The sequence below is a fragment of the Ornithorhynchus anatinus genome, chromosome X1 (genome assembly GCF_004115215.2).
Source record: "Ornithorhynchus anatinus isolate Pmale09 chromosome X1, mOrnAna1.pri.v4, whole genome shotgun sequence".
NCBI lineage: Eukaryota > Metazoa > Chordata > Mammalia > Monotremata > Ornithorhynchidae > Ornithorhynchus > Ornithorhynchus anatinus.
This window is the reverse complement of record NC_041749.1, coordinates 6889146-6950093: the sequence shown is the minus strand read 5'-3', so window position 1 is coordinate 6950093 and position 60948 is coordinate 6889146. Positions and strand designations below refer to the sequence as shown.

The following is a 60948-nucleotide window of genomic DNA, read 5'->3' as shown; positions in this document are numbered from 1 at the left end:
AGCTGGGCCCTAATGGGAGAAGGCGGAGGATGAGTCTAAAGGGAGTGAGAGAGCTGATGACAGTCAGGAGTCTGCTTGATGCAGAGAGGAACGAGCAGACCGTTAAAGGTTTCAGAGGAGGAGAGAGAAGCGTGGGATTCTGCTTTACAAAAGTGATCCGGGCAGCGCGGTGAAGTACGGACTGGGCAAGGGAGAGGCTGGAGGTGGAGTTTCCAGAGAGTAGGATGGTTCAGTTTCTGAGCACCTTGACCGGGGAGGTCGCTGATGAGATAGAAAGGAAGGGGGAAATCCGGGAAATGGTACGGAGGAAGGACCGGCAAGATTCAGCAGCGGATCCAAGGTGAGAGTCGAAAGAGAGGAGTCGGAGAAGACGTCGCTGTCCCGGGCCTCGGCCGCGGCGACCGACTGGGTTGGGAGAGGAGATGGAGCGGAGGTTTGGGGAGGGAAGGTGAGTTGGGTTTTAGACGTATGAGCTTAAGGTGTCCTAGAGCAATAAAATACATTTTAAGAAAAATAAATATGTGGCATAACACACACATATATATATATATATATATATATGTAAAATACAAGGTCAGTTTTTGTTTTCCCTTCTCAACAGTTACAATCCACTAAGAAAAAGCATAACTTACTATTTACAAGCATGCTCTGGGGTCATTAGTGTCAACTCAGCAATAGCCCAAGTTGAAGGGCAAAATTGTCACAAGCTCAGAAAACATTGGATTTTTTAAGAAATAAGAAATTCATTGTTTGTGTCACCTCCACCCGGGCCAACCACCCACCCTCCCTCTATTAAAAGGCGAAAAAATGTTCAATATGAAACCAGTCTTTTTTTTTTCTTACATTTTCAGCAAATACATCTCGTCGGGAATGTTCTCGACCTCCCGTCACGACATTCCTCTCCCCGCCGACGTTCACCTCCAGATACTGCCCGACGAGCGAACAGTACGGTCTCTTTTTCCAAGACGACTAAACGGAGTCCCCAGGGAGGGGGGCGGTCAAAATCGGAAGAGATCGATGAAGTGCTGCGGAGACACCGGTGTGAAACAGCTGTCTGGATCGCTGGCAGTGCACGGGTGGCCCGAGTCCTGCAGGGGAAAGAACAGACGGGTACACCCCGATGCCAACGTTTGGAGAACACACGGTTAGTTCTGGTTACAAACCCTAAAATGACTTACGAACCCTTCACCTAGGGGACGGGCCTAAGGCACGGATTTTGCTTGCCTCATTAAGGCAGGAGGAGCAGTGCGGCCTAGTGTGATTTATTTATCTCTATTAATGTCGGTCTCCCCGTCTAGACCGTAAGCGTGTTGTGGGCAGAGAATGTGCCTGTCTACTATTGTACTCTCAGAAGCGCTTAATAAATACAACTGATTGCCTGATTAGTCTTAATAAGAATAACGGTATTTGTTAAGCGCTTACTCTGTGCCATGCACTGTTCTAAGGTCTGGGGGAGATTATCAGGTTGTTTCACACGGGGCTTATGGTCTTAATCCTGATTTTACAGATGAGGTAATTGGGACACAGAGAAGTGAAGTGACTTGCCCATAGTCACACAGCTGACAAGTGGCAGATCGGGGACTAGAACTCAGGACCTCCGACTCCCAAGCCCGGGCTCTTTCCACTAAGCCACACTGCTTCTCATAATAATGGTACTTTTTTTTAAGTGCTTACTAGGTACTAGGCACTGTACTAAATTCTGGGGTGGATACAAGCAAATCGGGTTGGGCCCGGCCCCTGTCCGAGGTGGGACTCACAGTCTCCATCCCCATCTTCCAGATGAGGTAACTGAGGCCCAAAGAGGTGAAGTGACTTGCCTGAGGTCACACAACAGACGAGTGGCAGAGCTGGGATCAGAACCCACAACCTTCTGACACCCACGCTGGGGCTGAGTCTGGAGGCAGAGGACTTAGGTTTCTAATCCCGGCTCTGCTATCCCTGGGCTGCGTGACCTCGGGCAAGTCACTTCACTTTTGCATCTCAATTTCTTCATCTGTAATATGGAGATTAAATCATACTCCCTCTCACTGGGACAGGGATGATGTCCATCCTGATTAGCTTGTATCTACCACAGCGCTTAGTACAGTACATGGCAAAGTGCTTAACAATAATAAAGTTGGTATTTATTAAGCGCTTGCTATGTGCACAGCACTGTTCTAAGCGCTGGGGTAGATACAGGGTCATCAGGTTGTCCCACGGGAGGCTCACAGTCTTAATCCCCATTTTACAGATGAGGTAACTGAGGCACAGAGAAGTTAAGTGACTTGCCCACAGTCAGCTGACAAATGGCAGAGCTGGGATTCGAATCCATGATCTCTGACTCCCAAGCTCGTGCTCTTTCCACTGAGCCACGCTGCTTCTCAGTCTTCATCCCCATTTTACAGATGAGGGAACTGAGGCATAGAGAAGTGAAGTGACTTGCCTACAGTCACACAGCTGACAAGGGGCAGGGCCAGGATAGCAACATAATAATGACAATAACAGTAACAAGAATTCGTGGGTGAGGAATTCCTCCAGGAAGACTAAATAGCAGGAGAGTTAGAAATACAACCCTGTAAAACAGCAGCCTGGGCCCCTGGGTAATAATAATGATAAATAATAATGATAATGATGATAATAATAATAATAATGGTACTTGTTAAGCACTTACTATGGGCCTAGTCCAGTTCTAAGCGCTAGGGTAGATACAAGTTGATCAAGTTGGACACAGTCTCCGTCCTACATGGGGCTCACACTCTCAATCTCATTTTACAGATGCAGTAACTGAGGCCCAGAGAAGTGAAGTGAATAGTCCCAGGTCACACTGCAGACATGAGGCGAGCCGGGATTAGAAACCAGATCTTTCTAATAAGCGGCTTTTACTCCTCGATAGTGCAAGGGGGATTCCGGTAAGAGACACTCCTTTAGATGATGGAGCAATTGTGTAGAGGGTGTACCTGAAACACTCCCCCAACCCCCGGCCCACCTACGTCTCCTCAGTTTCCAAACACTAAGCCACTGGAATCTGTGGTATGCTCTGAGCAGTCCCCAAATTTCTCCTCCTCCTCCTCCATTTCACTATTTCCTTCGTGCTAGACAGCATCCCAGGGTGGCTTGCTTCAGATAACACTGCCGTGCCCCTGGGTCACAATCAGCAGCGTGGCTCAGTGGAAAGAGCACGGGTTTAGGAGTCAGAGGACATGGGTTCTAATCCCAGCTCCGCCACCTGTCAGCTGTGTGACTTTGGGCAAGTCACTTCACGGTGCCTCAGTTTACCTCATCTGTAAAATGGGGATGAAGACTGTGAGCCTCATGTGGGGCAAACTCATTACCTTATATCTACCCCGGCGCTTAGAACAGTGCTTGGCACATAGTAAGGTCTTAACAAATACCAATGTGTGTATATATAAATATATATCTATAGATATATATATATATATATATATATATATATATATATATATATATATATATATATATATGGAAGCAGCATGGCTCAGTGGAAAGAGCCCGGGCTTGGGAGTCAGAGATTGTGGGCTCGAATCCCGGCTCCGCCACTTGTCAGCTGTGTGACTGTGGGCAAGTCCCTTCACTTCTCTGGGTCTCGGTTCCCTCATCCGGAAAACGGGGATTAAAACTGAGCCCCACGTGGGACAACCTGATGACCCTGTATCTCCCCCAGCGCTTAGAACAGTGCTCTGCACACAGTAAGCGCTTAACAAACACCAACATTATTATATATAAATATATGTATATATATAAAACGCCTGCCCTGACAACCCGTTATCACGACTTCATCCATACAGCAAAGCCGCACGGGTGCCCTCTGGCTTCCTGGCACCATCAGGGGCGATTAGACCTGGATCTCCCATGCAACCCATCTCTACTGGCATTTTTTCAAGGGACCGACTGGACGGGATGGGAACCAACCAGGGCCTTCTGACCAGAGCAGCTGGTGGAAGCAGGGACTGGAGGTCTCAGCTGTGCTCATCCCTTCCTGAGACCAAAATCCTGGGGGGAGTTCTCTGGGTTGAGTTTCACAAGAAGGAAGGGTTGGAAATTCTTAGAGAAACAGGAGAGCGCAGAGATATGAGAAAAGACAGGGCACCAACTCCATGGAAAACCACGTTTTCACTGCCTTGAACGTTTTTGGTCATTAACTTTCACGGCGGGGCAATGCTGTCAATTCCATTCACTGAGTCCTTGGCCAACTTCAAAAGGGTCCCTTGTAAACCCAACAGGATAAGGATTAAGAATGAAATTCAACTAGAAAAATCTTGGATTCGTTTGATTCCTCAAAACTTATTAAAACTTGGTATTTATGTCAATATCCATTTTACATGTTTCACACATTCAAGTTATAGAGAAGACCCTCCCCCCCAGTACAAAATAAATGGTCTTCTGTAAAATCCTCATTTTACGGTGAGGAATTAGAGACATTACAGGAGTTCCCTGCCCCGAGGTTTTCTCTGGATAAATCAAACCATTTGTTAAACAGTTTGGTGGAGGGATAAAACTTTTTTTTTGAGGGGGGCGGGGAAGGGAGGGCTATGAACTCTAGTTGATTTGAGGTATTTGAATCAACTGAAGTTAACATACAACTATAATTTTCTAAAGAGTTCATGAAATAAAAATAACTGAAAATCTCCAAATCTCCTCCGATGGCAAAGTCTGAAAGAACCATGCGAAACAAGGTTGCTTGTTATCTCGCTGAAAATATTCATAAAAAACAAATTTCTTATCCAACCATTCTCACCAACTTCCAGTCCAGTCATTAAGACCTGTCCGTTAGGATAATCGGTGGCCTCATCTCAGTGCACGGGAAACACAATATTAATTATGCTCTTTCCAAGTACTTAGAACAGTGCTCTGCACATAGTAAGCGCTCCATAAATGTGATTCATTTCATGTCCCTTAGAAAATTTTCAGCTCTAATACTTGATCGTACTTAGCAGTCATCCCTACGGATGAAGGGCGTTGTAAAATGTGACAGGAGAGATACGAGGGTCTATGGAACTGAACGGCTCGTTGCCGGACTTGCCTGCCAGACCTTAATTTACCCCAGACGTAATTTCCATTTTAGTTGATTAGAGCGGAGCAGAGCAGAACAGAACAGATCTATGGTAAAAGGAAAATGACGAAAGTACCTTGAACAACAAAGCAAGGTGGTAGTCCTTTGAGATCATGAAGAGAGAATCAGGAAGGGATGTGCAGTAAAGCAAAAAAGGAAAGGTTAAGAATTGGAAAGGGTAGGATGGTATTGCATTTTCAGGCTAATTTACGTTTCGTTGCTTACCAGAAGAATGTGTTTTCTCACTAAAGCCTTTCAGTTAGTATATTTTATTTAAAAAAGCAAACTGCTAACCTCCCCTTACTCTCCCGTCAAACAGTTCAGGTCCCGAGAGTGAAAATGGTGACTTTTTTTTTCCAGACCCAATGTACACCCAAGCCCCAAAACACTACAGAACATCTCGATGACCCACGTTGTTTTTGGAACGTGCATTAGAGATGAAAAACACATTAACTCCAGTGCATAGCTCTAGATGGTATGGATTATCAAAGTCACAGGGAGATAAAGCAGAAACCCCCCTCCCCCCGTTAAAAAACAAGTTAATAGCCACAGAATTTCCATTCCACTGAGTACCTACATGTTTATTCCCCCTTTCACCCAGAACAGTATTAATCGTGCCTTCCCTGTCCATATCTCGCACTCTGTTATGCTTATAGGGTGATTTCTGTACACGTTCTATTCACCCTTGAGTCGGAAGCCTCATAAAAGTGCAAAATTACAGCCGGCAATCTTCCATACCAAAAATGCCCTCAGTGAACCCGACTCTGAATGTACTGCTGCAGGGCACTGCTTTTAGGACAATCCTTTCTTCGTACTTTTATCGGCCAAAATTTTTTAAAATAAAAAAAAATAAATATTTGAATTTATTCTTTCTCTAAAGTTTTTGAAACTGGTTGGTAACTAGTACTGCCTTAGACGATCAATTGGTCAATTATATTTGTGTGCTTACTGTATGCAGAGCACGGTACTAAGCACTTGGGAGAATACAATATAACAATAAACAGACACATTCCCTACACACAACGAGCTTATAGTCTAGCGGGGGAGAGAGAGATTAATGTGAATAAATAAGACAGAAAGCTACCAGCAAGCAAAATTGTTTCTTCAAAGGTTCCTTAACTATGACTATATTTCCTGATTTGTTTTTTATTGTCCATTCATTCATTCAATCATATTTATTGAGCACTTACTGTGTGCAAAGCACAGTCCTAAGTGCTTGGGAGAGGACAATATAACAACTGTTAGTAGTGAACCACAGATCATCTACATGATACACGTACGCACACATACTCTCTCTCTCCGTGTGCAGGGAATGTGTCTACCAACTCTGTTGTACTTGCCCAAACGCTTAGTACACTGTTCTGTACCCAGTCAGTACTCGATAAAAGCGACTGATCATTAAAACATTCTGTTCAGATTACATTCTTTGCGTTCTATGTTCCAGAGTTAGAAAATGACATGCGCCTTTCCGTTCTGACTGCTCGCTTTCATCCAATCGTCGCTCAGGATTTACGGCAGGTAGAAATGATATCACATTTTGATCATTAAGGACATGCGGTTCAATTTCAAATTCTAACACGCCGGTTTCAGGTGGGAGCCCTGGATTCTCGCTCTTACCTTCCAAAAGAGGATGCTGCAGTGTCTGCAGAAATGTAAAGTGTCGCCATACTGCTCTTTGATGGGGTAGCATTTCTGAAGAGCAAAATACATCAGCTTCCATTCAATGTGCCCCTTTTCGGAGAGGATCAAATGCCTACAGAACTGGACACGGAAATGTTACTTTACGATCAAGCAACAGGAGTAAAATGGACGCCCTCCCAAATCCACGGAAATCCACATAAAAGCAGCAGCACGGCCTAGCAGATTGAGCACATGCCTGGGAGTCAGAAGGGTTCTAGTCCCGGCTCTGCCACTCGTCTGCTGGGTGGCCTTGGGCAAGTCACTTCACTTCACGGTGCCTCAGTTACCTCTTCTGTAAAATGAGGATTGGGACTGTGAGCCCCACGAGGGACAGGGACTGTGTCCAACTCATTTGCCTGTAACCACCTCAGCACACAGTAAGCGTTAAAAAAATCCCACAGTTATGATTTTTATCACCATGGGAAAATGGGGGTGCTGCACATCAAGTGGGATTAACATGATGGTCGGCATTTTTCTCCCTATCAATTTCAAATATCTGCATTTTTGCCCTTAATTAAATCTCTAAGCGAAATGGAGCCATTTTTGAAGAGGACAGGGAAAATTCACTTGGAGAACCAACTGACGATATACTGACTGTAATTTATATTTGTGTAACACATCAACATTAAGAAGCCAAACTTCTTTCCACACCACACTACGGGGAAGCAGCGTGGCTCAGTGGAAAGAGCCCGGGCTTTGGAGTCAGAGGTCATGGGTTTGATTCCTAGCTCGGCCACTTGTCAGCTGTGTGACTGTGGGCAAGTCACTTCACTTCTCTGTGCCTCAGTTACCTCATCTGGAAAGTGAGGATTAACTATGCGCCTCATGTGAGACAATCTGATGACCCTGTATCTCCGCCAGCGCTTAGAACAGTGCTCTGCACATAGTAAGCACTTAACAAATACCAACATTATTATTATTATTATTATTACATGGTCCTTTTTCATTCACATTTGTTACATTTAAAATCACCTTCTCTGTCATTCAGTGCCTACCAGATATATCTCACAAGGGTCTGGTCTCACTAACCACAGGGATTTCAGAAACCTTTGCTCCACAGGGCAAAATATACCCTCCTCCCTGCCCTTTTTTCTTTAAATGGTATCTGTTAAGCGCTTACCGTGTGTAAAACACTGTTCAAAGCCCTGGGGTAGAGACAACCTAATTAGGTCCGACACAGTCCCCGTCCCGGGGATCCCCACTGTACAACTGAGAAAACTGATGCCCAGAGAAGTTACGTGATTTGCTCAAGGTCACGCAGCAAGCAATTGGCAGATCCGGAATTAGAACTCAGGTCCTTCTCACTCTCAGGCCTGTGCTCTCTGCCACTAAGCCATGCTGCTTCTAAGGAAGTCTTTTAAGAGGCAAAGAAAGAATACAGTCATACCCCACCTTCCCTTTCCCTCCACACCCCCCTTCCACCCCTCACAACCCCATACCTGTTTATCAGCAAAATGATACTGACAAAGCTTCTTCCACAACTGCCTGTCTTCACTGAGCATATACAAAGTCGGAGTCACTTGACCCAAAGTGACGATGTCCCAGCCGTCAGAAAATCGATAGAATATATTGTTTAGCATGTGCAGGGGGAGATCACTAAGGGTAAGGCCATTGTTGACATGCTAAAAAAAAAAAAATACAAAAAAAAAAGGTTTGGACGATTTTTAATTGACAGACCCAAAGGATATAGCCTTACACACATCCAAACTCGAAACTGTTTTTTTTTGGGGAATAGTTTCGGATGGGGGAAAAAATCGGAATTATACTCCTATATTCCAGTAATGTACACAGCATCCCTGAAACCTTCATGGAAGTTGCCCCAGTGGTGTTCTTCGAGACTGTGAGTCTGCTGTGGGCAGGGATTGTCTCTATCTGTTGCTGAATTGTACTTCCCAAGTGCTTAGTACAGTGCTCTGCACACAGTAAGCGCTCAAGAAATACGATTGAATGAAAACATGAATGCACTTCCGATAGGGCAAGTGGTATTCATTTATTGATTCATACTTTTTGAGCACTTACTGTGTGTGGAACACTGTAGTAAGCGCTTAGGAGAAGACAGTATAACCATAAACAGACCTATTTCCTGCTTACAAGCTATGAGACAGGGACAGCAGATATAATAACAATAATAATAATAATGTTGGTACTTGTTAAGCGCTTACTATGTGCAGAGCACTGTTCTAAGCGCTGGGGTACTACAGTGTAACCAGGTTGTCCCACGTGAGGCTCACAGTCTTCATCCCCATTTTCCAGATGAGGGAACTGAGGCCCAGAGAAGTGAAGTGACTTGCCCACAGTCACACAGCTAACAAGGGGCAGAGTCGGGATTCGAACCCAAGACCTCTGACTCCCAAGCCCGGGCTCTTTCCACTGAGCCACGCTGCTTTTCATCCCCCTTTCAGAGACTGAGAAACTGAGGCAGAGAAGACAAGGAACAGTACAGTTCTCTGTTTGGCACAGAGTAAGCGCTTAAATATCATCATCATCATCATCATCCAAGGTCAAAAAGCAGAACGTGGCACAGCTGGGACTAGAACCTGGCTCTCCTGGCTCTTGGCTCCATGGTCTTTCCACTCTTTAGCTTCTATTTACAAATATAATAATAATAACCACCACCACCCATCAAGACAGCTTTTTTAATCACACGTGAAAGAGCGCCCAGTACAGTGCTCTGCACATAGTAAGCACTCAATAAATATGATTGAACAAATGAATGTCCTTTGGTAGATAAGGGGGTGAGGAAAAAGGAGTAGAAACTTGAGTCACATTCTTTGAAGACACAATCAATCAGTTATATTTAGGTAAAGCTTACAGTATGCAGAGCACTGTACTAAGCGCTTGGGAGAGTATAATAGACCGATACAATACAATAGGACACTGTCCCTGCCCATGACAAGTTTACAGTCTAGAGGGGCAAAGGCAAATTTAATTTCAGGAGATGCTCACCTTGTTGTGGGCAGGGAATGGGTCGGTTTACTGTTGTATTCTCCCAATGGATTAGTACAGTGCTCTGCACACAGTAAGCGCTCAATAAATACGACTGAATGAATGATTCCAGACAACCAACGGCTGAAGCTCTTGGCCATTACTGCGTCACCCTCCGACTGCGTCTACTACTTCAAAAGGGAATGACTGACCATAAGGCATGTACTGACCAATGGACTGGCTGCCCAAGGACTCTGACTGATTAGATTATTTTGTCCCGGAGACGTTTGGCCCGAGTATTCTACAATCTCACCACTCCCTGCAGAAAAGGCGTTTCTACTCTGGGTTCAACGAATGATTCAGGGAAGGGCAAAATCCTGCGAGTGAGACCGTGCCCGCCGGTGGTCTCGGAACGTGGGCGCAGAGGGAACAAAAACACCGAGTTCTCCGGCGAGTTCAGGGAAGGCAGCTGCCAGATGTCTTCCCTCCTACTTCCTCCCCCCTGAGAACAGTGGGGAACCAGGAGAAGACAAAGATGACTCCTGGAGAGAGCAATCAGAATGGCAGTGGGTGGCCTTGGCACCAGGGAATGAGAAGAACTTAATGTCACTACAGACCGAGAAAAGACGCAAGTGGAAGTGGAAGTGGACTGATGGACCTCAAAACGCAGACTTGCGGGGCGACTGGGCCCCCCAAGACCTGCCATTTTGAAGAAAAATATTTAATGAATGGGTCTCAAAGGGTCTGCTTATTGCCGCTGGGCAGATTATTCATTCATTCCCACCCCTCTATATAAACACCCTTAAGAGACTGTCTCGACTTTTTGTAAAAGTGAAGCAAATCTTTTTCATTTTGTTTAAAAGTTCCTCCCCCTAATATACATATTGGTGACTCTAATTAAGTTGGATTGAGTTCAAGAAAATGCCCATTCCACACACGGACGTACCTTGTTCATCTGAAGATTTTTTAGCTGTTGCTGCCAGCTAAGAATGGTTTCTAAACGACAAATCCAAATATTGATGTTCCCCACCAAGACTGATTTTCCTACTCCTCTAATGAGAATACAGAGCGTAGAGCTCAGATCTTGGAGAAGATCCTTGATTAGACGAGGATTTTGATGGTCCTCCAGGACTGGGAAAAAAAGAAAAAGAAGCAATATTAATGCCTGTAATTGAAAACTCAACATTTCTCTAATATACTCAATTCACAGTATATGAACAGAAGAATCACTTTCCAAATCACTTCCAATTGAAAGAGACTAAGAAAACAAACACTTTTGCAGATTGGTCACAGAGCATATGATTTTCAGATGGGTTAAATGTCTAACTCCTAATGGGCCAGTACCTATCTCACATAAATATATACACATATATATATATATATATATATATATATATATATATATATATATGGTATTTGTTAAACGCTTCCTATGTGTCTAGCACTGTTCTAAGCGCAGGGGTAGATACAGGTTTTATCAAGTTGGATATCGTCCCCAGCCCGCATGGGCCTCACAGTCTGAGTAGGAAGGAGTAGGACTTAATCGCCATTTTACAGTTGAGGAAACTGAAGCACAAAGAAGTTAAGTGACTTGCCCAGGATTAGAACCCAGGTACTCTGACTCTCAAGGCCATGCTCTTTCCGCAAGCGCATGCATGCACTCTCGATATATATATACATACATACATATATATACATATGTATATTATTATTATATACAGATATATGTAAAGATAAACAGTATCTCCAAAGTCAAGCACATATATGCACACCAATATTTACAAGAGATTTGGGAGTACATATTCCTACATTTTTTTGCAAACACTAGCTTGGCAGTAGCTAGTGACATCAATGAAAAAATGACCTACAGAGAAATTAATCATCCCATTTCTTACAAGAGTTATGATAGAAATCACTTTATGCTTAGGAAGCAAATGGAAAATGCTACCAAATGACCATAATGTAGAAAAAAGCACTCTCTTTCTACAGTTGCTTCCTTACCTTTTCGGACAATTTTATCCAAAATATGGAAGTAGTTTTTTTGGGCCGCTCCACTCAATGAAGTTAACTGGGATTTAGCAATTAGCTGCAGTAGCTTTAAAGAGAAAGGGGGGGCGAAAACAAGTTAAGGATGATATTTTGAGCAAATGATAAAGAAAAAAAAAACATACGATGATATTTTAAACAAATGATAAAGAAAAAACATTCCACAGGATGGGTCACAAACTAAGTTGAAGATCCTAGCTGGTTATGTGTTAGGTTTAATTCTCAAGCAAATACCTTATGAGATGTAGGGCTTGAAAACTGTGTGTGAATAGTAGCCTCAGGACAATATAGTAAACTGGAGATCTAGCGGAAGATCAGGCAAAAGTATCCCTCCGCTCCCTGCTGCGAGGTCAGAGCTGACAAGCAGGACCCTTTCCACCTTTACTAGGTTCCAAAAATGCAGAAATCTGGACTGTAAGCTCCTTATAATGATAATAATAATAATGATGATGGTATTTGTTAAGCCTTTACTATGTGCCAAGCACCGTTCTAAGCACTGGGGTAGATACAAGGTAAATCAGGTTGTCCCATATGGGGCTCACACACTTAAATCCCCATTTTACAGAGGAAGTAACTGAAGCACAGAGAAGTTAAGTGACTTGCCAACTTTGCTGTATTGTACTGTCCCAAGCACTCAATATAGTGCTCTGCACATAGTTATCCACTCAATAAATACCACTGATGATGATAAACTCTGATATTCTTTCCAACCCTCCCTGGTTGCCACCAAATAGCACCGGGGCTCATTTGGGCCAAAAACTAACTAACCCAAAATCGATTAGGAAAAAAAAAAATAAAAATAGGGTGGTGGACATTTTTTTTTTAATGGTGCAGATTGTAGGTATGGGTTTGTAAGGCTGTGGACTCAGAAATAAAAGGTTGCCTTCAGATGAAAAATTAATATTCTGTTGAAATTCTGACTACACTTTCTTCTCTGAACTAATTAACAGATGTAATCTTCTATAAGTAAACTATTACTCCCCCTCCCTTCCACGTAACCTCGATTCGCTCCCTTTGCTCTTCCCCCGTCCCCGCCCCCACAGCACTTATGTATATACGTACACATCTATAATTTTATTTATTTATATTGATGCCTGTTACTTGATTTGGTGTCTGTCTTTCCCCTTCTAGACTGTAAACCCTGTGTGGGCAGGGATTATCCCTCTCTATGGCTGAATTGTACTTTCCAAGTACTTAATGCAGTGCTCTGCAACTGAATGAATAGCTATCTTGATGGTAAATGAGGATTCATTTTACTTTGTTCATAAATTTGCCAAAATTAGATGACAACATATTTTTTTCCTATCTTAAAAATCCTACCAGCTTGCCCTTTGAAAAGCAGGAATGTTCTTGATGGTGGAGATTATCTTTAGTCTGAACGAGAAAGTCATTGCAGGGATGACCGGAGTATTTTTTTTTTTTCAAATTAGAGGTTACATTAATTTATGTGGATGAGTAATTTAATCACTTAATGCTTATTAAATGCCCTCAGAATGCTGAGCACAGTCCAATACATAAAGACACAATCACTTCAAACACAATGCTTATGTCCTGAAAGGGATGAGACAGGTTGGGGAACGGATTTTACATCCTCTGATTAAATGCACCCAGAACTGGGGAAAAAAAAAAAAAGATTCAATAAAGGCACTAGTTCAGAAATTTAAGGATGGAGGATTTAAGAACCCTCAGAAGACATTCCTTTGGGATTCAAAGTTCTCTAGTTTAACTCTCCACCATCAGAAAAGCCTGGCTCTAGGCCAGGGTTTAGCGGGTAAACACGGGCCCTTCTGCCATTTCGCAAGAAAGCAACATTGCTAATTTTTATGGCCATCATTAAATTATAAAAAGATGTAAGGGCTGACTAAAATCACAACGGAGGAAACCACTGAAAAATGAGCAATGAAGCCATTGATCCTTAAGAAATGATTCATTAGCAATATACAGTTGAGGCTCTTTATCTCAACTAGAAATCAATTTTAATAGCGATTTGTTTCAAAAGGCATTTTTCAGCCGTTCATAATAGGTGAAATCAGGTTCTCTTGCTGAGCTGGCGGGGTTGCCCTTGTCGGAGAACCAGGAAAGAGATCAACGGCGAGACACAGTCCCGTTTCTTTCTACGACTGTTGTCTAGTCTAATGTGCTTCGGAGTCAGACTTATCTAATACATGAGTAAACTCTGTTTGAAAAATTCGAAGACAAGCTTTTTTCTCTGCCAATACTGTATAACTCCACAGTGACTAATGTTCATTTTGGGGAATGAGGGTTACTTGCTCCCTTTCAAAGATCTGATCTTCAATAAAAAAAAAGAGTGGCCCTTCCTATCTGCTGCATAAACATCTAAAGTCCCAAAATTAATAAAGTTAAACTTCTCAAACCACTCTCCGGTGTATACCTACAGGGCTCAGCAAATGTTGGCTTAGTTCACCAAACAAAAACAGCATTATCAAACGCTTTGCCTTGGCTTTTGAGTGGCCTCTTAGGCTTATCTCTGTTGGTTTGCACAACAGTCTTATCTCAATAGCTTCTCCGGCTCCCACTGCTGTTTGCTAATTACACAAGGGATTGCCCTCTCTTCAGTCTTCGCATTTTCCACCGATTTTATTTGAAATGGAGACACCACTGATCTCTCACTGTTACTCAGTAGGGAGTGCGTTTGTTGAGTCCCGCTCAGACAAAGCAATAGACAGATTCGAATACACCTACTGCTCTGGGATGAGGCTATTTAGTATTATCAAGATAATTAGAGAAAACACGACTCTGTGCTTTCTTCTGAATTGATTTTAATCGAAACTTTTACTAGTCGACAGCTTTTTTGATAGGGCCAGAGGGCGGGCGGTCAATCGAAACTCAGCCACATTGATTTTTGATATTAAAAACCTTACTTTTACCACATAGTTGAACCGTCGGATATCCTGAATCGCGCTTGAAAAGTCTAAGCGGTTGAAGGCTTCTCCCAGGGTGCAATAGCCATGTCTCTTTTAAAACAAAAATAAGTCATTAAAGTACATTAGATACTCACTGTGGACAAATGAAAAACATAAAGGCCTATTTTACTAATAAAGAGAAACGTCAAAGTAGACAGGAGTTCAGAGGTTTTGGGACATTATGCTAATTTGAAAAGCATAAAATAGTGCCTTTGAGCTAAACTCTACATTTTCCTCTATCAATTTATATATATATATATATACATTGTAAGCTCCACGTGGGCAGAGATTCCATCTACCAACTCTGTTGTGTTGTACTTTCCCCAAGTGTTCAGTACAGTGCTCCGCACATAATATGTGCCTGATAAATGCCATTGGCTGATCGATATGTGGTTTGAAAAAATAAGTAGGCTCCTTGAGGGTAGGGACTGTGTCTACCAGTTGTATTGTACTCTCCCAAGAGCTTAGTACGGCACGCCACACGCAGTGTAAGTGCTCAATGAAACTAGCATTTGTTAAGCGCTATGTACCAGGCACTGTTCTAAGCGCTGGATAATTATGGCATCTGTTAAGCGCTTACTACGTGCCAGGCACCGTACTAAGCGCTGGAGTGGATACAAGCAAATGGGGTTGGACACAGTCCCTGTCCCACATGGGGCTCATCGTCTTATTACCCGTTTCACAGATGAGGAAACTGAGGCCCAGAGAAGTGAAGTGACTTGTCCAAGGTCACACAGCAGACACGTGGCAGAGCCAAGATTACAAACCATGATCTTCTGACTCCCAGGGCTGTGCTCTATCCACTACACTATGCTGCTTCTCTTACCACTGATTAACAAGCAGTATTAAAAATAATAATAATGATGGTATTTGTTAAGCGCTTACTATGTGCCAAGCGCCGTTCTAAGCACTGGGATAGATACAAGGTTACCAGGTTGTCCCACATGGGGCTCAAAGTCCTAATCCCCATTTTACAGATGAGGTCACTGAGGCACAGAGAAGTGAAGTGACTAGTCCAAAGTCACACAGCAGACGAGTGGAGGAGCCGGGATGAGAACCCAAGACCTTTGACTCCTAAGCCCGTGTGCTCTTCCCACTGAGCCACGCTGCTTCCCTGCTCATTAAATACCACTTGTTTGATAGCAAAATAAAAATGGCATCCCGAGGCTAGAATAAACGAAAGCTACGTGAAAAATACAATCCAGATGTCTCTATCTGTGCTCTCAAGGAATCCCTGAAATCAACCCAGCCTGAGGAGTTGAAGTATGCTTCCTTGGAGGGAGAAAGCCGGCCACAGCCTAGAGCAGAATGGAAACCTCTGGAAGGGCAGAGTTACATGGAGCCCGCACGCTTGAGGAGTTAAAAGGCAGCGGCAGGAGCCACTCCCGCAGCTACGGGAAGGCACGGGAAAGATTCCCTCAGGACAGTAGGGAATCTGCCTGGGAGCTTGTCGACTTGCAGAGTGACCCTGGGAGAGTATCTGAGTATGTTACAAGTCTCTTTTTCGGCTCAGTGACGTTATTATTGCATTCTTTTAAGCGTTTACTGTCCGGCAAACACCGTTCGAAGCGCCGGGGTAGATACCAGTCAATCAGGTTGGACACGGTCCCTGCCCCGCATGGGGCTCACAGTCGACTCATGGTCTAAGTAGGAGGGAAATAGATATTGGATCCCCATTTCACAGATGAGGAAGCGGAGGCACAGAGAATAATAATGTTAATAATGTTGGTATTTGTTAAGCGCTTACTATGTGCAGAACACTGTTCTAAGCGCTGGGGTTGACACAGGGGAATCAGGTTGTCCCACGTGGGGCTCACAGTCTTAATCCCCATTTTACAGATGAGGGAAGTGAGGCACAGAGAAGTTAAGTGACTCGCCCACAGTCACACAACTGACAAGTGGCAGAGCTGGGATTCGAACCCATGACCTCTGACTCCAAAGCCCATGCTCTTTCCACTGAGCCACGCTGCAAAGTTAAGTGACTCTCCCAAGGTCACACAGCAAGCACCAGGCAGAGCCGGCATTAGAACCCAGGTCTTCTGACATCCAGGCCTATGCTCTCTCCATGAGGCCATGCTGCTTCAGTTCAAACCCTTCTAACCAAAGTCGGACTCTTGCAGAGCGTCTCTGGATGCCATAATGCCGCACGTACCAGGGAGAGAGGAACACACCAGTCTCTACGCAATATGGGATGCTCCTCTGCCTTAATGAACATCTCAAATATTTACATATTATCCAAGTCATATGCACTTCCTTTAACCTAGTTTCAGTCTATTCAGTCATTCAGTTGTATTTACTGAATGCTTACCGTTTGCAGAGCACTGTACTAAGCACTTGGAAGAGTACAATACAACAATAAACAGACACAATCAAGGCCCACAACGAGCTTGCAGTCTAGGCGGGGAGACAGACATTAAGCTATATAAACTACAGATATGTACATATTCCAATTAGGGGGTTGGCTGTTTTTCAGCAGTAAAATTCCTCACCATGCGCATTCTTCCCACCGCCCCGCGACCCCTTAGCAGAGTCAGCGGGTAAACACTTAACCCAGAGATTGTTCTCTTCAAACCCAGAAGAAACAGCCGCGATATGGGGCTCTTCAGACCACTTGAAAACCACCTATGGCTCCTATGGATTTAGGTGCTGGGAGACGTCTCCACTACCTGAGACTGCCAAAGGAGCCCCCAAATTCCACCCCAAACTATGCTGCTTTCTTCTTGGCTACTCTAAGCCAAGCAAATGCTATGAAGCCACAGGATGCTAATCGAACTCTGAATTTCACCAGAAATCACTAAGCAATGCCCAGTGGAAAGACGACGGGAATTCTCACACTCCCCTGTTGATGACACTTACTTCTCTGGTGCTCTCTTTGTGGACATATATCCATTTTTCTCGATAGAAACCTAAAATAAAAATTAACGTCGATTTTAATGTACAGTGTATCATTAAAAAAAAAATTCTACAAAAAGAAACGTCTTAAACTTTACAATTACAGACCTAAAGAATTAATTGATTTAGATTATCCTAGGTACCAATCTGCAGAGTTTCATGTAAATAATTTCCAAATTTGCATTCTGATATTGGTATGCAGTGAGATGATTTTCATTTGAATGCAACTGTACCATGATTCTTAAGCCTGCAAATTTAGAATGACAAAATAGTTTCCCCTCTGAGATTAAGGTAAAACCGACGATAAGGACCAAAAAGAAAAAAAAAAAAAAACAATCGGAATAAATGAATTCCCTATAATTAGATGTCAGCATTAACAATAAAAATGCATAATTTGAAATCATTAAATTTTGCACTGTAATTTAGACTAATCAAAACTTAAATGACTCAATGCTACTGTATAATGGCTGCATTATCTCTATATTATCAGGTAATTTTTCAAAACTGCTGAATCGGATTACTGTCTCAAGATATCTAGTCCATTCTAAAGCTTTACCACTTTAAACATAAGAATCAACACTGTAAACATATTTATTTCAACACTTCAAATAATAAAATCTTACACTGGGTACTTGTGTTACTTCTGAAATGATCTTTCTTCCTTTTTTTGGCAGCATATTCGCACTCTTCAGCATTGAATATTTCTTCATCTTCACTACTTAAGAGGCTGAAATAAATGGGGACATTCCATTAGGCACCTGCAGGGAGATTTTTACACAAATTTCCCAAGACAAAATTTAAAGACGGCATTACCTTACCGGAGAAAAGTTCATAACCAGATCCAACAGCAAACCCAGATCACCTTCTAGTCATTTTATCTCAAATGAAATAGCTGCTTAGGGAGTAACACATCATGCACCTAAGGAGATGAGGCTGGTGATTTTTCCACTGAAGAAAATCTGCTAAAAATGTGTGGTATAGCCAGTTTCTCCCTCTACTGCCTTTTCCACAGCACTGGGGTTCGCTCCCTTACTTGTAGTTTTCTGAAACCCCAAATCTGGGTTTTTCCTCTTGTTCCTGAATTTGCGAGTCAGAAGGGAGAAAAGAGTACCACTTATCACATTCTAAGGCACAAACAACGGATAATGTTCGGGCCTTGCCATCTTCCCTCTAGCCTCCTCTTAGCCTTCCCTCACTTGCTGTTTCAGGCCTTCTTTAATCTCCCTCACTTCCCGTTTCAGAACTCTTTTCTGGTCCTAAACCAGGACAGTCCCAAAAAGCAACAAGTGTCACAAATGGAAGGACATCTTTGTCCCACTACCTTGCCCCCAACTCACAAGTCGTAGCGGATGTGAAAACCAGATCAATCAATCAATCGGTTGTATTTATTGAGCACTTACTATGTGCAGGGCACTGTACCAAGCACTTGGAGGGAGTACAACTCGACTTTAGAACAGACACTTTCCCTGCCCACGATGAGCTTAAAGTCTTGGGGGGAGGATAGACATTAATATAAATAAATTATGCATATGCACTTAAGTGCTGTGGGGCTGGTGGGGAGCGTGGGTGGTGAATCAAGTGAGGAAGTCAGGGAGACGACACAGAAGAGAGTGGGAAAAGAGGAAATGAGGAGTTAGTCGGGGAAGGCCTCTTGGAAGAGATGTGCCTTCAGTAACACTTTGAAGCGGGGAAAGCGATCGATCATCTCTCCGATACCAAGAGGTAGGGCGCCCCGGGCCCGAGGCAGGATGTGGGCAAGGGGTCGGCGGCGAGGTAGAGGAGATTTAAGGAACAGTGAGTAGGTCGGCATTAGAGGAGCGAAGTGTGCAGGCTGGGTTGTAGTAAGAAAGTAGGGAGGTGAAGTAGGAGGGGGCAGAGTGACTGAGTGCTTTAAAGCCGATGATAAGAAGTTTCTGTATATCGGCTTTTGAGGAGTGGGGAAAATGGCTTGAACGTTTCTCTAGAAAAATGATCTGGGCAGCAGAGGGAAGTATGGACTGGAGCAAGGAGATACAGGAGGCAGGGAGGTCAGCAAGGAGGCAAGGTGGGAGAGGGTAATGCTTGGATTAACATGGTAGCAGTGGGATGGAGAGGACAGATTTTAGCGAAAGGGTGAAGCTTGAACTGACAGAATTTGGGGCTAGACTGAATATGTGGGTTGAAGGAGGGAGGAGTCAAGGGTAACGCCAAAGTTATGGGTTTGTGACACGGGAAAGATGGTAGTAATAGGAAAGTCAGGGTTTAGGTGGGAAGATAAGGAGCTCGGTTTGGGACACGTGAAGTTTGAGGTGAAGGGAGGACATCCAAGTAGAGATGTCTTGAAGGCAGGGGGAGATGCGAGACCGCAGAGAGGGAGAGCACTAGGGCTGGAAAGGCAGATCTGGGAATCATCCAACCATTTTGGAATAGCTCACGGAAGGCTCTGTTGGGACATCATCTTATTTATTGAGCGCTTACTGTGTGCCGGTCACTGAAGCGAGCGCTTGGGAGAGTCCAATAGAGCAGAGGTGGGAGACACGCTCAGTGTCCACAAAGAGCTTTCAGTCTAGAGGACCCAGAATGGCCAGCTGTGCAGGGCTCTGAAAAGTTCTAGTAGCACTAACCAGCAAACTCAGCATGAACAACTGGGATTTTTATAGGTTGTTCTGTTTAAATAAACAAATCAGAAGTCAAGAAATTGTCATCTTCAGACAATGTGGCTTTTAAATTGAGGCTTCTGCTTCTTAGTCAGAGGGCTTTGGAAAATAGAAGCTCCTGGCCTACAAAGAAACACGATAAACAAGAATACACTCTTTTCTAAACACACTGATAACTTGATTATCCCGTTTGAAAGCATTGTGCTTTGTATAGATAAGCGAAATGGTTTTAGCTCCACAACAAGGAAGCAAAATTGCTTGATTTTCCCGTTGTCATTCTTTGACAAGAAAATTCTCTACAACCCTTTTTCGCTCACCAGTATTCACTTTTCATAAAAACAGCTGAGTTTGCCAAATGAATCTATTTATCATTGTCAGAAGGGACTTAAGCAGAACCAGCAATAGCTGTAAATCACCGAGACAAGCTAAAGTGCATTTAAAAATAAAAAATAGGGAGGGAGCTTTAGAAGGCAAATATTAAATAACTTCAATCCACGGCGGTCTGTCGATCCCAGTTAAGCATATTTGATCTCAAATAGCCTTTCGTCAAACTGTCCGAATATTGGCTTAACTTTCAGGTATAAAAACTGGACAAGGACCCTGGGTCTTCTTGAAAAAACCACCGCCGCTCAAAATTACTTATGGTTCTGGAGACCGGCTCCGAAACACGCTGTCCTCGGGGCATGTAAGGTGGAAAAAGCAATGGAGTGGCCAAGGTGGCCTCCAATCTCCAGCTTTCTTCCTCCTCCTCCTTTTCTAGCCTCACCCACCACTTTCTGTCTCAGGCCTAACTTCCCGAGCCGGGCGGCGGCGGCGCCGGTGGGAGCCGTGGTGGGTTGCGGCAACGAGGGGCAGCAGCGAGGAAGCTGCTAGTGGGAGAAGCAGCGTGGCCTATCGTGGCATTTGTTAAGCTCTTACTCTGTGCCAGGCACTGTACTAAGCGCTGGATACAGCCAAGCATGTTGGACACAGTCCCCGTCCCGCATGGGGCTCACAGACTCAATCCCCATTTTCCAGATGAGGTAATAATAATAATAATGTTGGTATTTGTTAAGCGCTTACTATGTCCAGATCACTGTTCTAACTGCTGGGGTAGATACAGCGTTATCAGGCTGTCCCACGTGAGACTCACAATCTTAATCCCGATTTTACAGATGAGGTAACTGAGGCCCAGAGAAGTTAAGTGACTTGCCCACAGTCACACAGCTGACAAGCGGCAGAGCCGGGTTAAAGAAGTGACTGACTTGCCCAAGGTCACAGAGCAGACAAATGGTGGAGCCTAGGTCCTCTGATTCTCAAGTCCATGCTCTTTACACCATTCATTCAATAGTATTTATTGAGCGCTTACTATGTGCAGAGCACTGTACTAAGCACTTGGAACGTACAATTCGGCAACAGATAGAGACAATCCTGCCCAATGACGGGCAACACCAGGCAACACTGCTTCTCTTCCCTGTCTTCTGATTTTTCTTTCTCCTTTCTAGTTCCGTCTTTTTCCCTTTACTCTTCTTTTTCATCCCCATTCCTCCGTCCTCTCTTCCCTTCTCCATCTCTGGCCTTCTGCCATCTCTAGGCTTGGCCCGAGTGCCGCTTTGAGTCACCCCAGATTTGGTCACCGTATTATTTTGTTAATGAGGTGGCCATCCCCTTGATTCTATTTATCGTGACTACGTTGTCTTGCTTTTGTCCGTCTGTCACCCCCATTAGACTGTGAGCCCGTCACTGGGCAGGGATTGTCTCTGTTTGCCCGAATTGTCCATTCCAAGCGCCTAGTACAGTGCTCTGCACATAGTAAGCGCTCAATAAATACTACTGACTGATTAAATGAATGCTGGGGTTCAATTCTTGGGGCTTCTTGCCTGGAGGAAGGCAGACACAGGAGCACTCAGTCACTCAGTCAGACAATTGTATTTGAGCACTTACTGTGTGCAGAGCATTGTACTAAGTGCTGGGAGAATACAGTATAACAATAGAGAAGCAGTGTGGCTCTGTGGAAAGAGCCTGGGCTTGGGAGTCAGAGGTCATGGGTTCGAATCCCGGCTCCGCCACTTGTCAGCTGTGTGACTGTGGGCAAGTCACTTCACTTCTCTGTGCCTCAGTTCCCTCATCTGTAAAATGGGGATTATCTGTGAGCCTCACGTGGGACAACCCGATGACCCCGTATCTATCCCGGCACTTAGAACAGTGCTCTGCGCAAAGAGCTTAACAAATACCAACATTATTATTATTAATATAAGATCCATTCCCTGGCCACAACAAGCTTACAGTCTTGAGGGGGAGACAGGCATTAATATGAATAAAGACATTACAATACATAAGTGCTGTGGGACTGGGGGGGAAGGGAGAGGGGATGAATAAAGGGAGCCTTCGGTAAGGCTTTGAAGGTGGGTAGAGTATTTGTCCGTGGATATGAAGAGGGAGGGGGTTCCAGGCCGGAGGCGGGACGTGGGTGAGAGGTCAGCGGCGAGATAGGCCTTTGGGAGATTTGAGAGAGAACGACTATACTTCCAAGGTTTCTCTTACTTTCTCTAAAGTCAGCAAAGGTGAAGGTGGAAATGGCTACATAAATCCGGTCAGTTTTAAGATGAAAGAGCTGGAGTTAAGAAGAATTATGACTGGTTGCAAAATGTCGAGTTCAAATGATTAACGAGCACAGAAAGACTATTCATTTGCATACAAATTTTCCTGCTGGACGAGTATTTCCAAAATCCAGAAGAGTTTACCCCATGCTTGCACAAACAAACGGTTCATCCATATTTCAGAGGCGGCGTTTCCTCTCTCCGACCTTCTAGTTTCTCGAGCCTGATAAACATCACTTACCCTGAAAGGGGATGACTTAAAGAATGGTCCTGACACAACACGACACGCTTTGAGTAGAGAGAGGGGACAAATTTCTAAATACAACAGGGGCTCCGTAAGTCTACAATCCGTCTGACGTACTACGCTCCCGGAATATTAAACTTCCTGAATCAAAGCCATTTGCTCGAATGGCACACCAGTAACTCTCCCCAGGGGAAATTGCCTAAAATAAAATCAGTGGCATTTATTGAGCGCTTGCTACGTGCAGAGCATTGTACCAAATGCCTGAGAGAGTCTGATACTGAGGACTTGGGGGGCACGTTCCCTGCCCGTTATGAGTTTACAGTCTAGAGGGGACAACGGTCTAAAAGGTCATTAAAACTGCAGGGCTCCTTTAACAGACATATTTGAATCAACCCATCCAACTCTGCAACCCGCCTCCCCCCGCCCCCCCAAACGATAATCGGGCAAACAGAAAGACAAGGACGGCTCAACCGACGCCCCGAGATCACCGCCGCTCGATCTCGAAGCGGAGACGCTCAAGCATGACTCTCCCCCTAAAGGTTGGAAATCCGGCAAAATACAATCCAGGAGAAGAACCGTTTATTTGCGAGAATTGCAATTGACACTCTGTCGGGATCAAAGACAACAGCAACGGGTGGCGACTTGATGAGTAGCCCTTCTCTCTTTTTTTTTATGGTTTCTGTTACTTTCTCTAAAGTTAGCAAAGTTGAAGGTGGAAATGGTTATTTAAGTTTCCTGGTCAGTTTTGAGATGAAAGATCTGGGGGTAAGAAGGATTATGAGTGGCTGCAAAATGTCGAGTTCAAATGATTAATGAGCACAGAAAGATGGTTGGTGGTGGAGCTCGCATTAGAACCCAAATCCTTCTGACTTCCAAGCCCGGGATTTATCCACTAGGCCACACTGCCTCTCCCTCTTTACCTCTCCCTCTTTACTTCTCTCCCCTCTCTGTCCACCTCCGACCCTCCCAGGTGACCGTACTCTGGGGGCCCGGCCCCAATCCTGCTCCGGGGCCCTGTAAATTGATAACCCCCCCACAGGCGTCAGGTACCGTCTGTGTCCGGAGTCCAGAAGAGGGAGGAGATATTCTCCATCTTGGCGTGAAGCTACATCCCCATAACTTGGTCATATTGTCCTCTCCCAAGTGCTTACAACAGTGCTCTGCACATAGTAAGCACTTACTAAACACTACCGACAGATTGATCCTCCAGAGGAGTTCTACCGACCGACCACCCTCCGGGGTTGATCGTAGTTCGGTCCCCATTCTACTAAAAGGGAGAAGCGGATGCTCTAATTGATCAGTCGATATTTATTTCACCGAGCACTTCCCGTGAGCAGAGCGGAACGTGTCTGTTCACTGTTGATCTGGACTCTCCCAGGTGCCTAGTACGGTGCTCCACACACAGTAAGTGCTCGGTAAATACGATTAAATGAATGAATGGACTTGAGGGAACGATCTGCAACAGAGACGACAGGCAAGATCCCTGCTCAAGAGGAGCTTCCGGCCTAGGGATTCGGGGCGAGATGCTTGAGGGTTCCCGATCTAGTTTCTGAGCACAGTGTTCGACCTCAAAGGAGGACATCCTGAGGTATCGCCTTCCACGGCTGCAGCCGGCAGCCCCAACCCCGGTCAATCAGCCCTCCTGTAACGTTCGCGGGGTGATCACAAGACCACCAGGCAAGAGGCGGTGCAGACCATCAGCGCTCTTGGAAAACCGTCTGTCGGACCCTCTACCCCGTACAAAAGTCCCCCGTGTGCACAAGGCCCAAGAAATCGGTCGGGCGACCACTCGGAGCCCGGGATAGTAAGAGATAGACAGTTTTGAAAACAGAGCAAGGTCCCGTATGGTTTAACAACCAGTGCAGAGAAAGGAGGGCTCAACGTGTTGATGGTTCAGCCGCAGGCACACGCCTGGCTGGGAGCTCCCCGTCCCCGATGCCATCTTGGAAAATCAGAGGCCAGCAATATACCGGTCTCCGGAAGGCCAGACGACTCGACTTAGATGAGCGTATTTTGGCTACGTCATCCAACGGGAGGACCGATCCTCTGGAGAAGACACTAACGCAAGGAAAAGTCCGGGGAAAACGAGGAAGAAGCGGACCGGCAACTAGACGGATAGGAACCCTAACGATGCTAACGGAAGAACCGTTAGCGAAGGTACGGATTATGGCGGAAGATAGGACGTTCTGGAGAAGATAGGCCCGTGAAGCCGCTGTGGATCGGAAACGACTCGGCGGCGTTTGATGAGAATAACAACAATATACCGGTCTACCTTGAGGGGAGATGGGTGAGCACTAAGTAATCTTTGGACAGATCTTCCCGCTCGATGACTCTGTTGATTCAGTGCAGAAGTAGGACAGGAGAGGTCAATCTTTTGCCTCGGAAAAAGATAAAATGAGCAGCTGAAGCAGAGATGGAGAGATTTCCCCTTCGGGCACAGTCCTTCTGTTGAGGACATCGCCTTGGGCAACCGGAGACGAGTACGGAGAGACAGGGTTCCGATCGATCCACTGTCTTTTGGCCCGACGCTCCGTTAGACATCTGCACTCGATTTAAGAGAAACCTTTCAAAATCACCTCCGACTGTTTCACTTTCAGATGTTTGTTTCTGGAATAAGAGCCCAAAGGCTAATTCATATGCTATAAAACCTCATACTTAAATGATTTTCTCTAAAACAGTCAACTCTACAACTCCTATATTAGATATATTTTAATAAAACTTTACTCTAGACCTTCAGTTCATATACCGCTCTTGGTCCTCTCGAGGCGTTCGTTATTTTTTCAATTTTAAAGAAATGAAATTTACATTCCCAATGCCGACATTTCATTTCCACAGTCACATACTGCACCGAGGTTTCGATCCAAGGCCGAAGCGTTCAGAGATATTGCCTCCAAAGAAAAGGGGCTTTGATATTTTAGCAGGCAATACAGCCAATTGCACAGAGCCGCCTGCTCGCCTTACCCATTTTTCTAAAACATCGCAGGTTGGCGATCTGTCACACTGAAGGCTGACAGTCTTGGACGGTATTCATATGACATCAGTCCTACGGCGTTTAAACCGAAGAACGCTCGGGGGAGACGGAAAGAGCCAAAATGGGTATGACAACTGAAAACTTGCCTGAAAGCTTTTATCTAATAAAGTGAATTGGATCACAAAGAGAGGAAAGTTTTAACTCAACAATGACAACAAAAATCAAGATGATTAGTCATTTGTGAGACGACACTTCCTCTTAGGCGCCTATGATTCATCACCGACAGAATCGCATTAACTGGAATTCTGGATTCCAGGGCCATATGTTTAATTTCTGAGTCTCCTCGGCATGCCAAAAAAAAAAAAAAAAAACAAAGGGGTTTTGGGAGCTGGTTTTTTTTTTTTGTTGTTGTTGTTTTATGGTATTTGTAAAGTGCTTACTATGTGTCAGGCACTGTACTAAGCGCTGGGGTACCCAGAAACCAATCAGGTTGGACCCAGTCCCTGTCCCACACGGGGCTCCCAGGCTTAATCCCCATTTGACAGACGAGGTAACTGAGGCCCAGAGACATTAAGCGACTTGCCCAAGGTCACATAGCAGACGAGGGGCAGAGCTGGGATTAGAACCCAGGTCCTCTTAATCCCAGGCCCAGGCTACATCCCATGCTGATTACTTCCTAGAGAGAGGGAGGGTGGAAGAGCTGCTCCAACTGCTGAGGTGAGGGAACCCAGAGACCTTATCCTCAGACAGTTGCCTGGGGGGTATAATAATAATAATAATGATGGCATTTATTAAGGGCTTACTATGTGGCAGGCACTGTACTAAGCGCTGGGGTGGATATGAGCGGATCCAGTTGGACACGGTCCCTGTGCCACGTGGGTCTCACGGTCTTAATCCCCATCCGACAGAGGAGGAAACTGAGGTCCAGAGAAGTGAAATGACTTGGCCAAGGTCACACCGCAGACAAGTGACGGAGCTGGGATTAGAACCCAGGTCCTGCTGACTCCCAGGCCAGAGATTTATCCACTAGGCAACTGTGCTTCTCTAGGACTTTTTAAAGGCTTCAGGAACAAAGTCGAAGTCTCTGGGCCCTGCAGCATTTATTAGGCTGTTGCCGTCACAGAACCTAATAAAAGGTGATGGTCGGGGTCACATCCCTTTCATCGTTCTCTACATCTTCTTCCGTGGGTGAAACGTGTTTGTGGAAGAGAACGGGTGGGGGAGAATTTGGAACTCACTGTGGGCAGGGAACGGGTCTGTTGCTATACGGTACTCTCCCAAGCGCTTAGTATAGTGCTTTGCCACTTGTCAGCTGTGTGACTGTGGGCAAGTCACTTCACTTCTCTGTGCCTCAGTTACCTCACCTGTAAAATGGGGATGATAACTTGTGAGCCTCACGTGGGACAACCTGATTACCCTGTATCTCCCCCAGTGCTTAGAACAGTGCTCTGCACATAGTAAGTGCTTAACAGATACCAACATTATTATTATTATTATTATTATTGCCCACATTAAGGCTCAATAAATACGACTGAATGGATGAATGAGTGTGGCTCCCTTCCTGCCTTGGGCCTCTGCCTGGCTGTTTTAAGGAACAGGGCTGAAGATCCTGTGGCAGAGTGGGAAGAGCATGAGCCTGGGGAGTCAGGAGGTCATGGATTCTAATCCTGGCCCCGCCTCATTAGTACAGTGCCTGGCACCTAGTAAGCGTTTAAGTACCACGACGGTTATTTCTATGATTAAAACTCACTGCTGGTGAAAAGACAGAAATAGTCGTCAACGTGAGGAAAGCAATGGGAAGCAGCAAACGGCGACCTAAGCCTTAATGTGACAGCGGCCACATGAATGCCGATTTTGTTGGAGGACGGATGGGGTTGCCGGCGGGAAGACTGGAGATGAAGATCTGGGAATCGGAACGACAGATTCAACTCCTGCCTATCTTGGTCGAGGAAAAGCATCAGCACGTTTCAACTGACTGCCGATTCCAAACACCTCAAGATCTAGCCGGAAAGTCCAGCTGCCTATTGAAATTAATCAATCGACTGTATTTATTGAGGGCTTACTGCGCGCAGAGCACTGCACGCAGCGCTTGGGAGAGTACCTACGACACAACAGTTGGTGGTCAAGTTCTCTGCCGACAATGAGCTTACCAGGCTGGAGGATGAACCTTCCGAAAGGTGAAGCAAAAGTGACCTGAACTCAATGTCCCGACTGACAATTTTGGAATCTAAATGGCAGATTTTGCTGGATATGAAAATAAGGAAATATAAGCGACTGTTCAAGGTCCAAAAGAGAGTAAATACACAGACAACTTTCTCTATAATAATAATAATAATAATGTTGGCATTTGTTAAGTGCTTGCCATGTTCAGAGCGCTGTTCTAAGCGCTGGGGTAGATACAGGCTCATCAGGTTGTCCCACGTGAGGCTCACGGTCTTAATCCCCATTTTACAGATGAGGTGACTGAGGCACAGAGAAGTGAAGTGACTTGCCCATAGTCACACAGCTGACAAGTGGCAGGGCTGGGATTCGAACCCATGACCTCTGACTCCCAAGCCCGGGCTCTTTCCACTGAGGCACGCTGCTATAATCACTCTGCCCATGCAAGTCTCTCGACCGGAAGCTCGGCGTGGGCGGGGAACGTGTCTAACACCTCTGTTTATATTGTACTCTCAAGTACTTAGTAGAGTGCTCTGCACGCAGTAAGTGCTCAATAAATAATAATAACTGCGGTATTTGCTAAGCGCTTAATCTGGGTCAGGCACTGTACTAAGAGCTGGAGTGGATACGAGTAAATTGGGGTGGACACAGTTCCTGTCCCACGTGGGGCTCACAAGCTCAATCCCCATTTTCCAGATGAGGTAACTGAGACACAGGGAATTGTGGCGACTTGTCCAAGGTCACACAGCAGGCAAGCTGTGGAGCTGGGACTAGAACCCATGACCTTCTGACGCCCAGACCACCGATCGATTGAGTCTCTGTCCTGGAGTCTCCGAACTGAGCCTCCTCTGTCATTCCCCAACAGAAGACCTCCTCCAGAGAAAAACAAAAATAATAATAATGTTGGTATTTGTTAAGCGCTTACTATGTGCCGAGCAGTAACTTTATCCTACTCTCCAGTGCCCTAGGCTTGAACTTCCACGTTATTCACGGTAGGACCGATTCAAACTCATTAATCGTCCCAACACTCCGGAGGTGAAACTAAATGACTAAGACATAATTACTGAGCGGGGACTAGGACCCAGGCTTCGTGACTCCCAGCTCTGAGTCTCCACCGGGCTACGCGGGGAAATGATATTTATCCCTCTTTTAATGTATAGGTAAGTAGAAACGCAGGTAGTTGAGCGATTCGCCAAGGTCAAGGAGAAAAGCAATGGCGAAGACAGGATTAAGTAGAGCGGAGGCTCAAGTTGGCTTGGAACTTTTTGAAAAAAATCACTTTTTACTGGCTTCATAGTAAGCTGAGGAAAAAAAGACGTGAAACAGGCTCAATTCTTACACGCCGGTAATTCAGTCACACTGTCGCCCCATAAAGCTCTTTCTTTCGATGAGAAGCACCACCTAGGATTTTTATAGACTAGACCAACGGCATTTTATTAATAATAATAATAATAATAATGTTGGTATTTGTTAAGCGCTTACTATGTGCCGAGCACCGTTCTAAGCGCTGGGGGAGATACTGGGTCATCAGGTTGTCCCACGTGAGGTCCACAGTTAATCCCCATTTTACAGATGAGGGAACTGAGGCCCAGAGAAGTGAAGTGACTTGCCCACAGTCACGCGGCTGACAAGCGGCAGAGCCGGGAGTCGAACCCATGACCTATGACTCCGAAGCCCAGGCTCTTTCCACTGAGCCACGCTGCTTCCCATTTGATCTCACCGTCCAACACTAAGACGGGAGAATGCGGACGTTATCGTTGTAAGTGCGTAGGTGACCGACGTCTGATACGTTCCCACCTCTCACCGACGGCGAGGCCAACGTTATCGCCCAGCGGGACCCAGGGCCCCAGACTGCTGAAAAGCCAACTTAGAGAATGAAGACACAGGCAAGGAATTTCACAAAGGCATCCAAGCTGCCTTACCGGACGCCTGCACCCCAAGATTAAGGCCGTACCCCAAGATTAAGGCTACCTCCAGGAGAAAACACCAGAACCAGTTTAACGCGAATGACTCTCGGAGTCCTAAGAGCTGCACACCACGAATCAAAGCATCATCAGTGCACTGCGGAGCCTCAGTTCAGACAAATGGGAAGTTTTGGGGTTTTTTTATGGTATCTGTTAAGCGCTTACTCTGTGCCAGGCACTGTACTAAGCGTTGGGGTTGATACAAGCAAAGGCGACTGACCGAAATCGGGTTGGCCGCCGTCTCTCTCCCGCCCGGGGCTCACGGTCTTCGTCCCTCATCCTCCATCCCTTGGGGAAGCAGCGTGGCTCAGTGGAAAGAGCCCGGGCTTCGGAGTCTGAGGTCACGGGTTCGACTCCCGGCTCTGCCACTCGTCAGCCGTGTGACCGTGGGCGAGTCGCTTCACTTCTCTGGGCCTCAGTGACCGCATCCGTAAAATGGGGATTAACTGTGAGGTTCCCATGGGACAACCTGATGACCCTGCATCTACCCCAGCGCTTAGAACAGTGCTCCGCCCATAGTAAGCGCTTAACAGATACCGAGATTATTATCCCCACTTTACAGGTGAGATAACTGAGGCTCAGAGAAGTGGAGCGACTCGCCCAGGGTCACGCAGCAGCTGAGTGGCGGAGCCGGGATTAGAACTGTGGACCTTCTGACTCCCAGTTCCGCGCTCTACCCGTTAAGGCACACTGTTTCTCGTGCTTAATCCCTGCTACATCCTGGAGTACAGAACAAGAAAGAGATGGGGATAAAATACGCGTGCTCCTTCCGTCAATCGGTCAACGGTATTTATTGACCCATTCATTCATTCATTCATTCAATAGTATTTATTGAGCGCTTACTATGTGCAGAGCACTGTACTAAGCGCTTTGAATGAACAAGTCGGCAACAGATAGCTCAGCCACACTGTATCTTTGTCAGCCACATCTGCACCTCACCATTCGATCGTCATCATCACTGAGCAGTGTGGCTCAGTGGCTAGAGCATGGACCTAGGAGTCGGAAGGTCATGGGTTCTAATCCTCCCAGAGGTTAGAATTCCAGAGAAGCAGCGTGGCTCAGTGGCAAGAGCCCGGGCTTGGGAGTCAGAGGTCATGGGTTCTAACCCCAGCTCCGCCGCTTGTCAGCTGTGTGACCTTGGGCAAGTCACTTCACTTCTCTGTGCCTCGGTTACCTCATCTGTAAAATGAGGATGAAGACTGTGAGCCCCACGTGGGACGACCTGATTACCCTGTATCTACACCCGCGCTCAGAACAGTGCTAGGCACATAGTAAGCGCTAAACAAATACCAACATTAATCCTGGCTCTGCCACACTTTTGCTGCGTGAACTTGGTAAAGTCATTTCACTTCTCTGAGCCTCAGGGACCTCATCTGGAAAATGAGGATTAAGAGTGTGAGCCCCATGTGGGACAGGGACTGTGACCAACCTGGTTACCGTGTAATTACCCCAGTGATGAGAACAGTGCTTGGCACATAGTAAGTGCTTAACAAGTACCATAATTCTTTATTATTATCGTCAGTCAGTCAATCGCATTTAATGAGCACTTACAGCGTTCGGAGCGCTGTACTAAGCTCTTGGTGGACGCCAGTCCCCTGGGCTTATGGATGATAACACGGTCGGCAGAGACGCATACACATTCTGTACAAACTTTAGCGTCTATCTCAGATCCAGTTACTGAGGAACATCGCTTCCTGGCCCCGAGCACCAGAACGGTTTCCTGAAAAGTTGCCTAAAGAGAACGGACTGAAGGGAAAACATCTATCTTCGAGGGACTCCCAATTCCCCCCAGATGTATATTTTTATGATTTGACTGTATGGTGAATTATCAACACACCGACCTTTCCACAAACGTAAACTGAGCCATCGCTAGGTAAACCTAACCGATACGCTTCTGCTAAATGGATTTCCGTGGGGCATTCATCTATCTTGGGCAAGGGGGGGGGATGTGTAAGCTAAAACACACATTAACCCATCTAAACGTTGAATTAACAGCTGGCATAATTGTGTTTCTATTCGACCTTGAAAAGGCCATTATTCATGCAGAAACGGCACTGCCCTCTACTGCTTAGGCCTCAGAACTCCTCATTAAAAACACATTTCTCTGCTCCGGCAGCGATGGAAATAAGAAACCGGTATTTGTTGAGCGTTTTCTGTGCGCCGACAGCTGTACTGAGCACTGAACCACATATAAAATGATCTGGTCAGACACAGTCCCCGCCCCACACAGGCCTCGCGGTATAGGCCTTCATTCAATAGTATTTATTGAGCGCTTACTATGTGCAGAGCACCGTACTAAGCGCTTAGGATGAACAAGTCGGCAACAGATAGAGACGGTCCCTGCCGTCTGACGGGCTTACGGTCCGATCGGGGGAGACGGACAGACGAGAACGACGGCAGTAAATAGAGTCGAGGGGAAGAACAGCTCGTAAGAACAATGGCAACTAAATAGAATCGAGGCCTTAGAGAAGCAGCGTGGCTCAGTGGAAAGACCCCGGGCTTGGGAGTCAGAGGTCATGGGTTCAAATCCCGGCTCTGCCACTCGTCAGCTGTGTGACCTTGGGCAAGTCACTTCACTTCTCTGGGCCGAGTTCCCTCATCTGTAAAATGGGGATTAACTGTGAGCCTCACGTGGGACAACCCGATTACTCTGCATCTAGAACAGTGCTCTGCACAGAGTAAGTGCTTAACAAATACCAACGTTATTATTATTGTTATTATACGTAGGAAGGAGAACAGATGTTAAATCCCCATTTTACAGATGAGGAAACTGAGGCACAGAGCAAGTTAAGTGACTAGCTCGAAGTCACACAGCAGGAAGTGACAGAGCCGAAATTAGAACTCAGGTCCTCCGACTCACAGGCCTGTTTTCTTCCCCCTGAGCCACGCTGCTTCTCTGGCAGCTAATACCTTGGTAAATGCAGATGTCACATCTGCACTTTTTTTTTTAAATGTATTTTGATTCACACGGAAATGTATTTCTTCCAGAGACGTAATGGCTCCAGCTCTGAGGACAACATAATCCTGCGGCACTCCGCCTACAATGCCCGGGAAATTTCTCGGGGCACTTACGCTTCGACCATAATGTGTAGCCATTTTTATTTAAATGTCCTAAACAGAATTATTGGGGTTGGCAAGGGAGGAAATGGATGGAAGAACAATTCTAAGACGCTTCTCAGTAAAGAAGCTTGTCTCTGGGATCTGACTCGAGAAAAATCAAATTATAAATTAACGTTGTCCTTTGTGAGGCAAAAAAGCAAAACTGTGGGATTCTAAATGATTTCCACTTAAACTAGCATTCCCTTCCCTCCTTAACTTTTACATATATTTGAATGAATGAATGAATGAATAATTCACTACCTCTCAAAATCATTTCAACCGGTTCCTGTGATTAAATGGATCCGAGATTTAAAATGTCTCCTTTAAGTTAAAATACCTCTCAATGTACTGTTCTTTCTCCTACGAGCAACTCTTGGAAATCCTACTGCCTTCAAAAACACCTTAAGGTTTCTTAATACGCGTGAATCCCACACATTAAACGGCGAAACGAGTGAACACCTCCCGCTTGGCCTTTTTTTGATATTTTACGATGCTGATAAATGATCAAAACATAACTGGTAAATACGATAGCACTCCATTATATAATCCCCAAGCAGTAAATTCACATGCTCACTTCTCAATTTAATATGCAAGGTTACTAGAATTCTATCACTCAATCCTCTATTATCAAAAGAGAACGTCACGAGGTCCACTACCAAGTAATAATAATAATACTAATGCTATTTATTAAGCGCTCACTAGGTGCCAAGCTTTGCAGTGAGCCCGGGGGCGATAATAATTATCGTATTTGTTAAGCGCTATGTGCCAGGCACCGTACTAAGCGCTGGGGTGGATACAAGAAAATAGGGTTGCACATTTTGTCCCACGCGGGAGTCACAGTCTCCATCCCCATTTTCCAGATGAGGTAACTGAGGCGCAGAGAAGTGAAGCGACTCGCCCCAGGTCACACAGCACACAACGTGGCGGAGCCGGGGTTAGAACCCATGACCTCGTGACTCCCGGGCCCGGGCTCTATCCACTACGCCGTGCTGCTGCTCTACAAGATACGAGGTCACACACAGTCCCTCTTCCAAATGGAGCGTCTGTGTAGGAGGGAGAACGGGTGGTGAATCTCCATTTTACAGATGAGGAAACTGAGGCCCAGGGAAGGTAAGTGAGCACAGCAGGTGAGTGGCAGAGTCAGGGTTGGAACCTGTTCTCCCTCCTCTTTAGACTGTGAGCCCCAGGTGGGAGAGGGGCCTAATTTGTCTGCACCGCCCCCGCGGTTTAGTACAGTGCTTATCCCAGAGTAAGCACGGAACAAATACCGCGACGATTCACATCACCAAACCCTATTATCTTGGGAGATGTTTGGGGGCTAGAAGGGAGTGCCCACCGTCAGGGACTCTTCTAAATTTCCAGAAACGAAAGTCAGCTTTCCGTGGCTCAGTGGAAAGAGCACGGACTGGGGACTCAGAGGTCATGGGTTCAAATCCCAGCTCCGCCTGTCAGCTGTGTGACTTGGGGCGAGTCGCTCCACTTCTCTGTGGCTCAGTTGCCTCAACTGTAAAATGGGGATTAAGACCGTGAGCCCCACGTGGGACAACCTGACGACCTCGTATCCTCCCCGGGGCTTAGAACAGTACCTTGCACATAGTAAGCGCTTAACAGACGCCATCATTATTATCATTAATTTAGCAAGCAAGCTGTAGTTCGCTGCTCGATCTTTCGGGCGGATCCGTCCCCGGTTTAGATCCAGGGTGGATGAGGAAAATGAGGGAGGTTTAGAACTTCCCTTCGAGTCTTAAAATTCCTGCCTGTAGATACGGTTCGTCCGAAGGAACCATGAAGATTTCCCATCGTTTTAAGCTCCGTTTCCTTCTCTGTCGGCTTAGGGAGTCCGTCGGTCCAGGTCAGTTGGTTGATGGGGTAGTTTGTCTGGTGCGCTGTCGCTCTATCTTCCCCCCAAACCGCACGCTCTTCGTAGGCGGGGGTTGTGTCTACCAAGTCTGCTGTACTGTACTCTTTCAAGTGCCTAATACAGTGCTCTGCACACAATGGTGCTAAAAATAATGATGATGGTATTTGTTAAGTGCTTACTATGTGCGATGCACTGTTCTAAGCGCTGGGGGAGATTATAGGTAATCAGGTTGTCCCACGTGGGGCTCACAGACTTAATCCCACTTTACAGATGAGGGAACTGAGGCCCAGAGAAGTTAAGCGGCTTGCCCAAAGTCACCCAGCTGATAAATGGTTCTCTGCTTCTCTGTGCTTGTTGTTTGTTGATGAAGTGTACTTCCCAAGTGTTCATTACAGTGCCCTGCACACATTAAGCCCTCAATAATAATAATAATGGTAGTGGTTAGGCACTTACTATGTGCCCAGCACTGTTCTAAGCACTGGGGGGGATACAAGGTAATCAGGTTGTCCCAAGAGGGGCTCAGTCTTAATCCCCATTTTACAGATGAGGGAACTGAGGCACCAAGAAGTGAAGCGCCTTGCCCAACGTAACCCAGCTGACAAGTGGCGGAGTCGGCATTCGAACCCACGACCTCTGAATCCCAAGCCCGGGCTCTTTCCACCGAGCCACGCCGCTTTATGTGCCAGGCCCTGGGGTCGATATAAGCTAACCGGGTTGGACGCAGCCCCCGTCCCACATGGGGCTCCCAGTCTTAATCCCCATTTTCCAGATGAGGAAACTGAGGCACAGAGAAGTGAAATGAGCCGCTGAAGGTCACACAGCAGACAAGTGGAGGGGCCGGGGTTCGAACTCAGGCCCTTCCGACTCCAAGCACGCGCTCTAGCCGCTAGGCCAGGCCGCCGCGCCATGCCATCGTATGGCTTCGATGGAGCTTGAGGGCGAAAGGGTAATGTGTGCGAGTTACGGGCGTAGGGCGAGGCGATGCCTAAAATCATTTGCCTGTGAAACCCGAAAGCTCTTCGACATTTCTGTGCACGGCTGAATCTTTCAAACCGTTTCCAAATGTCAGTTTTGCCTCAGATGGCTAATTGGCTCTCTCCTGTAAACTTTAAAGATCCAAGATACAAACCAGCTTGCCTCTGCTAAAAAGATTTAACCACAATTAAGTCTAGGAAAGCGATGAGATTCAAGGGGACGTATGAGGGAATGAGAAATTGATTTCATTAGGAAAGAATACACGGGCAACGCTCCGGTTTGCCGAGGGACTGCACAAAGAGGGAAACGTCCCGCTCTCCTTTACAAATGTTTCAAAGGCAGGGAAGCCTTTTCCAAGAGAGTTCGCTCACTCAGTCGAGCGGCTGCGTACGACGGCCTGTGCGCACGACGGTGCCGAACGACAACTGAGGGGTGTGTTGAGCACTTTGTGCCCAGACACCGTAGCGAGCGCGGGGATAATCAGCTCCCTGCCCCACATGGGACTGAAAGTCTACATCAGAGGGATATCGGGCACTGGATCCCCATTTTAGAGATGAGGAAATCGAGGCACGGGGAAGCAAAGTGACAGGCCCAAGTCGACCCAGCAGGCAAGTGGGAACCAGTCTATCAACTCTACTCTGTACAGTGCTCTGCGTTCGGTTAGCGTTCAATAAATGATCGATTAATAAGCACAGTAAGCACTGGTTTCATTATCGATGGTAATCTGTTAAGCGCTAGGTGCCAAACACGTTATAAGCGCTGGGGGAGATACAATAATAATACTAACGTTGGTATTTGCTAAGCGCTTACTATGTGCAGAGCACTGTTCTAAGCGCTGGGGGAGATACAGGGTCATCAGGTCGTCCCCCGTGAGGCTCACAGCCTTAATCCCCATTTGACAGATGAGGGAACTGAGGCCCAGAGAAGTGAAGTGACTCGCCCACAGTCACACAGCTGACAAGTGGCAGAGCGGGGATTCGAACCCGTGGCCTCTGACTCCCACGCCCGTGCTCGTGCCACTGAGCCACGCTGCTTCTCTAAGGGAATCAGGTTGTCCCACGTGAGGCTCCCAGTCTTCATCCCCATTTTCCAGATGAGGTCACTGAGGCCCAGAGAAGTGAAGCGACTCGCCCAAAGCCACCCAGCCGACAAGTGGCGGAGCCGGGATTAGAACCCACGACCTCCGACTCCCAAGCCCGGGCTCTTTCCACTTTCCACGCTGCTTCTCACTGAGCCACCCTGCTTCACACTGCTTCGGGGTCCTAATCCTCACTTCTCCACTTCTCTGCTCTGCGACCTCGGGCAAGTCACTTCACTTCTCTGGGCCTCAGCTGTCTCATCTGGAAAATGGGGATTAAGACCGTGAGCCCTATGGAGGACAGGGACTAAGCCCAACCTGATTAGGCGGCCTCCGCTCCAGAACTCAGAACAGTGGCTGGCACATAGAAAACACTTAAATACCGTAAAAAAAAGGGCTCGAGCGGGAACCGTGAGAGCCCCTAGTTAAAGAAAAGAATTTTTTAGGGGGGGGGGAGGCAGGATCTGGGGGTCGGGGGGGGCTGGGTGTGGCTCCAGCAGTGGGAGAAAAAGAGTTCACTGAGTACCCGCTGGGTGCAACGCACTCTACTAAGCACTGAGGCAAGTAGAAAAGAAGCCCGAGACACGTTCCCCGCCCACAAGGAGCTTAAACTGAGTTCGCCGTGGGCAAGGAACGTGTCTAATAATAATAATGATAATAATGTTGGTATTCGTTAAGCGCTTACTATGTGCCGAGCACTGTTCTAAGCGCTGGGGTAGACACAGGGGAATCAGGTCGTCCCACGTGGGGCTCCCAGTCTTCATCCCCATTTGACAGATGAGGGAACTGAGGCGCAGAGAAGTGAAGTGACTCGCCCACAGTCACACAGCCGACAAGTGGCGGAGCTGGGATTCGAACTCACGAGCCCTGACTCCAAAGCCCGTGCTCTTTCCTCTGAGCCACGCTGCTTCTCCCACCCTGCCACACTGTACTCTCCCGAGCGCTTAGTGGAGTGCTCCGCACACACTACCGTCGATTGATGATAGGATGCCTGGGTCTCCCCAGGCTCAAAGTCCCGAGAGACGGGAGGGGGAAGCGAGAATCGCTAAGTGTCTGATCCTCAGTCGGGCCTGGACGGGGGAAACTAACAAGTGACATTCAGTCGATGGGGACACGTACATCCCACATCGGATCCATCCGCGTTTTGGAGGAACATTAGAAATGGCGCCTGTGGGACGCCTGTGTCCCAGATGCTTGGTTGAGGACAACAGAACTATCAGAACACGTTGCTTGGGTCAGCGAAGCCTCCCCAAACTGGGGGAAACGAGAACCGAAAGTAGAAAATTAAATACCTCCTCTCTCTCTATAATAATGTTGGTATTTGTTAAGCGCCTACTATGTGCCGAGCACTGTTCTAAGCGCTGGGGGAGATACAGGGCAATCAGGTCGCCCCCCACGTGAGGCTCACAGTAAATCCCCATTTTACGGATGAGGTAACTGAGGCACCGAGAAGTTAAGTGACTTGCCCACAGTCACACTCTCTCTCTATTTTTTAAGTTTGAGATTCCATTTTGGCACTGCCCCAGCAACTAATGGAGACTCCACGGCTCGAATATGTTTCTCTTGCTTTCGTTGATAAAGCATGAAGATTTGAGGTAAAAGGAAATAATTCCAGCTCAGGAGACCTGGGTTCCAAACCCAACTTACAGTGGGATCTGGGCAAATCCATTAACCCGAACCTCAGTTCTCTGACTGGGAAATGGGGTCTTATCCTCCCGCGTCTACCTCCCCCGAAGAATTCCGGGTAAATGTAACACAACTTTCCATTGCCCGTGCTAATCACGGTAGAAGGGGCGTGAAAATTCCGAGTGCTATTACTTTTCTTTGGCATGAAGCCAATACGGCCTCACAAGAAGTTATTTCTCTTTCACCGGCCGTCAAGCGATATTTGAGAGATCTGAAATTACGGATTACACAATCGCCTGGGCAAAGAAGAACGACTCCAATCGCTAGGTCGTGGTGGCATTTATTCAACTCTTACTGTATACAGAGCACTGTACTAAGCGCCGAGAAAGAATACAAAGCATCTCCAAGAAAACGTCCCCCTTTGGCAACTCAAACTATTTTGAAAACAAGATGTTCTCCTACGTCTTGAACTGACCCCACTGCGCCGTAGAAAAACTATTAATCATTCGTTTATCCTCACGGAACCTGACACAAACCACTACTAGCCTATCTATCAAGAAACCTCTCGAGCGGTCCCACATTTTTAGCATTTCTTCTCGGCGGAGTCGTCGGGAAAAGACGAGGAGCGTTCCAGAAATCTTCGGTTTCAAATCAGATCAGTGTTCAACAAATTCAGTAATCGGTGAGGGAGGGGAAGGTCGAGGCGAACAGACAGACGGTGCTCCGTACGACTGACATACGGAGCGGCGGCAACTGGAGAGGTTTCGGGCTAAAACGTCGACCGAACACAAACGGATGAACCGGAGACGACGAACGTATCAGAGAACGTGACAAGTATCACGCGGAACTAAGACAGGGTTTGTTTGAGCCCCGAATGAAATGATGTACAATCACAGTTAAATCAATTTCTTATTCCCTATGGAAAAACTTACAGATTATGACTGAGGTTGCTACACTGGTTTTCGCTCTCAAGTTCTTGCCTGCAGGATTCGCATCTTTTCCAACCATCTTCTGTCTTAATCCACCTCCACCCAGGTGAGCGCCAGTCCTGACCCAAAAATGGCATAGTTTTCCTAAGGAAAATAGATGACTCGGGTCAGTTGGTACATGTAGTTCAATCTTCACCTACCGGTCTCTGAGCACCTAAAATTCAAATGAACCTAGACAATACATCACTTCAAATCGCTGAAGATGGATGATTTTAGAGAAGCGAATTTTCCTTTTTTTTCCACGGCAAAGATCGCTTCGTCGATTCATTCGGCCGAATCTACCGAGTCCTTACTGTGTGCACAACACTATACTAAGCACTCGGGAGAGTACAGTACGACACATAATTCCATAATTCTCTGCGTGATAATTCCCCCACAATCGCTTCGCACGATACGCTTCAAGTTTACGATGCATTTAACACACTACAGATAATCGTCACGTCCATTTCACCACAGAGGAGCCAATCCTTGAGTCGCCTAAGCCGTGTCTTCCTTAAATTGGAGTCAAACAGAACTCGTGACTACGTCAGAGGGAGATCGGGTACTGGATCCCCATTTACAGATGAGGAAATCGAGGCACACCGAACTCACCGACCGGTGAAGTCAGTTTTCTACGGAGCTACGTTTTAGTCACAAACGAATCATTAGGGGTCATCGCTAATTACCGCTACGGGCTCTGTTTTGCCAAAGTCACCGAGGAACAAGCATCGTATACCCGCGCGAGTTCGGAGCTTAGAGAGACGAGTCCTCTCGGAGGTGCTTATTACCACCCCCTCCTCCTACGGCACCTCGGGGCTCTGATGACACTTGACTTCGGCATCGGATCGAGTCTGAGAGGCCACGGGGGCCTTGCCCAGCCTGGAAATCCAAAGCCACCGACTTCTTCCCCACAGATATGCCCCGAACCTCTCTGGCCACCCGAGACCTTTGGTCAGGGAGCCGCCCGGACAGGCACTGGAAAGACGGCAACTCCCTAAGATGCTCAATTTCTCATTAAAAAAACGCTTTCGCTTGGGTCATTCTAAACCGGCGTGCGTCTCGCATGAAAACGCTATCGTCTCTTTCACGTACCGTGCCCTTGACGAAAACTTTGCGCACACAGGATTCTGTTAAACCCTGTGACGGATACGATCGCTTTTAAAAATAACTGACACTAACCACGGATTTATCTTACTTTACACTTATCTTCAATCTTCATAAGCCCCTTTCAGGCACTCGCGTGAAACGCGATCCCGCCGTAAGCTGAAGAGCAAACATTCTGGTGCCTCGATCGGTTGTCTTCATTAAGCTCTTACTGGGTGCGGGACGCTGTACTAAGCGCTTGGGGGAGGACGATATAACCGTCGGCACCCACGTTCCCGGCCCGTGACGGGCTGACAGTTCAGAGGGGGAGACGGACATCGATGTGAATAAATTTACAGCTACGTACCTAAGTGCCGTGGGACCGAGGGAGGGGTGGAAAAAGGTAAAAAATCCACGTCGCGGGGGTGACGCAGAGGGGAGTGGGAGTAGGGGAAACGAGGGTTTAGTCAGGGAAGCCCCCTTGGAGGAGATGGGCCTGCGATAAGGTTTCGGAGGCTTCGACCGCTCTTGAGCCGAGCAGAGCGGACGTCTAATAAACGCTCTGAGAAGCAGCGCGGCTCAGCGGAAGGAGCCCGGGCTTAGGAGTCAGAGGTCACGGGTTCTAATCCCGGCTCCGCCACCTGTCAGCCGTGGGCCTTTGGGCAAGTCACTTCACTTCTCGGTGACCGCCTCTGGAAAAAGGGGATGAAGCCCGTGAGCCTCACGAGGGGCAACCCGATGACCCGCTATCGACCCCCGCGCTTAGAACAGTGCTCGGCACATAGCAAGCGCTTAACACACACCGACATTACCGAATGTCCTTAGCCAGGTGGAATGGCTCTGCTCGGCCTGTGGAGGAGGAAACGTTCTTCTCTCCTTCGAGGCACCTCAAACCGAAGGGCGCTTTAATAACTTTACTACGTGAATGCCGATGGACGCGACAGTCAACGCCCTCGCCGTGCTGAAGGATTAAAAACAGCGCCCGCCCACACCTCCTCATTCCCGAATCTCCCGTGGTCGCCCACCCACCCCCGCCTCAAACTGAAACTCCTTCCCACCGCCTTCAGAGCCCCCAGTCACCGCTCCCCGAAGCAGCGTGGCTCAGTGGAAAGAGCACGGGCTTTGGAGTCAGAGGTCATGAGTTCAAATCCCAGCTCCGCCACTTGTCAGCTGTGTGACTCTGGGCAAGTCACTTAACTTCTCTGTGCCTCAGTTCCCTCATCTGTAAAATGGGGATTAAGACTGTGAGCCCCACGTGGGACGACCTGATTCCCTTGTGTCTACCCCAGCGCTTAGAACAGTGCTCGGCACATAGTAAGCGCATAACAAATACCAACATTATTATTAACTTCCCGCTGGGAATTCCTGCTCCGACCCGGCCCGCGCACTTCGCTCCTCTCACGCCAACCCGCTCGCTGTTCCTCGGTCGGGCCCGTCTCCCCGGCCCGCGCCTTCCCTCTGGCCTGGTGCTAAACCCTCGGCGGGGAGAAGGGTGGGAAAGCGGGAACGACTGGACACGGACGGGCTGGGCGGCCCAGTGGGGTGTCCGGACGTCTGGTCTGAACCGGTCCGTCCCCCTGTGTGGTCTGGACAGGGCACCGGATTCTGGTTCGGTTTGGTTTCTTCCCCCGCTTGTGTTTCTACTTTTCGTCGCAGGGCCCGGCCTCCCTCTGCCCTGCTTCCTCCCACCGGCTTTCGTGGAAAGGAAACAAGGCTGCAAAGCGTTCAGACAGATCTCGGCTGGGTGACTGCGGGCAAGTCACTTCTCTGGGCCTCAGTTCCCTCATCTGTAAAATGGGCATTAACTGAGAGCCTCACGTGGGACCACCTGATGACCCCGCATCTCCCCCAGCGCTCAGAACAGTGCTCGGCACCTGGTAAGCGCTTAACAAATACCAACATTATTATCCGGGAGGGGAATCTGGTGGAGAGGGCACGGGCCTGGGAGGTAGAAGGTCATGGGTTCTGATCCCGGCTCCACGACCTGTCTGTGGTGTGACCGTGAGCAAGTCACTTCGCTTCTCTGTGCCTCGGTTCCCTCCTCGGTAAAATGGGGATTGAGACTGTGAACCAGGGACTATGTCCAACCCGATGTGCTTTCATCCACCACAGTGCTTATCACAGTGCCCGGCACGTAGTCGTAATAATAATAATGATGTTGGTATTGGTTAAGCGCTTACTATGTGCCGAGCACTGTTCTAAGCGCTGGGGGAGATCCAGGGTCATCAGGTTGACCCACGTGAGGCTCCCGGTTAATCCCCATTTTCCAGATGAGGTCACTGAGGCCCAGAGAAGTGACGGGACTCGCCCACAGTCACCCAGCTGACAAGTGGCAGAGCCGGCATTCGAACCCACGACCTCGGACTCCGCGCTTAACAAATACCACGACGATCATTATCATTATGATTATTTCAAGCAATAAGGAGTCAGGAGAACCCCAGACGATAGCTGGGAATTCAACGAGTGACTGCAAAAATGGCGTCCACTGAAACGGAGGGCTTAGAAAATACAATAAATACCCACAACAACAACAGTAAGAGTTGCGTAAAATTCCTAAAAGGTCACATGGGCCAGAGGACCAAAACACTTTTAAGATAACCTTTAAAATGAAGGATTGCATGCTTCCATTTTTTAATAGCTGCAATCCAGCAAGTGGCCACGTTGGCAGTTATTAAGCGGCGGTAATAATACTAATAATCGGTCTTCAAAAGAAAACGAGCAGACGGTGCACGTACCGTAGCGTGAGCACAAAGCGACAGCATCCGACTCTAAATCATAAAGGCCCGGTAATAATAATGATAATAATAATAATGTTGGTATTTGTTAAGCGCTTACTATGTGCAGAGCACCGTTCTAAGCGCTGGGGTAGACCCAGGGGAATCAGGTCGTCCCCCGTGGGGCTCCCGGTCTTCATCCCCATTTTACAGATGAGGGAACTGAGGCCCAGAGAAGTGAAGTGACTGGCCCACAGTCACGAAAGTAAACTTCACGAATATACACCGACACAATCGAGGAGCGAATCGTATCTCTTTCTTACATAGCGTGCGATGCCATTTTGCCATCGGCTTTGGCCTCGCCGCCATCCTAGTCCTCTCGGCTTTTCCTGAATTTCTCTTCTCGAAAGTGAAGTCGAGGGAGACGCTGGTCCGCTCAGACTGTTGTGGGCGCGGGAAGAAAACGCTCTGGGAACAGTGCGGCCTCATGGGTAGAGCGTGGGCCCGAGAGTCCCTAGATCCCGGGTTCTAATCCCGGCTCGGCCTCTCTTCTGCTGCGTGGGACCCTGGGCGAATCACTTCTCTGGGCCTCAGTTCCCTCATCCGTCAAACGGGATTAAGGCTGCGAGCCCCGTGCGGGACGGGGACGGCGTCCAACCCCATTATCTTGCATCCACCCCGGCGCTTCGCTTCACAAATACGATTTGATATTACTTAATATATATTTGATATTTAATAACGACAACTGTTGTCAAGAAGCCGACGGGTCGGGGGAAAATCAGGGCCGGAGACTGCAAGAGGAAGGAATGAGGTCGGACTGGGAAGACGGCCAGGGTTTCTGACTCGAGGAGGGTCTGGCGATGCCCAAAGACAAAAGGACCAAGGAGGAGCTGGATTAGCTGGGCAAGTCACTTCGCTTCTCTGTGCCTCAGTCACCTCATCTGTCAAATGGGGATTAACTGTGAGCCTCACGTGGACCACCTGATGCCCCTGTATGTCCCCCAGCGCTTAGAACAGTGCTCTGCACGTAGTAAGCGCTTAACAGATCCCGACGTCATTATTATTAGCGAGGAGGGACGGGGAAGGAGCCAGCGTGGGACGGGGGAAGGGAGGGAAGACGGGGAGAAGACTCGTGGGCAGGGACCGCGTCTACCCACCCCACCGGAGCGTCCTCACCAGAGCGCTCGGTACAGTGCTCGGCCCAGAGAAGCGGCGTGGCTCGGTGGAAAGAGCACGGGTTTAGGAGACGGAGGTCGTGGGTTCGAATCCCGGCTCCGCCACCTGTCAGCTGGGCGACCGTGGGCGAGTCCCTTCGCGGTGCCTCAGTTCCCTCATCTGGAAAATGGGGATGACGACCGGGAGCCTCACGTGGGACGACCTGATGGCCCTGCGTCTCCCCCAGCGCTTAGGACGGGGCTCGGCGCATAGTGAGCGCTTAACAAATGCCAACATCGTCACCATCACACGGGAAGCGATCCGCAAATACCGTCGATTGACTGATCGCTCGTCATCCAGTGCCACCAGTTGAGGTCGAGGCCCGACCGACCGGTTCTTGTGGGTCGCAGCCTTTGCAACGTCAGAAACCGGGGGCCGCTCGGGCTGGGCGGGGGATGTGGCTGCTGACTGCCCTGTGATGATAACGGTGATCATAATGAGGGGATTTGTTCAGCGCTTATACGACGTGCCAAGCGCTGTTCTAAGCGCTGGGGTAGATTCAAGGTGATCGGGTTGTCCCACGCGGGGCTCGCAGTCTTTTCATCTCCCTTTTCCAGATGAGGTCACTGAGGCACAGAGAAGCGAAGGGGCTTGCCCGAGGTCACACAGCAGACGAGTGGCGGAGCTGCGGTTAGGAGCGTAATGATCATGAGGGTATTTGTGAAGCGCTTACTGTGTGCCAAGCACTGTTCTAAGCGCTGGGGGGAGGGATACAAAGGGATACAGGTGGTCCCACGTGGGGCTCACAGTCTTAATCCCCATTTTAATAATAATAATAATGGTATTTGTTAAGCGCTTACTATGTGCCAAGCACTGTTCTAAGTGCTGGCGGGGGGGAAACGAGGTGATCAGGTTGTCCCACATGGGGCTCACAGTCTTAATCCCCATTTTAATAATAATAATAATAATGGCATTTGTAAAGCGCTTACTATATGTAAAGCACTGTTCTAAGCGCTGGGGGGAGGGATATAAGGTGATCAGGTGGTCCCACGTGGGGCTCACAGTCTTAATCCCCATTTTAATAATAATAATAATGGTATTTGTTAAGCGCTTACTATGTTGCAAGCACTGTTCTAAGCGCTGGGGGAGGATACGAGGTGATCAGGTTGTCCCACGTGGGGCTCACAGTCTTAATCCCCATTTTAATAATAATAATAACGATGGCATTTGTTAAGCGCTATGTGCTAAGCACTGTTCCAAGCGCTGGGGGAGGATACAAGGTGATCAGGTTGTCCCACGTGGGGCTCACAGTCTGACTCCCCATTTTAATAATAAGAACGATGGCACTTGTTAAGCGCTATGTGCTAAGCACTGTTCCAAGCGCGGGGGGGGGGGGGGATATAAGGCGATCAGGTTGTCCCACATGGGGTTCACAGTTTTAATCCCCATTTTCCAGATGAGGTCACTGAGGCCCAGAGAAGTGACGTGACTGGCCCGAAGTCACCCAGCTGACAAGCGGCGGAGCGGGGCCTCGAACCCACGACCTCTGACTCCCGAGCCGCTGCTCTTGTCACTCAGCCACGCTCTCCCAGGCGCTTAGTAAAGCGCCTCCGCTCCCGGTGAGCGCTCAGTACAGTGGAATGACTACAAAGCGGAATCCACCACCAAATTCCCTTGCTTTCAGGGGCGAAACCCAGGAGGGGAGAAAAAGTTCTGCGGCGACTGCAACGCCCGACACAACTCCACAAACGGGCCCGGGGGCTCTAGACGACCCGGGACCGGCGTCACATTCATTCCTTGCATTTATTAAGCGCTTACTCTGTGCCAAGAACTGTACTGAGCATCAGGGTGGAGAAGCAGTTTGGTTCGGCGGAAAGAGCCCGGGCTTGGGAGCCAGAGGTCGTGGGTTCGAATCCCCGCTCTGCCGCTTGGCAGCTGTGCGCCCTTGGGCCAGTCACTTCGCTTCTCTGGGCCTCAGTTCCCTCGTCTGGAAAATGGGGATCGGGACCGTGAGTCCCTGGCGGGACAGGGACTGTGTCCAACCTGATTTGCTTGCATCCACCCCAGCGCTCAGTGCAGTGCCTGGCACGTCGCAAGCGCTTAACAAAGGCAACAATTATGATTAAATAGGAGGTTGTGACATCTTTCATCCCCCCCTTTTCCAGGTGAGGTAACTGAGGCCCGGAGAAGTGAAGTGGCTTGCCCAAGGCCACCCAGCAGACAAGTGGCAGAGCTGCGATGATACTGATCACGATGAGGGGATAAAATCCCATTTGACGGGAAACTGGAGCACAGGCAGAGAAGTTAACAATGATAATAATGATAATGTTGGTGTTTGTTAAGCGCTTACTAGGTGCAGAGCACTGTTCTAAGCGCACAACCAGGGCAGAATGTCCCACGTGGGGCTCACGGTTTTTAATCCCCATTTTACAGAGGAGGTCACCGAGGTCCAGAGAAGCGAAGTGACTCGCCCACGGTCCCACAGCTGACAGCTGGCGGGGGCGGGATTCGAACCCACGACCTCGGACTCCCACGGAGCCACCCCGCTTGAGAGACTTGTTCAAGGTCCAACAGGAGGCTCCCTGGCTGATGCCCCTGGGGACTAGGCCACACATCTGCTGGAGGCGCCACCATGCCGGGGGGGTAAAATCCCCACCAGCAGAGAGAGTCCGGGCTTTTTCAGTGGCTGGTCCCCTTTTTCCGCAATAATAAGGATAATAATGATGTCGGTATTTGCTGAGCGCTTCCTAGGTGCCGAGCGCCGTGCTAAGCGCCGGGGGAGATCCAGGGTCATCAGGTGGTCCCACGGGAGGCTCCCCGTCTTCATCCCCATTGGGCAGATGAGGTCACTGAGGCCCGGAGAAGTGCGGTGACTTGCCCACGGTCACCCAGCTGACTGGCGGCGGAGCCGGGATTCGAACCCATGACCTCGGACTCCCCAGCCCGGGCTCTTTCCACCGGGCCACGCTGCCTCGCTCTCGTCGGAGCTCCTTGTAGGCTGGGGATCTTGAGACTGGGGAAGCGGCGTGGCTCAGTGGAAAGAGCCCGGGCTTCGGAGTCAGAGGTCACGGGTTCGATTCCCGGCTCTGCCACCCGTCAGCTGGGTGACTGCGGGCGAGTGGCTTCACTTCTCTGGGCCTCGGTGACCTCATCTGGAAAATGGGGATTAACTGGGAGCCTCACGTGGGACGAACCGATGACCCTGGATCTCCCCCGGCGCTTAGAACAGTGCTCTGCACATAGTAAGCGCTTAACGGATACCAACATTATTATTTGGGGTGGGGGAGGGTCCTGGGTTCTAGGGAGAAAGAGTTAAGGTCATGGAGGGAAAATGGGGGTTGGGGGAGAGTGGAGGATCCTGAGTTTGAGGGAGAGACACAGCTGAGCTGATGGGGGCGCTAGGATGGAAAGAGTCCTGGGTTCGAGGGAGAGACACAGATGAGGCCTGAGCTGATGGAGGGAAAACTGGGGTTCGGGGGGAGGCAGGGTCCTGGGTTCGAGGGAGACAAGGAGCCGAGCTGACGGAGGGAAAGATGGGGTTGGGGGAGGGTATCAGCGAGGTAATAGTAATAATGATAATAATGATGGTATTTGTTATAATAATAGTGTTTGTTACTTACTCTGTGGGGAGTCTTAGGTGTCTGGTGGGGGAGGGAGGGTCCTGAGTTCGAGGGAGAGAAAGAGCTGGGGTGATGGGGGGGAAAGATGGGGTTGGGGGGGTATCAGTGAGGTAATAATAATAATGATGGCATTTATTATCATGACAATAATAATGATGGTACTTATTATAATAATGACGTTCATCAAAATAATACATAACAATAATGGTATTTATAATAATAATAACGCCACTTCTCAAAATAATAATAATAATGACATTTATAACAATAATGACATTTATCAAAATAATAATAACGATAATAACATTTGTAATAATTTCATTGATCAAAATAACGATAATAATAATAATGGCATATATAATAATAATGATGGCACCTACCAAAATAATAATGATAATAATAATGGCATTTATAACAATAATACTATCTATCAAAATAAAAATAATGATAATGATAATGGCATACATAATAATCATAATGACATTTATCAAAATGATAATAATGGCATTTATAATAATGGCATTTATCAAAACAACAATAATGATCATAATAATGGCATTTATAAAAATAATGGCATTGATCCAAACGACAATAATGATGATGACAATGGCATTTATAATAATAAGGGCATTGATCAAAATACTACTAATGATAATAATGGCATGTATAATCATAATAATGGCATTTATCAAAAGAATACTAATGACGAGGGCATTTGTTAAGCGCTCACTCTGTGGGGAGTCTTAGGGGCCTGGGGGGGGGGGGAGGGGAAGCGGGGGTTCGGGTCCTGGGTTCGAGGGCAAGTGGGGTGGAGGGGGGAGGGCGAGGGTCCTGGGTTCGAGAGACAGAGGGGAGAGGAGCGCGGCCTCACCTGGCTGTCGCGCCGGGCGTCAGTCCGGGCGGGGAGCGCGGGGGGGGAGGGGCGGCGCCGGCGCGAGCGCTATTGCCGGAAGCGGCCGCCGCTCCGTCCGCGAGCGCAGGACGCCCGCCCATTGGCCGGAGCCGCCCCCGCCGGCCGACCCCATTGGTCGGCTCCCCCCCCTCCGCCGGCGGACCCCATTGGCCGGCGCCGTCCCCCCCTCGCGGCGGACCCCATTGGCCGGCGGCCCACCCCGGCGGCCCACCCCATTGGTCGGCTGCCCCTCCGCCGGCGGATCCCATTGGTCGGCTCCTCCCCCCCCCTCCGCCGGCGGACCCCATTGGCCGGCGCCGCCACCTCCCCCCGCGGCGGACCCCATTGGCCGGCGCCGGCCCACCCCGGCGGCCGACCCCATTGGTCGGCTCCCCCTCCGCCGGCGGACCCCATTGGCCGGCGCCGCCCCCCTCCCGCGGCGGACCCCATTGGCCGGCGGCCCGGCCGCGTGGCCGTGTTGCTACCCGGAGCCGCCGCCGGCCCCGCCCCCGCCCTCCGGAGCACGCGCCCTAAGGGCGGCGCCGGGCCGCGCGACCCCGGTTACCGGGGAGACCGGTCACGTGGGCGCCGCGCCACCACCCCGCCCTTGCCCTCGCGCCTGCGCGCGCGCTCCCCGCCCCCGGCCTCCCTTGCTATGTACTGAGCGCTCCGCCCTGTGCTAAGCGCTCAGCGCCCGACTCGGGTGGCGGGGTGGAGAGAGAGCCTGGGAGTCACAAGGTCCTGGGTTCTAATTCACCCCCCCCCGGCCACGTGTACATTGTCCATTCCCAGCGCTTAGTGCAGTGCTCTGCACAGAGGAAGCGCTCAATAAATACCATCAGAATAAAAGTGTCCGACGTGTCACCTTGGACAAGTCACTTTACTTTTCTAAGCCTCATTCATTCATTCCTTCCTTCCTTCCTTCATTCATTCCTTCATTCATTCAAGGAGTGGCTCAGTGGAAGGAGCCCGGGCTGCAAGTCAGAAGGTCCTGAGTTCTAATTCCGACTCCGCCACTTGTCTGCTCTGTGCCCTTCTGCAACCCACTTCACTTTTCTGGGCCTCAGTGACCTCATCTGTAAAATGGGGATTGAGACTGCGAGCCCCACATGGGACAGGGACTGTGTCTAAGTCCTGCAAGTCAGAGGACCTGGGTTCTAATCGCGGCTCCATCACCTGTGGGCTGGGCGAGTCACTTCTCTGAGGCTCAGTTACCTCGTCTGGAAAATGGGGATTAAAACTGTGAGCCCCTGATTACCTTGTGCCTATCCCAGGGCTTAGAACAGCGCTTGGCGCATAAGCACTTAACAAATATCACAATTATTATTACTAATGATTAAAGGGCCTGGTTATGCCAGATCCTGTGTGAGCCTTCTTGGCTCATTACTCACAGGGGCACTCATTTATTCATTCATTCATTCAATCGTATTTGTTAAGCGCTTACTATGTGCAGAGCACTGTTCTAAGCGCTGGGGGAGATACGGGGTGATTACCTGAAGCTCACAGTCTTAATCCCCATTTTGCAGATGAGGTAACTGAGGCACAGAGAAGTGAAGTGACTTGCCCACAGTCGCACAGCTGACAAGTAATAATAATAATAATGTTGGTATTTGTTAAGCGCTTACTATGTGCCGAGCACTGTTCTAAGCGCTGGGGTAGACATAGGGGAATCAGGTTGTCCCACGTGGGGCTCACAGTCTTCATCCCCATTTTACAGATGAGGGAACTGAGGCCCAGAGAAGTTAAGTGACTTGCCCACAGTCACACAGCCGACAAGTGGCAGAGCCGGGATTCGAACTCATGAGCCCTGACTCCAAAGCCCGTGCTCTTTCCACTGAGCCACGCTGCTTCTCCAAGTGGCAGACAAGTGGCAGAGCTGGGATTTGAACCCACGACCTCCGATTCCCAAGCCCAGGCTCTTTCCACTGAGCCGCGCTGCTTCTCTAATGTGTGCAGAACACTGTACTAAGTGTTGGGGAAAGAACAATCCAGCAATAAACAGTGACAACCGCCCCCCACCCAATGATCTCACAGCCAAAATATTCCATTATTTCACTCTTACACATAGACAGCAGAAGCTCATGGAGGTAGGAGGCCCCACTGTCTCTCAGACACTCCTAAATCGATCGATCGATGGTATTTATTGAGCGCTTACTATGTGCGGAGCACGGTACTTGAACGCTTGGGAGAGTTCAGTGCAACAGGATCAGCGGACGCATTCCCTGCCCCTAACAAGCTTAAAATCTAGAGGGGGAGACGGGCTTTGTAAAGGTTGGACAAGTGGGTGGAAATTTGTGGAAATTAGCTCAAATCCCCCACCCTGACTCACTCAGCGAAGAGAAGCAGCGTGGCTCAGCGGAAAGAGCCCGGGCTTGGGAGTCAGAGGTCATGGGTTCGAATTCTGGCTCGGCCACGCGTCAGCTGTGTGACTGTGGGCAAGTCACTTAACTGCTCGGTGCCTCGGTTCCCTCATCGGTAAAATGGGGATGAAGACCGCGAGCCCCACGTGGGACCACCTGATTCCCCTGTGTCTACCCCAGCGCTTAGAACAGTGCTCGGCACATAGTAAGCGCTTAACAAATGCCAACATTATTATTATTATTATCAGCGTGGCCCCTACCTCCCCAAACCAGCGCCGTTGTGGTAATAATGTCACAAGAGAGGATTTACAAGGGTTTCCATGGTGACACATCGATCTCCCGTTTCTATGGTGACACAAGCACAGCCATAATGGTCAAAATAATCAAGTTCCCTTCTCCTTTAAAGTCCTGATTTCTTAGCTCCTTCTTTGAGACCCCACCCCCCCAAAAAATTAATCAGATAGCTCCAAAACAATAATAATGATAATAATGGTAAATGTGGTATTTGTTCAGCACTACGTACTAGGCGCTGTACTAGGCTCTGGGCTACTTACAACAAAGTGGGTTGGACACAGTCATTGTCCCACGTGGGGCTCACAGTCTAAATCCCCATTTTACAGATGAGGGAACTAAGGCACAGAGAAGTAAAGTGACTTGCTCAAGGTCACACAGCAGACAAGTGGTGGAGTCAGGATTAAAACCCATGACCTTCTGACTCCCAGGCCCCTGCTCTATCCACTATGCCCTGCTGCGCCCCGTGTCCAGTTGAACATTGGGCAGTCCGGTCTTCAGCTGGCCTCTCTCCTGCCGAATTCTGAGATGGTACAGGATTCTTCTCTGCATTTTGTTTTTTGGAAGCAGTGTGGCTTAGCGGATAGAGCTAGGGGCTAGGAATCAGAAGGACCTGGGTTCTAATCCCGGCTCTGCCGCTTGTCTGCTGTGTGACGTGGGGCAAGTCACTTCACTTCTCTGGGCCTCAGTTCCCTCATCTGGAAAATGGGGATTAACTGTGAGCCTCACGTGGGACGACCCGATGACCCTGTATCTCCCCCAGCGCTTAGAACGGTGCTCTGCACAGAGTAAGCGCTTAACAAATACCAACGTTATTATTATTAAATACGATCGAATGAATGAATTGAATGAAAGAGCACCGGCCTGAGTTCTAATTCCACCTCAGCGGCAGCGTGGCTCAGTGGAAAGAGCCTGGGCTTGGGAGTCAGAGGTCATGGGTTCGAATCCCGGGTCTGCCATTTGTCAGCTGTGTGACTGTGGGCAAGTCACTTAACCTCTCTGTGCCTCAGTGACCTCATCTGTAAAATGGGCATTAAAAACTATGAGCCCCACGTGGCACAACCTGATTGCCTTGTACCCCCCACCCCCAGCGCTTAGAACAGTGCTTTGCACACAGTAAGCGCCTAATAAATACCACCATTATTGTCTGCTGTGTCCCCTTGGGCAAGTCACTTCACTTGTCTGGGCCTCAGTACCTTCAACTGTAAAATGGGGATTAAGACTGTGAGTCCCATGTGGAACAGAGACTGTGTCCAACCTGATTAATTTGGATCTGCCCCAGCGCTCAGAACAGAGCTTGGCACATAGTAAGCACTTTATAACAAGTACTATCATCATCATTATTATTATTACTCTCTCTTCTAGAGACCTTCCCCGCTTAAACGCTCATTTCCCCACCCTACATCTTCTTACCGCAAATTCAGCCCTTGCAAACCACAGAATAGACTTGAGTACTCACCTTGGGCAAGTCACTTCCTTCTCTGTGCCTCAGTTCCCTCCTCTGTAAAATGGGAATGAAGACTGCGAGAGCCCCATGTGGGACAGGGACAGTGTCCAACCCGATTAACTTGTATCTACCTCAGCTCTGAGAACAGTGTTTGGCGCTTAAGCATTTAACAAGTGCCATCCCTATTATTATTATTATTTTTAGGGAGGGGGTGCCTTGAGCAGAAGGAGACCCAAGCAGCAATCACTTTGAGAGGAAGCAATTTCTACTGGGCTCCATCACATTTTCTGGAGCTCAAAGTGGGACAGCGAGGGCTTCGGGGCTGGGAGGCGGGAAGAGCAGGAAATGACACAGACGGAAAGTCACCGCAAGCCATCGGATGGAATTTGCAGAGAAAGAGGGACAAGCGGGGTGACAAACACCTCCGCACAAAGCTCTCACCTCCGCACAATAATAATAATGTTGGTATTTGTTGAGTGCCTATTATGTGCAGGGCACTGTTCTAAGCGCTGGGGCAGATACGGGGTCATCAGGTCGTCCCACGTGAGGCTCACAGTCTTAATCCCCGTTTTGCAGATGAGGGAACTGAGGCACAGAGAAGTGAAGTGACTTGCCCACAGTCACAGAGCTGACGAGTGGCAGAGCCGGGATTCGAACCCATAACCTCTGACTCCCAAGCCCGGCCTCTTTCCACTGAGCCACGCTGCTTCTCACGATGCACACGGATACAGTGAGGAGATCCTCCCGGAGATGTCTTTAGCTTCAGGACTGTACCGATATTAATTCGTAGCATGGATTGAATGCCTCCTGTTTGCATAACGCTGTATTAGAGACTTGGGAGAGAACAATAGAATTGGAAGGCATCATCCCTAATCTCCACCCTCAAGGATTTTCCAGTCAAGTTGAGGAAAACACCATGGAATAGAAGGTAATAGAGTGAAAAGCTAGGTGCATAAGTAATAATAATAATAATAATGTTGGTATTTGTTAAGCGCTTACTATGTGCAGACCACTGTTCTAAACGCTGGGGGAGATACAGGGTCATCGGGTCGTCCCACGTGAGGCTCACAGTCTTCATCCCCATTTTGCAGATGAGGGAACTGAGGCCCAGAGAAGTGAAGTGACTTGCCCACCGTCACACAGCTGACAAGTGGCAGAGCCCCGAGTCGAACCCATGACCTCTGACTCCCAAGCCCGGGCTCTTTCCACTGAGCCACGCTGCTTCCCCGAGGGAGGACGTGAGTACTCAAGTCTATTTTGTGGTTTGCAAGGGCCGAATTTGCAGTAAGAAGATACAGGGTGGAGAAATGAGCGTTTAAGCAGGGCAGATCTCTAGAGGAGGGCTTCGGAGTCAGAGGTCATGAGTTCGACTTCCGGCTCTGCCACTTGTCAGCTGTGTGACTGTGGGCAAGTCACTTCACCTCTCTGGGCCTCAGTTCCCTCATCTGGAAAATGGGGATTAAAAGTGTGTGAGCCCCACGTGGGACCACCTGATGACCCTGTATCTCCCCCAGCGCTTAGAACAGTGCTCGGCACCTAATAAGCGCTTAACAAATACCAACATTATTAATAATAATGATTCTATTTATCGCTATTGTTCTTGTCCGTCCGTCTCCCCCCATTAGACCGTGAGCCCGTCAAAGGGCAGGGACCGTCTCTATCTGTTACCGATTTGTACATTTCAAGCGCTTAGTACAGTGCTCTGCACATAGTAAGCGCTCAATAAATACTATCGAATGAATGAAGGAAGGAATAATAATACTAATGATAATAATACTTGTTATACAGTGCTTACTATGTGCCAAGCTCTGTTCTAAGCACTGGGGCAGCTCCAAATTAATCAGGTTGGACACAGTCTCTGTCCCACATGGGCCTCACACTCTTAATCCCCATTTCCCTGGTGAGGTTACTGAGGCCCAAAGAAGTTAAGTGACTTGTCCAAGGTCACACAGCCGACACATGGAAGAGCCGGGATTTGAACCCTGGTCCTTCTGACTCCCAGGCCCGTGTTCTACCCACTAAGCCACCCTGATTTCAGAAAGGTCTTGAAGATGGGAAGAGCTGTAATTGGCTGGATGATAACAACGACAATCGAAGTATTTCTTGAGCACTTTCTACGTGCCAAGCACTGGGCTAAGCACTGGGGTTGTTACACTATCAGTCGAATAGACACATAGGGCACAAGGTCTAAGGAGAAAGGGAACAACAAGTTTCTTATCCCCTTCAATCAGTCAATCGCATTTATTCAGCGCTATCTATGTGCAGAGCAGTGTACTAAGCGCTTGGGCACTATAGCCGCTTAACATATTCCCTGCCCACAAAGAGTTTACAGTCTAGGGGAGAGATAGACATTAATATAAATAAATAAATGACAGATATGGACTTCAGTGCTCTGGGACGGGGTGGGGATGAAGAAGCAGCGTGGCTCAGGGGAAAGAACAGGGGCTTGGGAGTCAGAGATCATGGGTTCGAGTCCCGGCTCTGTCACTTGTCACTCTGAGCGAGTCACTTCGCTTCTCGGTGCCTCAGTTCCCTCAACTGTAAAATGGGGACTGAGCCCGTGAGCCCCACGTGGGACAACCTGATCACCTTGCATCTATCCCAGCGCTTAGAACGGTGTTTGGCACATAGGAAGCGCGTAACGAATGCCACCATCGTTACTATTCTTATTATTCTCATAAAGGGAACGAGGCAGGGAGACACAGAAGGGAAGACACCTGCTCTATGGTTATCGCTGCAGAGAGGTTCCAAGAGTTCAGAAATAAAACTGAAATAAGGGGTTGGGGGGGGGGGCTCTTAGGAGACTATTTATAACAAAAGATTAAAGAAGGAGGTAATTAGGCATAGCTCGGCTAAGTAGCTACTAAGGGGAAGTGGTAATCGTGCGCAGCAATCTGAAGGGTGTGATCACCAGTGACGGAGATCATTATTTTAGATTTGTACGGGGTAATAATTAGAGGTAATGGGCTGAAATTAAAGAAAGTTAGGCAGAAACGCAGGAAAAAAAGAACCTCCTGACAGAAAGACCTCTGGACTGTGGGAAATTCTCCCAAGGGAAGGCTTTGAAGCGGTATTTATAATTAAGATGGACAAAAATCTCGAGTATAAGATATAGGAAATCATCTTCCAGTTTCCCCCCGGGGATAAACCGGAATGACCTACTAGGTCTTTTCTGTTTCCAAGACCGGTTATAAACCCTGTATATTCCTCGCCGGGGTTCTCAAGTTACGGCAATAGATTTTATTGCTTATATGGTAAATTCTCGTCTGCTTGGAATTTTTTATCACCAAAGGACAAAAAGCTGTTTGCAACTACTGTCCCTCCGCAAGCTAAAAAGGTCTCTTTTCTGCCCCGTTAGGGATTCTTTTATTAGAGTCCCTCTGTCGCTACTGTCGTAGCTCTTAAAAAGTACGTTCAAAGTGAGGACGCTCAAAAATCTGATTTGGGAAAAATCGACTTGGTTTAACTGAGAAGAGCACCGTGTGTGCTAGTGTAAACTTCAACTCGGATGAACGTATCTCTCCCTCGCTCTAGAGATATTTAAATATCTCTCTCTATATCAAACAATCATATTTATCGAATGCTTACTACGTGCAGAGAACCGCACTTGTCAGCTGTGTGACCTTGGGCAAGTCACTTAACTTTTCGGTGCCTCAGTTCCCTCATCTGTAAAATGGGGATGAAGACCGTGAGCCCCACGTGGGACAACCTGATTCCCCTGGGTCTACCCCAGCGCTTAGAACAGTGCTCGGCACATAGTGAGCGCTTAACAAATACCAAATGTACTAAGTGCTTGGGAGAGTACAGTACAACAACAATAACGATAATTAATAATAATCGTGATAGTTAAGTGCTTACTGTGTGCCGGACACCTTACTAAGTTCTCGGGTGGAGCCGAGCAAATCGGGTTGGACACAGTCCCCATCCCACGTGAGGCTCACGGTCTCAATCCCCATTTGAGAGGAGCTGGGATTAGAACTCGTGATCTTCTGACTCCCAGGCTCCATCCACTATGCCATGCTGTTTCTCAGTACAACGGACAAGTTCCCTGCCCACGGCAAGCTTATATATCTAGTCTCACACACAAACGCACACATCCCCACACGCTCAAATAATAATAACAACGGTATTTGTTAAGCTCTTACTATGTGCCAAGCACTGTTCTGAGCATTAGGGTAGGTACTAGATAATCAGGTGGGACACAGTCCCTGTCCCCCATGGGGCTCGCCGTCTTAATCCCCATTTTCCAGATGAGGGAACTGAGGCCCAGGGAAGTGAAGTGGCTTGCCCAAGGTCACACAGCAGACAGGGGGTAGAGCAGGGATTAGAACTCAGGTCCTTCTAGCTCCCAGGCCCATGCTCTATCCATAAATGGTCCCCCCTTGTCTTTTTTGGGTAGAGGGGGTGAATTATCTGGATAATTCACGTGGATAGATGGTTTCTGAATATAGCTCTCTGACCAGTTCAGAAGTTCTAATCTATTCAGAACAATAATTCATAAAAATAATTACGGTACTTCTTAAGCACTTACTATGTGCCAAGCACTGTTCTAAGTGCTGGGGGTAGATACCAGTTGATCAGGTTGGACACCATCTCAGTCCGACCTGGGGCTCGCGGTCCTTAACCCCATTTTACAGAGGAGGACACTGAGGCCCAGAGAAACGAAGAGATTTGCCCAAAGGCACACAGCAGACATGTGGAGGAGGAGGGATTAGAACCCAGTTCCCTCTGACTCCCGGGCCTGTGCTCTACCCACTAAGCCACGCCGCTTCTCAGACGCCACTCCGAGGATGTATTTCGAGACTGGAGAATTCTCTGGAATTTTTAGATCCAACAGGATATGCTCCCTTTTATTCTGGTTGCCTGAGAGAAGCAGTTCACGGAAGAACAGTGGACATCGACTTTCCTGCGTCCCAGAGTGGGTGGAAATTGTGAGCTACTCAGGACGCGTAAACACTCGGCCTCGTAGCCTATAAATAACCATTCTTTTAGCAGCGAGCTTACGTCTAGGCGGGCCAAGGAAAATATACACTAGAACGAGATGATGAATACTACCTACGGAAGAAAAAAATGAATAAGGAGTCTCTAACAAATAATAATTTATACTAATTATGGCGTTTATTGGCATTTACTCCTTGCTAAAATACCGGGTTCACTGGTGGGGTAGGAATAAGTTAATTAAATCAGGCATCATTCCCAACTCTGAACCACACGGGGTTCACGATCTTAATAATGATAATGTCGGTATTTGTTAAGCACTTATTACGTGCCAGGCACTGTTTTAAGCTCTGGGGTAGATACAAGGTGATTAGGTTGTCCCACTTGAGGCTCGCCGTCTTCACCCCCATTTTACAGATGAGGTCACTGAGGCATAGAGAAGTTAAGTGACTTGCCCACGGTCGCACAGCTGACGAGTGGCAGAGCCGAATTGGAACCCATGTCCTCTGACTCCCAAGCTCAGGCTTGTTCCACTGAGCCACGCTGCTTCTTATCAATCTTAATAAATCTTAATCTTAATAAAACCACGACTATTCATCCATTCATTCGATCCCATTTACTGAGCGCTTACTGTGTGCAAAGCACTATACTAAGCGATTGGGAGAGTGCAATACAACAATAATCTCTACTCCTGTTATTACTTCTCAGAGCTTAGAACAGTGGTCGACACATAGTGAGCACTTAACAGATACCATTATTGTTATTATTACTACTACGACTGACAATAATAATAGGGATATTTGTTTAGTGCTCACTACATGCTAAGTGCTGGACTAAGCATTGGGGGTAGTTACAAAATAATCTAATCAGACACCGTCCCTGATCCACACAGTCAAAGGCGAAGGGAGAACATCTATTTCATCTCCATTTTATAAATGAGGAAACTGAGGCCCAGAGAAGAAAAGTGACTTGTCCAGAGTCACATAACAAGAAGGGGGTAGAGCAGGATTAGAACCTAGGTCTTCTGACTCCCCGAAGTGGGAGAGCAAGTGAAGCAGTGTGTCCTAGTGGATCGCGATTGGGCTTGGGAGTCAGAAGGACCTGGGTTCTAATCCCGACGCCACCACTTGTCTGCTGGGTGATCTTGGGCAAGTCACTTCACTTCTCTGGGCCTCAGTTACCTCTCCTGGGGATGAAGACGGCGAGCCCCGTGTGGGACAGGGACTGTGTCCGGCCCGATGACCACCTATGTATCCTAGTGCTTAGTACGGTGCCTGGCACGGAGTAAAGCGCTTAAGAAATAGCAGATAAAAAGGATCTCACAGAAAAGGAAAATGAGACACGGATAAGTTAATGGACTTGCTCCCGGGCGCCCAGTAGGCCGCTGGCAGAACTGGAAGAACTAGAAAGAGAATCCAGGTCTCAGGACTTTGATCCTGTCCTGCATGGGGCTCACAGTCTAAGTAGAAGGGAGAACGGGAGAACTGAGGCACAGATGATTCATTCAGTAGTATTTATTGAGCGCTTACTAGGTGCAGAGCACTGCACCAAGCGCTTGGAATGGACAAATCGGCAACAGATACAGTCCCTGCCCATCGACGGGCTGACAGTCTTGATCGGAGATGTGAAGTGACTTGCTCAAGGTCACGCAGCAAGCAACCGGCAGAGCCGTGCTCTTTCCACTAGGCCAGGCCGTTGGGAGGTCGAACTAACTCTCTTCTCCTCTTCGAAGCCCTACGGAGAGCTCACCTCCTCCAAGAGGCCTTCCCACACTGAGCTTCCCCCTTTCCCTCTGCTCCCTCTGCTCCCTCTCTGCTCCCCCTTCACCTCCCCTCAGCTAAGCCCCCTTTTCCCCCCGCTTCTCCCCCTCTCCTTTCCCCTCCCCTCAGCACTGTGCTCGTCTGCTCATCTGTATATATTTTTATTCCCCTATTTATTTTGTTAATGAGGCGTCCATCCCCTCGATTCTATTTATCGTGATTAAGTTGTCTTGTTTTTTCTCTGTCCGTCTCCCCCGATTAGACTGTGAGCCCGGCGATGAGCAGGGATTGTCTCTATCTGTTGCCGCACTGTCCATTCCAAGCGCTTAGTCCAGTGCTCTGCACATAGGAAGCGCTCAATAAATACTAGTGAATGAAGGAAAATGGCTGAGAAAGAGATTCAAGAGAGTGACGTCTGTTACCCTTTGAAGTTTGATTTATTTAGGCAAAGAGAATGCTAGTGTGTTTGTCCATCAGAGATTTCTATGCCTCGTTTGGGTTTCGAAATCCCTGCCGGGCCATTGAGAAATAAGCCAATTTGCAAAGAAAATTGGCTCACAATTTATGAACGCCGTCCTCTAGACTTAGAGCTCGCTGTGGGCAAGGAATGAGACTACCAATTCTGCTGTTTTGTACTCTCCAAAGAGTTTACTCTGTATAGTGCTCTGAACACACAATAAGTGCTTAATAATACCCGTGATTGATTGATTAATGAATAGATTTTCAGGGTCAACTGTCTTGAAACACTTCGTTTAGGGCAAGGGAGTACAATCCTTAAGCTCTGATATAGTGGGAATACAAGATACGACTTTATATTTTCATGCCTCACTGACTTGAATTATCCCTTTGCCCTGTTGCTATGGAAATAGCATGGCTGGCCATCTGCTGAGGTCTTGTTTCTGTTGAAAATCTGTAATAATAATAATAATAATGGCATTTGTTAAGCACTTGCTCTGTACCAGGCACCGTACTAAGCCCTGGGGTGGATACAAGTAAATCAGAGTGGACAC

General features: G+C 48.0%; 1 protein-coding gene across 5 annotated transcripts; it reads right to left on the bottom strand.

The window, feature by feature from the left end:
- Positions 1-810: 810 nt before the first annotated feature.
- FBXO25 (F-box protein 25) lies at positions 811-49207 on the bottom strand. 5 transcript variants are annotated; one of them, XM_029051601.2, is made up of 11 exons: positions 49122-49207; positions 39643-39783; positions 18141-18244; positions 17482-17531; positions 14584-14676; positions 11657-11750; positions 10602-10786; positions 8170-8352; positions 6668-6811; positions 5127-5153; positions 811-1088 (listed from the first exon to the last, which is right to left on the bottom strand). In XM_029051601.2, the coding sequence occupies exons 2-11, from the start codon at positions 39774-39776 to the stop codon at positions 999-1001; spliced, it is 1104 nt and encodes a 367-aa protein (XP_028907434.1). In that variant the 5' UTR covers positions 39777-39783; positions 49122-49207; the 3' UTR covers positions 811-998. The 5 variants fall into 5 exon arrangements, with proteins under 5 accessions (XP_028907434.1, XP_028907435.1, XP_028907431.1 ...); XM_029051602.1 differs by lacking the exon at positions 49122-49207 and adding an exon at positions 48251-48312; XM_029051598.2 differs by lacking the exon at positions 49122-49207 and adding an exon at positions 44962-45051.
- Between the last annotated feature and the right edge of the window lie 11741 nt (positions 49208-60948).

Bases quoted from the DNA above. Each gene is read 5' to 3' on its own strand.
- FBXO25 (XM_029051601.2), bottom strand. From the start codon at position 39,776: ATGCCATTTTTGGGTCAGGACTGGCGCTCACCTGGGTGGAGGTGGATT. The intron at 14,677-17,481 runs GTAAGTGTCATC...TTGTTTTAAAAG, and splicing joins ACAAAGAGAGCACCAGAGAA to AGACATGGCTATTGCACCCT. The intron at 8,353-10,601 runs GTACGTCCGTGT...TTTTTTTTTTAG, and splicing joins AAAATCTTCAGATGAACAAG to CATGTCAACAATGGCCTTAC.